General features: G+C 41.4%; 2 protein-coding genes and 1 long non-coding RNA gene across 3 annotated transcripts; 1 reads left to right on the forward strand and 2 right to left on the reverse strand.

Annotated features, from left to right (window-relative positions):
• Positions 1–26,618: 26,618 nt before the first annotated feature.
• LOC122645221 lies at positions 26,619–29,530 on the reverse strand. The gene is made up of 2 exons (XM_043838551.1): positions 29,229–29,530; positions 26,619–27,708 (listed from the first exon to the last, which is right to left on the reverse strand). The coding sequence occupies exons 1-2, from the start codon at positions 29,528–29,530 to the stop codon at positions 26,619–26,621; spliced, it is 1,392 nt and encodes a 463-aa protein (XP_043694486.1).
• Positions 29,531–44,840: 15,310 nt separating this feature from the next.
• Positions 44,841–60,660, reverse strand: LOC122645664. Its single transcript, XR_006330497.1, has 3 exons — positions 60,573–60,660; positions 58,002–58,006; positions 44,841–44,850 (listed from the first exon to the last, which is right to left on the reverse strand). It is a non-coding gene; the product is annotated as an uncharacterized LOC122645664 (long non-coding RNA).
• A 7,139-nt stretch (positions 60,661–67,799) lies between these two features.
• Positions 67,800–69,031, forward strand: LOC122645222 (chitinase 9-like). The gene is made up of 3 exons (XM_043838552.1): positions 67,800–68,260; positions 68,367–68,520; positions 68,641–69,031. The coding sequence occupies exons 1-3, from the start codon at positions 67,813–67,815 to the stop codon at positions 69,029–69,031; spliced, it is 993 nt and encodes a 330-aa protein (XP_043694487.1). The 5' UTR covers positions 67,800–67,812.
• The last annotated feature ends 1,277 nt before the right edge of the window (positions 69,032–70,308 follow it).

Below are 70,308 nucleotides of genomic sequence, written 5' to 3' on the forward strand. Positions count from 1 at the left end.
GTCCAGAGAACCCAAGAATTGGCCTGATATTTCTTCTGAATTAGTTTCACCTACAGATCTCTATGTCCCATTTCCGTAAACTTACTATTATAATTGTGAACCCGACAAATATGGGCAAAGTTAATCAGCCCGGAAGTAAGCTCAAGGATTTTTTTTACTTTCAGTTAGATTGGGTCTCATTTTGTCGGTACTGAGAATCCAAGGAATGGGCCGATATTACCTTTGAATCAGTTTCACCTAAAGATCTCTATCTTGAATTTTCGTATACGTTTAATTATAATTGCGAACTTGAAGAGCATGGGCTAATTAATTATGCCCGCAAGTTGGCTGAAGGAATTTTATTACATTCAATTAGAATGGGTCTTATTCTGTCGGTCTTGAGAATCCAAGAACTAGGCTGATATTTCCTCTTAATCAGTTTCACCTAAATATCTCTATCTCCCAGTTTTGAAAATGTATCATTATAATTGCAAACCCGATTAATATGGGAAATTTTATTCCACCAAAAAGTTGGCTTAATGTTTTTTAGTACTTTAAGCTAGAATGGGTCTCATTCGGTCGGTCCAGAGAGTCCAAGAACTGGGCTGATATTTCCTTTAAATCAGTTTCAGTTACAGATATCTGTCTCCCTTTTTCGAAAAAATATCATTATAATGGCGAACCGGACGAGTATGGGGAAATTAATTTTGCCTGGAAGTTGTCGCAAGGAATTTTACTACTTTCTACTGGATCGGGTCTCATTTTGTCAGTCCAGAGAATCCAAGAACTGGGCCAATATTTCCTTTAAATCAGTGTCACTTACAGTTCCTTATCTCCCTTGTCCGAAAACACATCATTATAATAGCGATCCAGGCGAGTATGGGCAAAGTTATTTCGCCTGGATGTTGGCCCTAAGAATTTTAGTACTTTCTACTGGAATGGGTCTTATTCTTTCGGTCATGAGAATCCAAGAATTGGGCTGATATTTCCTCTAAATTAGTATCATCTCTAATGGCTTACCGAACGAGTATGGGTGCAGTTACTCCGCCTGGGAGTGGACCTTTGTCAGCTCAAGTACAGTAGCTGCTGCTGAACGCATCGTGTGGCGTAGCAGCTGCCATGTCTGCACAGTGGGACCGCTGTGCACAGATGGCCGCTGCTGCACCTCACGATGCGTACAGCTGCGCTGCTTGTACAGCCGCGGATAAAAATTCCCTGGATGTTGGCCCTAAGAATTTTAGTACTTTCTGTTGGATTGGGTGTCATTCTGTCGGTCCAGAGAATAAAAGAACTGGACCGATATTTCCTCTAAATTAGTTTCACCTATAGATATCTATCTCCCATTTCCGAAAACTTCTTATTATCGTAGCGAATTCAACAAATATAGGCAAAGTTAATCAGCCCGGAAGTTGGGTCTAGGAAGTTTATTACTTTCAGTTTGATTGGGTCTCATATGGTCGGTCTTGAGAATCCAAGAACTGGGCCGATATTACTACTAAATCAGTTTTGCCCAAAAGATCTCTATCTTGAATTTTTGAATGCGTTTCATTATAATTGCGAACCAGAAGAGTATGGGCTGATTAATTCTTCCCGGAAGTTGGCTCAAGTAATTTTACTACTTTTTACTGGATTGTGTCTCATCCTGTCAGTCTTGAGAATCCAAGAACTAGGCCGAAATTTCCTATAAATCAGTTTCACCTTTAGATCTCTATCTCCCTGTTCTAGAACACATCATTATAATGGCGATCCCGATGAGTATGGCGAAAGTTATTACGCCTGCATGTTGGCCCTAAAAATTTTTGTACTTTCTGCTGGAACGGGTCTCATTCTTTCGTTCAACAAAATCCAAGAACTGGGCCGACATTTCCTCTAAATTAGTTTCACTTACTAATCTTTCTCCCATTTTCGAAACACATTCTAATGGCTAACTGAACGATTATGGGCACAGTTATTCCGCTAAGAAGTTGGCCCTAAGAATTTTAGTACTTTCTTTTGGATTGGGTCTGATTCTGTCGGTCTAGAGAACCCAAGAACTGAATGGATATTTCTTCTAAATTAGTTTCACCTACGGATCTCTATCTCCCATTTTTCGTAAACTTATTATTATAATAGCAAACCCTACAAATATGGGCAAAGTTAATCAGCCCGGCAGTTGGCTCAAGGAATTTTTTTACTTTCAGTTGGATTGGGTCTCATTTTGTCGGTCCTGAGAATCCAAGAACTGGGCCGATATTACCACTAAATCAGTTTCACCCAAAAGATCTCTATCTTGAATTTTCGAATACATTTCATTATAATTGCGAACCGGATGAGTATGGGCTGATTAATTCTCCCCTGAAGTTGGCTCAAGTAATTTTACTACTTTCTACTGGATTAGGTCTCACTCTGTTGGCCGAAATTTCCTATAAATCAGTTTTACCTTTAGATCTCTATCTCCCTTTTCTGGAAGACATCCTTATAATGGCGATCCAGATGAGTATAACGAAAGTTATTACGCCTAGATGTTGGCCCTAAGAATTTCAGTACTTTCTGTTGGAACGGGTCTCATTCTTTCGGTCAACAGAATCTAATAATTGGGCCGACATTTCCTCTAAATTTGTTTCACCTACAAATCTTTCTCGCATTTTCGAAACACATTCTAATAGCTAACCGAACGATTATGGGCATAGTTATTCCGCCCAGAAGTTGGCCCTAAGAATTTTAGTACTTTCTTTTGGATTGGGTCTCATTCTGTCGGTCCAGAGAACCCAAGAACTGGCTTGATATTTCTTCTGAATTAGTTTTACCTATATATCTCTATGTCTCATTTCTGTAAACTTATTATTATAATTGTGAACCCGACAAATATGGGCAAAGTTAATTAGCCCGGAAGTTAGCTCAACGATTTTTTTTACTTTCAGTTAGATAGGATCTCATTATGTCGGTACTGCGAATCCAAGGAATGGGCCGATATTACCTCTAAATCAGTTTCACCTATAGATCTCTTTCTTGAATTTTCGTATACGTTTAATTATAATTGCGAACTTGAAGAGAATTGGCTAATTAATTCTTCTCGGAAGTTGGCTGAAGGAATTTTATTACATTCAGTTAGATTGGGTCTTATTCTGTCGGTCTAGAGAGTCTAAGAACTAGGCTGATATTTCCTCTTTTAATCAGTTTCACCTAAATATCTCTACCTCCCTGTTTCGAACATGTATCATTATAATTGCAAACCCGATTAATATGGGAAATTTTTTTCCACAAAAAATTTGGCTCAAGGTTTTTTAGTACTTTCAGCTAGATTGGGTCTCATTCGGTCGGTCCAGAGAGTCCAAGAACTGGGCTGATATTTCCTTTAAATAAGTTTCAGTTACTGATATATATCTCCTTTTTCCGAAAACATATCATTATAATGGCGAACCGGATGAGTATAAGCAAATTAATTATGCCCGGAAGTTGGCTCAAGGAATTTTACTACTTTCTACTGGATTGGGTCTTCTTTTGTCGGTCCAGAGAATCCAAGAACTGGGCCAAAATTTCTTGTAAATCAGTGTCGCCTACAGATCCTTATCTCCCTTGTCCGAAAACACATCATTATAATGGCGATGCAGGCGAGTATAGGCAAAGTTATTACGCCTGGATGTTTGCCCTAAGAATTTTAGTACTTTCTGTTGGAATGGGTCTCATTCTTTCGGTCATGAGAATCCAAGAATTGGGCTGATATTTCCTCTAAATTAGTATCACCTCTAATGGCTTACCGAACGAGTATGGGCGCAGTTACTTCGCCTGAAAGTGGACCTTTATCAGCTCAAGTACAACAGCTGCTGCAGAACGCATCGTGCGGCGTAGCAGCTGCCATGTCTGCACAGTGGGGCCGCTGTGCACACATGGCCGGTGCTGCACCGCACGATGCGTACAGCTGCGTTGCCTGTACAGCAGCGGATAAAAATTCCTTGGAAGTTGGCCCTAAGAATTTTAGTACTTTCTGTTGGATTGGGTGTCATTCTGTCGGTCCAGAGAATACAAGAACTGGGCTGATATTTCCTCTAAATTAGTTTCACCTATAGATATCAATCTCCCATTTCTGAAAACTTCTTATTATAGTAGCGAATTCGACAAATATAGGCAAAGTTAATCAGCCCGGATGTTGGGTCTAAGAAGTTTATTACTTTCAGTTTGATTGGGTCTCATATGGTCGGTCCTGAGAATCCAAGAACTGGGCCGATATTACTTCTAAATCAGTTTGGCCCAAAAGATCTCTATCTTGAATTTTTGAATGTGTTTCATTATAATTGCAAACCAGAAGAGTATGGGCTGATTAATTCTGCTCGGAAGTTGGCTCAAGTAATTTAACTACTTTCTACTAGATTGGGTCTCGTCTTGTCGGTCTAGAGAATCCAAGAACTAGGCCGAAATTTCCTATAAATCAGTTTCACCTTTAGATCTCTATCTCCCTTTTCTAGAACACATCATTATAATGGCGATCCAGGTGAGTATGGCGAAAGTTATTACGCCTGCATGTTGGCCCTAAGAATTTTAGTACTTTCTGTTGGAACGGGTTTGATTCTTTCGGTCAACCAAATCCAAGAGCTGGGCCGACATTTCCTATAAATTAGTTTCACCTACTCATCTTTCTCCCATTTTCGAAACACATTCTAATGGCTAACCGAACGATTATGGGCCTAGTTATTCCGCTCAGAAGTTGGCCTTAAGAATTTTAGTACTTTCTTTTGTATTGGGTCTCATTCGGTCGGTCCAGAGAACCCAAGAACGAGATGGATATTTCCTCTAAATTAGTTTCACCTACGGATCTCTATCTCCCATTTTTCTTAAACTTATTATTATAATAACGAACCCTACAAATATGGGCAAAGTTAATCGGCCCGACAGTTGGCTCAAGGAATTTTTTTACTTTCAGTTAGATTGCGTCTCATTTTGTCGGTCCTGAGAATCCAAGAACTGGGCCGATATTATCAGTAAATCAGTTTCACCCAAAAGATCTCTTTCTTGAATTTTCGAATACGTTTCATTATAATTGCGAACCGGATGAGTATGGGCTGATTAGTTCTCCCCTGAAGTTGGCTCAAGTAATTTTACTACTTTTTGCTGGATTGGGTCTCACTCTGTCGGTCCAGAGAATCCAAGAAATGGGCCGAAATTTCCGATAAATCAGTTTCACCTTTAGATCTCTATCTCCCTTTTCTAGAAGACATCATTATAATGGCGATCCAGATGAGTGTGGCGAATATTATTACGCCTGGATGCTGGCCCTAAGAGTTTCAGTACTTTCTACTGGAACAGGTCTCATTCTTTCGGTCAACAGAATCCAAGAACTGGGCCGACATTTCCTCTAAATCAGTTTCACCTACAGATCTTTCTCGCATTTTCAAAACACATTCTAATGGCTAACCGAATGATTATGGGCACAGTTAATCCACCCGGAAGATTGCCCTAAGAATTTTAGTATTTTCTTTGCATTGGGTCTCATTCTGATGGTCCAGAGAACCTAAGAACTGGCCCGATATTTCTTCTGAATTAGTTTCACCTACAGATCTTTTTGTCCCATTTTCGTAAACTTATTAATATAATAGCGAACCCGACAAATATGGGCAAAGTTAATCAGCCCGGAAGTTAGCTCAAGGATTTTTTTTACTTTCAGTTAGATTGGGTCTTATTTTGTCGGTACTGAGAATCCAAGGAATTGGCTGATATTACCTCTAAATCAGTTACACCTAAAGATCTCTATCTTGAATTTTCGTATACGTTTAATTATAATTGAGAACTTGAAGAGCATGGGCTAATTAATTCTGCCCGGAAGTTGGCTAAAGGAATTTTATTACATTCAGTTAGATTGGGTCTTATTCTGTCGGTCTAGAGAATCCAAGAACAAGGCTGATATTTCCTCTTGATCAGTTTCACCTAAATATCTCTATCTTCCAGTTTCGAACATGTATCATTATAATTGCAAACCCGATTAATATGGGAAGTTTTATTCCACCAAAAAGTTGGGTTAAGGTTTTCTAGTACTTTCAGCTAGATTGGGTCTCATTCGGTCGGTTCAGAGAGTCCAAGAACTGGGCTGAAATTTCCTTTAAATTAGTTTCAGTTACTGATATCTATCTCCCTTTTCCGAAAACATATCATTATAATGGCGAACCGGACGAGTATGGGAAAATTAATTATGCCCGGAAGTTGGCTTAAGGAATTTTACTACTACTTTCTACTGGATTGGGTCTCATTTTGTCGGTCTAGAGAATCCAAGAACTGGGCCCAAATTTCCTATAAATCTGGGTCACCTACAGATCCTTATCTCCCTTGTGCGAAAACACATCATTATAATGGCGATCCAGCCGAGTATAGGCAAAGTTATTACTCCTGGATGTTGGCCCTAAGAATTTTAGTACTTTCTGCTGGAATGGGTCTCATTCTTTCGGTCATGAGAATCCAAGAATTGGGCTGATATTTCCTCTAAATTAGTATCACCTCTAATGGCTTACCGAACGAGTATGGGCGCAGTTACTCCGCCTGGAAGTGGACCTTTATCAGCTCAAGTACAGCAGCTGCTGCTGAACGCATCGTGCGGCGTAGCAGCTGCCATGTCTGCACAGTGGGGCCACTGTGTACACATGGCCGGTGCTGCACCGCACGATGCGTACAGCTGCGCTGCCTGTACAGCAGCGGATAAAAATTCCCTGGAAGTTGGCCCTAAGAAGTTTAGTACTTTCTGTTGGATTGGGTGTCATTCTGTCGGTCCAAAGAATACAAGAACTGGGCCGATATTTCCTCTAAATTAGTTACACCTATAGATACCTATCTCCCATTTCCGAAAACTTCTTATTATAGTAGCGAATTCGACAAATATAGGCAAAGGTAATTAGCCCGGAAGTTGGGTCTAGGAAGTTTATTACTTTCAGTTAGATTGGGTCTCATATGCTTGGTCTTGAGAATTCAAAAATTGGGCCGATATTACTTCTAAATCAGTTTCGCCCAAAAGATCTCTATCTTGAATTTTTGAATGCGTTTTATTATAATTGCGAACCAGAAGAGTATGGGCTGATTAATTCTTCCCGGATGTTGGCTCAAGTAATTTTACTACTTTCTTCTGGATTGGGTCTCATCCTGTCGGTCTAGAGAATCCAAGAACTAGGCCGAAATTTCCTATAAATCAGTTTCACCCTTAGATCTCTATCTCCCTTTTCTAGAACACATCGTTATAATGGCGATCCAGATGAGTATGGCGAAAGTTATTACGCTTGCATGTTGGCCCTAAGAATTTTAGTACTTTTAGCTAGATTGGGTCTCATTCTGTTGGTCTAGAGAATCCCAGAACTGGGCCGTCATTTCCTCTAAATTAGTTTCACCTGCCGATCTTTCTCGCATTTTTGAAACACATTCTAATGGCAAACTAAACGATTATGGACAGTTATTTTGCCCGGAAGTTGGCCCTAAGAACTTTAGTACTTTCTTTTTGGTTGGGTCTCATTCTGTCGGTCCAGAGAACCCAAGAACTGGCCCGATATTTCTTCTGAATTAGTTTCACCTACAGATCTTTTTGTCCCATTTCCGTAAACTTATTATTATAATAGCGAACCCGACAAATTTGGGCACAGTTAATCAGTCCGGAAGTTAGCTCAAGGATTTTTTTTTACTTTCAGTTAGGTTGGGTCTCATTTTGTCGGTACTGAGAATCCAAGGAATGGGCCGATATTACCTCTAAATCGGTTACACCTAAAGATCTCTATCTTGAATTTTCGTATACATTTAATTATAATTGCGAACTTGAAGAGCATGGGCTAATTAATTCTTCCCAAAAGTTGGCCGAAGGAATTTTATTACATTTAGTTAGATTGGGACTTATTCTGTCGGTCTAGAGAATCCAATAACTAGGCTGATATTTCCTCTTGATCAGTTTCACCTAAATATCTCTATCTCCCAGTTTCGAAAATGTATCATTATAATTGCAAACCCAATTACTATGGGAAATTTTATTCCACCAAAAAGTTGGCTTAAGGTTTTTTAGTACTTTCAGCTAGATTGGGTCTCAGCCTGTTGGTCCAGAGAGTCCAAGAACTGGGCTGATATTTCCTTTAAATCAGTTTCAGTTATAGATATCTGTCTCCCTTTTCCGAAAACATATCATTATAATGGCGAACCGGACGTGTATGGGCTAATTAATTATGCCCGGAAGTTGGCTCAAGGAATTTTACTACTTTCTACTGGATTGGGTCTCATTTTGTCGGTCCAGAGAATCCAAGAACTGGGCCAAAATTTCGTGTAAATCAGTGTCACCTACAAATCCTTATCTCCATTGTCCGAAAACACATCATTATAATGGCGATCCAGGCGAGTATGGGCAAAGTTATTACGCCTGGATGTTGGCCCTAAGAATTTTTGTAGTTTCTGCTGGAATGGGTCTCATTCTTTCGGTCATGAGAATCCAAGAATTGGGCTGATATTTCCTCTAAATTAGTATCACCTCTAATGGCTTACCGAACAGTATGGCGCGATTACTCCGCCTGGAAGTGGACCTTTATCAGCTCAAGTACAGCAAGCTCGCTGAATGCATCGTCGGCGGCGTAGCTCGCCGTGGTTGCACTGGGGCCGCTGGCACACATGGCCGTCTTGCGCGCCACGATGCGCATAACAGCTGCGTTGCACAGCGCGGATAAAAATTCCTTGAAGTTGGCCCTAAGAATTTTAGTACTTTCTGTTGGATTGGGTGTCATTCTGTCGGTCCAAAGAATACAAGAACTGGGCCGATATTTCCTCTAAATTATTTTCACCTATAGATATCTATCTCCCATTTCCGAAAACTTCTTATTATAGTAGCGAATTCGACAAATATAGGCAAAGTTAATCAGCCCGGAAGTTGGGTCAAGGAAGTTTATTACTTTCAGTTAGATTGGGTCTCATATGCTCGGTCCTGAGAATAAAAAAATTGGGCCAATATTACTTCTAAATCAGTTTCGCCCAAAAGATCTCTATTTTGAATTTTTGAATGCGTTTCATTATAATTGCGAACCGGAAGAGTATGGGCTGATTAATTCTTCCCGGATGTTGGCTCAAGTAATTTTACTACTTTCTACTGGATTGGGTCTCATCCTGTCGGTCTAGAGAATCCAAGAACTAGGCCGAAATTTCCTATAAATCAGTGTCACCTTTAGATCTCTATCTCCCTTTTCTAGAACACATCGTTATAAATTATAATGGCGATCCAGATGAGTATGGCGAAAGTTATTACGCTTGCATGTTTGCCCTAAGAATTTTAGTACTTTTAGCTAGATTGGGTCTCATTCTGTTGGTCTAGAGAATCCCAGAACTGGGATGATATTTCCTCTAAATCAGTTTAAGTTACGGATGTCTATCTCCCTTTTTCGAAAACATATCGTTATAATGGCGAACCGGACGAGTATGGGCAAATTAATTCTGCCCGGAAGTTGCCTCAAGGAATTTTACTACTTTCTACCGGATGGGGTCTCATTTTCGGTGAAGAGAGTCCAAGAACTGGGCCGAAATTTCCTATAAATCAGTTTTACCTATAGATCTTTGTCTCCCTTTTCTGAAAACACGCGATCCTGATGAGTATGGGCAAAGCTATTACACGTAGATGTTGGTCCTAAGAATTTTAGTACTTTCTGTTGGAATGGGTCTCATTCTTTCGATCAAGAGAATCCAAGAACTGGGCCGATATTTCCTCTAAATTAGTTTAGCCTATAATGGCTAACCGAACGAGTATGGGCACAGTTACTCCGCCTTGAAGTGGACCTTTGTGCGGTCCAGTACAGCAGCTGCTGCTGTACGCATCGCGCTGCGCAACAGCTGCCATGTCTGCACAGTGGGGCCCGCTGTGCACACATGGCTGCTGCTGCATCGCGCGATGTGTACAGCTGCGCTGACTGTATAACAGCGGATAAAAATTCCTTGGAAGTTGGCCCTAAGAATTTTAGTACTTTCTTTTGGATTGGGTGTCATTCTGTCGGTCCGGAGAATCCAAGAACTGGGCCGATATTTCCTCTAAATTAGTTTCACCTATAGATATCTATCTCCCATTTCCGTAAACTTATTATTATAATAGCGAACTTGACAAATATAGGCAAAGTTAATCAGCCCGGAATTTGTGTCTAGGAAGTTCATAACTTTCAGTTAGATTGGGTCTCATATGATCGGTCCTGAGAATCCAAGAACTGGGCCGATATTACCCCTAAATCCGTTTCACCCAAAATATCTATCTTGAATTTTCAATTACATTTCATTTCAAATGCGAACCGGAAGAGTATGTGCTGATTAATTCTTCCCGGAAGTTGGCTCATGTAATTTTACTATCTTTAGATCTCTCTCTCTCTTTTCTAGAACACATCATTATAATGGCGATCCAGATGAGTATGGCGAAAGTTATTACACCTGGATGTTGGCTCTAAGAATTTTAGTATTTTTTGCTGGAACGGGTCTCATTCTTCCGGTCAACCGAATCCAAGAACTGGGCCGACATTTCCTCTAAATTAGTTTCACCTATAGATCTTTCTTCCATTTTCGAAACGCATTCAAATGGCTTACCGAATGATTAAGGGTACAGTTATTCCGCCCAGAAGTTGGCCCTAAGAATTTTAGTACTTTCTTTTAGGTTGGGTCTCATTCTGTTGGTCCAGAGAACCCAAGAACTGGGCCGATATTTCCTCTAAATTAGTTTCACCTACAGATCTCTATCTCCCATTTTCGTAGACTTATTATTATAATAGCGAACCCGACAAATATGGGAAAGTTAATCAGCCCGAAAATTGGCTCAAGGAATTTTTTTACTTTCAGTTAGACTGGGTCTCATTTTCGAATTCGTTTAAATATAATTGCGAACTTGAAGTGTATGGGCTAATTATTGCTGCCCGGATATTGGCTGAAGGAATTTTATTACATTCAGTTAGATTGGGTCTTATTCTGTTGGTCTAGCGAATCCTAGAACTAGGTTGATATTTCCTTTTAATCAGTTTCACCTAAATATCTCTATGGGTCTTATTCTGTCGGTCTATAGAATCCAAGAACTAGGTTGATATTTCCTCTTAATTAGTTTCACCTAAATATCTCTATCTCCCATTTTCGAACATGTATCATTATAATTGCAAACCGGATTAATATGGGAAAATTTATTCCACTAAAAAATTAGCTTAAGGTTTTTTAGTACTTTCAGCTAGATTGGGTGTCATTCTGTCGGTCTAGAGAATCCAAGAACTGGGCTGATATTTCCTCTAAATCAGTTTCAGTTATAGATATCTATCTCCCTTTTCCGAAAACATATCATTATAATGGCGAACCGGACGAGTATGGGCAAATTAATTACGCCCGGAAGTTGGCTTAAGGAATTTTACTACTTTCTACTGGATTGGGTCTCATTTTGTCGTTCTAGAGAATCTAAGAACTGGGCCGAAATTTCTTATAAATCAGTTTCACCTATAGATCTTTATTTCCCTTGTCCGAAAACACATCATTATAATGGCGATCCAGACGAGTATGGGCAAAGTTATTACGCCTGGATGTTGGCCCTAAGAATTTTAGTACTTTCTGCTGGAATGGGTCTCATTCTTTCGGTCTAGAGAATCCAAGAACTGGGTCGATATTTCCTCTAAATTAGTTTCACCTCTAATGGCTAACCGAACGAGTATAGCTGCAGTTACTCGGCCTGGAAGTTGGCCCTCAGAATTTTAGTACTTTCTTTTGGATTGGGTCTCATTCTGTCGGTCCAGTGAATCCAAGAACTAGGCCGATATTTCCTCTAAATTAGTTTCACCTACGAATATCTATCTCCCATTTTCGTAAACTTATTATTATAATAGCAAACCCGACAAATATAGGCAAAGTTAATCAGCCCTGAAGTTGGGTCTTGGAAGTTTATTACTTTCAATTAGATTGGGTCTCATTTAGTCGGTCCTGAGAATCCGAGAACTGGGTCGATATTACCTTTAAATCAGTTTCACCTAAAGATCTCTATCTTTAATTTTCGAATACGTTTTATTATAATTGCGAACCGGAAGAGTATGGGCTGATTAATTCTTCCCGGAAGTTGGCTCGGGGAATTTTACTACTTTCTACTGGATTGGGTCTCATTCTGTCGGTCCAGAGAATCCAAGAACTGGGTCGAAATTTCTTATAAATCAGTTTCACCTTCAGATCTTAATCTCGCTTTTCTAAAACACATTATTATAATGGCGAACCAGACGAGTATGGCCAATGTTATTACGCCTAGATGTTGGCCCTAAGAATTTCAGTACTTTCTGCTGGAATGGGTCTCATTCTTTTGGTCAACAGAATGCAAGAACTGGGTTGATATTTCCTCTAAATTAGTTTCACCTACAGATCTTTCTCCCATTTTCGAAACACATATTCTAATGGTTAACCGAACTATTATGGGCGCCGTTTTTTTGCCCGGAAGTTGGCTTTAATAATTTTGTACTTTCTTTTGGATTGGGTCTCATCTTGTCGGTTCAGAGAATCCGACAACTAGGCCGTTATTTCCTCTAAATTATTTTCACCTACAGATCTCTGTCCTATTTGCGTAAACTTATTATTACAATAGCTAACCCGACAATTATGGGCAAAGTTAATCAGCCCGGAAGATGGCTCAAGGAATTTTACTTTCAGTTAGATTGGGTCTCATTTTGTCGGTCTAGAGAATCCAAGAACTCTGCCGATATTTTCTCTTAATCAGTTTGACCTAAATATCTCTATCACTCATTTTCGAACACGTATCATTATATTTGCAAACCGGATTAATATGGGAAATTTTTCCGCCCAAAAGTTAGCTTAAGGAATTTTAGTACTTTCAGCTAGATTGGGTCTCATTCTGTCGGTCCAGGGAATCCTTGAACTGGGCTGATATTTCCTCTAAATCAGTTTAAGTTACAGATGTCTATCTCCCTTTTTCGAAAACATATCGTTATAATGGCAAGCCAGATGAGTATGGGCAAATTAAATATGCTCGAAAGTTGGCTCAAGGAATTTTGCTACTTTCTATCGGATTGAATCTCATTTTGTCGGTGCAGAGAGTCCAAGAATTGGGCCAAAATTTCCTGTAAATCAGTTTCTCCTATAGATCTTTATCTCCCTTTTCTGAAAACATGCGATCCAGACGAGTATGGGCAAAGCTATTACGCCTGGATGTTGGCCCTAAGAATTTTAGTACTTTCTGCTGGAATGGGTCTCATTCTTTCGATCAAGGGAATCCAAGAATTGGGCCGATATTTCCTCCAAATTAGTTTCTTCTCTAATGGCTAACCGAACGAGTATGGGCGCAGTTACTCTGCCTGGAAGTGGACCTTTTTCCGCTCCAGTGCAGCAGCCGCTGCTGTACGCATCGTGAGGCGCAGGAGCTGCCATGTCTGTACAGTGGGGCCTGCTGTGCACACATGGCCGCTGCTGCACCCCACGATGTGTACAATAGCGGATAAAAATTCCCTGGAAGTTGGCCCTAAGAATTTTAGTACTTTCTTTTGGATTGGGTGTCATTCTGTCGGTCTAGAGAATCCAAGAACTGGGTCGATATTTCCTCTAAATTAGTTTCACCTACAGATATCTATCTCCTATTTTCGTATACTTATTATTATAATAGCGAACTCGACAAATATAGGCAAAGTTAATCAGCCCGGAAATTGGGTCTAGGAAGTTTATTACTTTCAGCTAGATTGGTTCTCATATGGTCGGTCTTGAGAATCCAAGAACTTGGCCGATATTACCACTAAATCAGTTTTACCCAAAAGATCTCTATCTTGAATTTTCGAATACGTTTCTTTATAATTGCAAACCGGAAGAGTATGGGCTGATTAATTCTCCTCGGAAGTTGGCTCATGTAATTTTACTACTTTCTACTGGATTGGGTCTCATCATGTCGGTCCAGAGAATCCAAGAATTGGGCCAAAATTTCCTATAAATCAGTTTCACCTTTAGATCTCTAACTCCCTTTTCTAGAACACCTCATTATAATGGTGATCCAGATGAGTATGGCAAAAGTTATTACGCCTGGATGATGGTCCTAAGAATTTTTGTACTTTCTGCTGGAACGTGTCCCATTCTTTAGGTCAATAGAATCCAAGAACTGGGCCGACATTTCCTCTTAATTAGTTTCACCTACTGATCTTTCTCCCATTTTCGGAATACATTCTAATGGCTAACCTAATGATTATGGGCACAGTTATTCCGCCCAGAAGTTGACCCTAAGAATTTTAGTTTTGTCTTTTGGATTGGGTGTCATTTTGTCGGTCTAGAGAATCCAAGAACTGGGCCGATATTTCCCGTATATTGGTTTCACCTACAGATATCTATCTCCCATTTCCTTTAACTTATTATTATAATAGCGAACTCGACAAATATAGGCAAAGTGAATCAGCCAGGAAGTTGGGTCTAGGAAGTTTATTACTTTCAGTTAGATTGGGTCTCATATCGTCGGTCCCGAGAATCCAAAAACTGAGCCGATATTACCACTAAATCAGTTTCATCCAAAAGATCCTTATCTTGAATTTTCGAATACGTTTCATTATAATTGCGAACCGGAAGAGTATGGGCTGATTAGTTCTCCTAGGAAGTTTGCTTAAGGAATTTTACTACTTTCTACTGGATTGGGTCTCATTCTGTCGGTCCAGAGAATCCAAGAACTAGGTCGAAATTTCTTATAAATCAGTTTCACCTTCAATTTCTATCTCACTTTTCGAAGACACTTCATTATAATGGCGATCTAGACGAGTATGGCCAAAGTTATTACGCGTAGATGTTCACCTTCAATTTCTATCTCGCTTTTCTAAAACACTTCATTATAATGGCGATCCAGACGAGTATGGCCAAAGTTATTACGCATAAATGTTGGCCCTACATTCTGCTGGAATGGGTCTCATTCTTTCGGTCAACAGAATCCAAGAACTGGGCCGACATTCCCTCTAAATTAGTTTCACCTACAGATCTTCCTCCCATTTTCGAAACACATTCTAATGGCTAACCGAACGATTATGGGTACAGTTATTCCGCCCAGAAGTTGGCGTTAAGAATTTTAGTACTTTCTTTTGGATTAGGTCTCTTTTTGTTGGTCCAAAGAACCCAAGAACTGGGCCGATATTTCCTCTAAATTAATTTCACCTACAGATCTCTATCTCCCATTTCCGTAAACTTATTATTATAATAGTGAACTCAACAAATATGGCAAAGTTAATCAGCTCGGAAGTTAGGTCAAGGAATTTTTTTTTTTGGTAGATAAGTGTATTACCGAACCCCGAGAGGTGGCTGGGAAGAGAGGACAAAAAATATAAGAAAGGGGATGAAGAATGAGAGGGGAAGAGTGAGAACAAGAAGAAAAAGAAAAAGAAAAGGGGAGGGGGCGATGAACCAGCCTACGTAGAGGAGGAAGACCGCAAAAGGGTAATATCGAGGCCCCACAAAGTCAAAATATGCCTATTCCTAGGGTTTTCCGTGGAATGCCTTTGACGGATATAACTGAGCATGGAAGATACATCGAAGGAGATGGCTTTCCAAATCACATCAAACGATCTAGATTTGGAAGTCCATCTCCTGAGGTTCCTTTCCATCCGGATATGGTGTATAGCAGTGCTAAAAACTAGCCTCCCGATAGTGTCGCAAATGGAGTTCCCAGGAAAAGTCTTGAGCAACCAGAGCCATTCGTAGTCAAAACTCTGGATCCTTCTGCTACGCGGGCAGATAGAGGACAAGGCCTTTTTCCAAATGGTGGAGGTGAAGGGGCAGTCAAAGAAGAGATGAAGGATATCTTTACGGCCAATCCAACAAAGGTTGCAAGAGGTAGGGGGCGGGGATAGTACGGTGTATAAGGGAGGCTTGGGTAGGTAGGCAAAGTCTGAGGGCTCTCCAAACGGTTAGGCTATGGCGGGGGGATGTGGCCTTTGAACCAGACTAAATTATGCCAGGGGACAGAAGGGCTAGGGTCTCTGGAAAGTTTCCAAGCAGAAGAGGAGGAGAAAAGACCATTGGAGGAGGGAAGCTAGATGACCTTATTCGCGTGAGGGGTGTTGGAGTGCTGCAACGGGGGAAGGGTTTCCCAGATCTGGGAGATGATGCTGGGGTTGAGGGAGGGGTGAGGGGTCCAAGAACCAGAGGAGATGAGGGAAGAGACAGGGGCAGCCTTGGGGAGGCCAGAGGAATAGATGGCTCTGGGGCCAAGAAGGTTATAGAGGATCCCTAAAGGATGCCAAGGGTCAAGCCAGAGAGAGGTAGAGAAGCCGTCAGCAATGGAAGAGGAGATTCCACGAAGGGCAAGGGGGGGGATGGGAGAGGATCTTAATGCAAATCTAAGAGGAGTAAACAGGGATGGAGACTGTCTAGATGAAGTCAGATTTAAGGAGATGAGAATGGACCCAGGAAACCCTGATAAAATCCTGACGGGAAGAGATTCTTCAGAGAAGCTTAAGGATGCCCGCCGTGTTGGAGTCATGGACGTGGCGGAGGCCCAGACCACCCTCGGATTTTGGGAGGCAGATGGACTTCCAACTAACAGGGTGGAGAAATCTGGGGGTATCAGTCTCTTTCCAAAGGAAGGCGCAGAGAAGGCACTCAATGGCCTTGATGGTGGAGTTAGGATGTTAAAGATACCTGTCCAGTAGATGTAGGAAGCTTGGAGGACCGAGCGGGTACATTCCAGTCTTCCAGAATAAGAAAGAAGCTTGCCTTTCCAAAGCTGGAGACGCTTACGAATGTTGTCGAGCATAGGAGTATAGTGTTGGCTCAAGAGTCTGGCTAGAATCAGGGGAAGGCTAAGGTAAATGACTGGGAGAGAGCCAATGGAGAATCCAGTAAAGTAGCGGAGGGACTCTTTAGTAGAGTTCCGGATACCAGAGAGAAAGATTTTGGATTTTAGGAGATTGACACGGAGACCAGAGAGAGACTCAAAGAGATGGAGCGAGTCCATAATGGCAGAGATAGAAGAGTGAGTAGCCTTAGAGAAGATCATTAGGTCATCGGCAAAGGCCAGATGGGAGAGGTTGATATGCTTGCATTTTGGAAGAGGAGAAATGAGGTGATCAGTTTTTGTTTGGAGGCTCCTAGAAAGGACTTCCAGGGCAAGGGAGAAGAGGAAAGGGGAGAGGGGGCAACCTTGGCGGATTCCAACTTTGGAGTGGAAGAAGCCGGCGGGGGAGCCGTTGACCAGGACAGAGAAGGAGGGGGAGGAGATACTGGTATAAATCCAACGAATGAAAACAGGGGGGAAGCCCATGAGGGAGAGCACATCACAGATGAAATCCCAACGGATGGAGTCAAAGGCTTTGTGGAGATCAATTTTTAGGAGAGCTGCCGAGAGAATAGAGAATGATGTTGTCCGCAATACTTTGGCCGGAAATGAAGGCCGATTGGTTGGGGCTGACAAGGGATGGAATGATTGCCTTAATCCGATTGGCAAGAATCTTGGCAATGAACTTATAGATGAGATTGCAGAGGAAGATGGGCCGAAAGTCAGTCAGAGAGGTGGCCTCATCCTTTTTCGGGATAAGGCAGATGAAAGTTTGATTGATCTGAGCTAGCTGACCAGGCTTGAAAAAGAAACTGCGGATGGCTTTGAAAACCTCTCCTTTAAAAGAGTCCCAGTTGCTGATGAAGAAACCCATGCTGAATCCATCAGGACCAGGGGCCTTGTTGGCCTTATGGGAAAGGAAAGCCTGGGAGATTTCATCTTCAGAGGGGATGGCTATAAGGGAATTGAAGAGGGTGAGGGGAATGAACTTATCGATGAGCCCAGGGGGGATTGGGGAGGGGGAGGGGAGAGAGGGGTTGAAGAGAGTGGAGAAGGAGGAGGCAGCCTCTTTGATATCAGTGGGGGTGGTGAGGGAGGTTCCATCAGGAGCGACAAGAAGGGTGGTGGAGTTCGAGTTCTGACTAGCTTTTAGGGTGCGGTGGAAGTAGGCAGAGTTCGAGTCCCTAAGCTCCAACCACTTGGAGCGAGATTTCTGGCGCGGGAAGCTTACCACGAGGAGGGAGAGGGAGGATAGCTCTTCAGAGAGTCTCTTTTCATCGGCGGCAAAAGTTGGGTTAAGGGGTCGGACTAGAGCTAAAATTGGAGTAGAGAAAGATCGGACCGGCAGGCAGAGAGCCTGGAAGGAAGATTGCAAAAGGTGGAGAGATTCCACCTCCGAAGAGCAGATTTGGTGTTGCGGAGCTTCCGAGCCAGGGAAACCAGAGGGAACTAATGGATTGAGACCGGGATTCTCCAAGCCTTCTTGATGGTGGGCAGATATAGGGGGTGGGACGTCTACATATCGAAGAATTTGAAGGGTTTAGGACCAAACGAGGAGTATGGCTAGAGGGAAATGAGGCAGGGGCAGTGGTCAGAGAGGCCTTGGAGGAGAAAGGAAGCATGGGAATGGGGGAGGGAGGAAAACCAGACTTCATTGACGAGAAATCGATCTAGCTTGCAGGCGATGCGGTTCGGACCTACATTACGGTTGTGCCAAGTGAGAGGGGAACCTGACCACCGGAGATCATCAAGATCGAGATCCTCGATGCAGTCATTAAAAGGGTCGTCCGCCGAAAGATCAATAAGCCTTCCAACCAATTTTTCAAGTTGGGAGCGGACAACGTTAAAGTCACCACCTATTCCCCACGGAAGGGAATCTGAGCCGGGCTTGAGGAGGGAGAGATTAGTCCAGAGGGACAGACGGTCGGTGGCCTGGTTGCAAGCATAAACCACCGTGATAATGAAGGTAGAGGGAGAATTGTGGAAAGCTAAGCTAAGATGGGCAAATTGGGAGGAAGAATGGGATAGGGAGATGTGGAGTTTGGAGGGATCCCAGAGAATCCAGATCCACCCAGACGGCGAGTGGGAGTAGTTGGAGAGGAAGGACCAGGAGGGGGCAATGGATGCAGCGATGCGGGGAGCATTATCCTGAAGAACCCGAGTCTCAAGGAGAGCACAGAAGCAGGAGTTGGAGGACTTGATGAAGGAACGAAGCTCAAGATGCTTGGCCAAAGAGTTTAGGCCACGGACATTCCAGATAAAACTAGACATCATGGAAACTAAGGCAAAGGGGGCAGCAAAGTCCTAGGTGGGGTGCTCTTGTGTAGCCTACGGGCGTAGGTGACAGCCGGGCTGCTCACTAAAGGCCGACGAGAGGGAAGCGGTAAAGCCACCCTAAGAAGGAAAGGGTGAAATTTAGCGGATAAGGTTAGCTGGGTGAGGGTGGGGGCAAGGATGGAGTCAAAGGGGGATGGTGATAAGGGATCCAATGGAAGAAAAGAGGGGAACCGAAGTGGAACGGGAGAGGGTTGGTTGGGAGGAGTTGGAATTGGGAACAGGGTTATGGTAGGTTTTCTGGTAAAGATGGGTTGGGGGTTGAAAGATAGGGAGATTATAGGTAAAAAATGATTTGGGCTGTAAATGAGTTCTCGGGTGGGCCAAGGGTAAGGTCTGAGAGGGAGAGAGGGGGAGTAGATGGGCCGTGAAGATGGGTGGGCTAAGGAGGGTCCAGGAGGGGAAATGTAAGGGAATTTCGGGCCACGTGGAGGGGGGGTAGGTAGAAGGGGGTAAAGATGTAGTTGATGGTTAAACCAGGGGTGGGGGATTAAAAACCGACAAAGAGGGGGGTTTAAACATGTGCACAAGACCCGAAGGAGTTTTACGCGAAAGGTAAAGGCCTCGTTCTAGGTTTCTCGAAGGGACAGAACCAGTTTTGCAAAATCCCAAATCTGGCAAGGATGGAGCTTTGATGGAGATCCAAGCCCAGGGAGGTCTTCAGAGTGCGATTGAAGAGATAACTACAACGACTGGTCAAGGAGATCAGGTTGAAGAGTTTCGTCGTCGGCAGCTTTATCGATCAAACCAAGACCTGTCGGGCACAAAGGTCAGGGCTTCAGGAGGTGCAGTGGCAGCAGGAACAGATACCAAGGACTTTGCAATTGAGGGTTGAACACAACGGAGAGGTTGCAGGTTGCAGGTTGCTGCGATGGCGAGCCATACGAAGCTTCAGGGAGAGGGCCTGGAGAAGCTTTCGCCGGGGTAGGGGAAGCAAAGGGTTCCACAGCAGTTGCTAGGGGAGGCATCGCAGGAGGAGAAGAGGAATTTTCATCGAAAGAGGAACTCAGAGGAGTCTCCAAGGCTGCAGTGGCTACGTCAGCGGAAGCAACAGCGGCTGTGATGCATAATGGAGTAATGGTGGCACAGTCCTTTCGTTAGATGGCCAAAAGTCTTACAGTGGCTACAGCGAGCAGGCAGCCAATCGAACTTCACAGGCTGGACAAAACTGAAGCCATCGTCTTCAACAATAGTAATGCACGAGGGAGGAGCGGACTCAGCTGAGACATCTACTCAAATCCGTGCGTAAGAGAGGTGGTCCATTTTGAGTGTGCGAGCGTCAGTATGTAGCGGGAATCCAATGACAGAGCCAAGACGACTGAGGCACTCACGAGACCAGTGGTGGAGAGGAAGTCTAGGGAGGGTGATCCACAGGGGTACAGTGCTGAAGTCAACCTTGTGGAGGAGGAGATTGGGGGGTCCATTGACGGAGGAAGATAGGCTTGGAGCCAACCATCCAGGGAGCTCCATCAAGGACACGGGCATTGGTCTCGTCCGAGAAGAATCGAAACACAAAGACCCCCGTGTCTAGTAGAAAGGTATCAAAGGAGCCAGCAGTTTTCCATTGCTTCGAAAGAGAGGCTTTGAGGAGGTTGAAGGGAGGCCTGGGTCCAAGAGAGTGGCCGACCAGACAGGAGCTCCACTTAGGAGTTTCAGGGGAGAGGAGAGTCAGGGCAGTAAGCAACAGGGAGACCATTCTCGAGAGCAGGGGGAAAGAATAGGAGAGATGAGTCAGCGGTGGAGGTTGGGGAAGAGGAGGGTTGGAAGGGGGATGACCAGGTTTTGGTATTGTGGTTGAGCGAATAAAAGGGGGGGGGGGTGGAGGGGATGTCATCGGAGACAGGGAAGAGGGAAGGGGGGAGCTGTAGAGGGTATTGCCGGAGACAGGGGAGGGGGAGGGGGAGGGGAGGAGAGGGTGTGACTCATGTTTCTCTCATCGATCGATGAGGGGGCCTTATGTTATCATTGCTCACACGGAACATGCCACCCGAGTCTTAAAGAGAGCACAGAAGCAGGAGTTGGAGGAGTTAGATTGGGTCTCATTTTGTCTGTCTAGAGAATCCAAGAACTCTGCCGATATTTCGTCTTAATCAGTTTCACCTAAATATCTCTGTCTCCCATTTTCGACCATGTATCATTATAATTGCAAACTGGATTAATATGGGAAAATTTATTACGCCTAAAAGTTAGCTCAAGGAATTTTAGTACCTTTAGCTAGATTGGGTCTCATTCTGTCGGTTCAAAGAATCCCAGAATTGGGCTGATATTTCCTCTAAATCTGTTTAAGTTACAGATATCTATCTCCCTTTTACGAAAACATATCATTATAATGGCGAACCGGACGAGTATGGGTAAATTAATTCTTCCCGGAAGATAGTTCAAGAACTGGGCCGAAATTTCTTGTAAATCAGTTTCACCTACAGATCTTTATCTCCCTTTTCCGAAAACTCGCGATCCAGACGAGTATGGGCAAAGCTATTATGCCTGGATGTTGGCCCTAAGAATTTTAGTACTTTCTGCTGGAATGGGTCTCATTCTTTCAATCAAGGGAATCCAAGAACTAGGCCGATATTTCCTCTAAATTAGTTTCACCTTTAATGGCTAACCGAATGAGTATGGGCGCACTTACTCCGCCTGGAAGTGGACCTTTATCCGCTCCAGTACAGCAGCCGCTGTTGTATGCATCGTGCGGCGCAGCAGCTGCCATGGCTGCACAGTGGGGCCCGCTGTGCTCACATGGCCGCTTCTGCATCGCACGATGCATACAGCAGCGCTGCTTGTACAACAGGGGATAAAAATTCCCTGAAAGTTGGCCCTAAGAATTTTAGTACTTTCTTTTGGATTGGGTGTCATTCTATCAGTCTAGAGAATCCATGACTTGGGTCGATATTGCTCTAAATTTGTTTCACCTACAGATATCTATCTCCCATTTCCGTAAACTTATTATTATAATACGAAATCGACAAATATAGGCAAAGCTAATCAGCCCGGAAGTTGGGTCTAGGAAGTTTATAACTTTCAGTTAGACTGGGTCTCATATGGTCGGTCCTGAGAATCCAAGAACTGGGCCGATATTTCCACTAAATCAGTTTCACCCAAAAGTTCTCTTTATTGAATTTTTGAATACATTTCATTACAATTGCGAGCCGAAAGAGTATGGGCTAAATAATTCTCTCCGGAAGTTGGCTCAAGTAATTTTACTACTTTCTACTGGATTGGGTCTCATTCTGTCGGTCCAGAGAATCCAAGAACTGGGACGAAATTTCCTACAAATCAGTTTCACCTTTAGATCTCTATCTCCCTTTTCTAGAACACATCATTATAATGGCGAAAGTTATTACGCCTGGATGTTGACCCTAAGAATTTTAGTACTTTCTGCTGGAAGGGTTCTCATTCTTACGGTCAACAGAATCCAAGAACTTGGCCGACATTTCCTCTAAATTAGTTTCACCTACAGATCTTTCTCCCATTTTCGAAACACATATTCTAATGGTTAACCGAACGATTATGGGCGCAGCTGCTCCGCCTGGAAGTTGGCCCTTAGAATTTTAGTACTTTCTTTTCGATTAGTTCTCATTTTGTCGGTTTAGAGAATCCAAGAACTGGGCCGATATTTCCTCTAAATTAGTTTCACCTACGGATATCTATCTCCCATTTTGGTATACTTTATTATTATAATAGCGAACCCGACAAATATTGGCAAAGTTAATCAACCTAGAAGTTGGGTCTTGGAAGTTTATTACTTTCAGTTAGATTGGGTCTCATTTGGTCGGTCTTGAGAATACAAGAACTGGGCCGATATTACATCAAAATCAGTTTCACCTAATGATCTCTATCTTGTATTTTCGAATATGTTTTATTATAATTGCGAACTGGAAGAGTATGGGCAGATTAATTCTTCCCGGAAGTTGGCTCATGGAATTTTACTACTTTCTACTGGAATGGGTCTCATTTTGTCAGTTCAGAGAATCCAAGAACTGGGTCGAAATTTCTTATAAACTAGTTGCACCCTCAGATCTCTATCTCGCTTTTCTAAAACACATGATTATAATGGCGATCCAGACGAGTATGGCCAAAGTTATTACGCCCAGATGTTGGCCCTAAGAATTTCATTACATTCTGCTGGAATGGGTCTCTTTCTTTTGGTCAACAGAATCCAAGAACTTGGCCAATATTTCCTCTAAATTAGTTTCACCTACAGATCTCTATCTCCCATTTCCATAAACTTATTATTATAGTAGCAATCCCGACAAATATGGGCAAAGTTAATCAGCCCGAAAGTTGGCTCAAGGAATTTTACTTTCAGTTAGATTGGGTCTCATTTTGTCGGTCTAGAGAATCCAAGAACTCTGCCGATATTTTCTCTTAATCAGTTTCACCTAAATATCTCTATCTCTCATTTTCGAACAAGTATCATTATAATTGCAAACTGGATTAATATGGGAAAATTTATTCCGCCCAAAAGTTAGCTCAAGGAATTTTAGTACTTTCAGCTTGATTGGGTCTCATTCTGTCGGTCCGGAGAATCCCAGAATTGGGCTGATATTTCCTCTAAATCAGTTTAAGTTACAGATATCTATCTCCCTTTTTCGAAAACATATCATTATAATGGCAAACCGGACGAGTATGGGCAAATTAATTCTGCCCGGAAGTTGGCTCAAGGAATTTTACTACTTTCTATCAGATTGGGTCTCATTTTGTCGGTGTGCAGAGAGTCCAAGAACTGAGCCGAAATTTCCTGTAAATCAGTTTCACCTACAGATCTTTATCTCCGTTTTCCGAAAACACGCGATCCAGACGAGTATGGGCAAAGCTATTACGCCTAGATGTGGGCCCTAAGAGTTTTAGTGCTTTCTTCTGGAATGGGGTCTCATTCTTTCCATCAAGAGAATCCAAGAACTGGGCCGATATTTCCTCTAAATTAGTTTCTCCTCGAATGGCTAACTGAACGAGTATAGGCACAGTTACTCCGCCTGGAAGTGGATCTTTATCCGCTCCAGTACAGCAGCCGCTGCTGTACGCATCGTGCGGCGCAGGAGCTGCCATGTCTGCGCAGTGGGGCCCGCTGTGCACACATGGCCACTGCTACACCGTACGATGTGTACAGTAGCGCTGCCTATACAACAGCGGATAAAAATTCCCTAGAAGTTGGCCCTAAGAATTTTAGTACTTTCTTTTGGATTGGGTGTCATTCTGTCGATCCAGAGAATGCAAGAACTGGGTCGATATTTCCTCCAAATTAGTTTCACCTACAGATCTCTATCTCCCATTTCCTTAAACTTATTAGTATAATAGCGAACTCGACAAATATAGGCAAAGTTAATCAGTCCGGAAGTTGGGTCTAGGAAGTTTATTACTTTGAGTTAGATTGGGTCTCATTTTGTCGGTCTTGAGAATCCAAGAACTGGGCCGATATTACCACTAAATCAGTTTCTCCCAAAAAATGTCTATCTTGAATTTTCGAATACGTTTCATTATAATTGCGAACCAAAACAGTATGGGCTGATTAATTCTCCCCGGAAGTTGGCTCAAGGAATTTTAGTACTTTCTACTGGATTGGGTCTCATTCTGTCTGTCCAGAGAATCCAAGAACTGTGTCGAAATTTCTTATAAATCTGTTTCTCCTTCAGATCTCTATCTCTCTTTTCTAAAACACTTCATAATAATGGCGATCCAGACGAGTATGGCCAAAGTTATTACGCCTAGATGTTGGCCCTAAGAATTTCAGTACTTTCTGCTGGAATGGGTCTCATTCTTTCAGTCAACAGAATCCAAGAACTGGGCTGATATTTCCTCTAAATTAGTTTCTTCTCCAGATCTTTCTGCCATTTTCGAAACACATATTTTAATGGTTAACCGAACGATTATGTGCACAGTTATTCCGCTCGAAAGTTGGCCCTAAGAATTTTAGTACTTTCTTTTGGATTGGGTCTCATTTTGTCGGTCCAAAGAATCCAAGAACTGGGCCGATATTTCCTCTAAAGTTGTTTCACCTACAAATCTCTATCTCCCATTTCCGGAAACTTATTATTATAATAGCGAACCCGACAAATATGGGCAAAGTTAATCAGCCTGGAAGTTGGCTCAAGGAATTTTTTTTTTGGTAAATAAGTATATTATCGAACCCCGAGAGGGGGCAGGGAAGAGAACAAAAAATAGAAGAAAGGGGAAGAAGAAAGAGAGGGAAAGGGAGAGAACAAGAAGAAAAAGAAAAAAGGGGGGGCGATCAACCAGCCTACGCAGGGGAGGAAGACCGCAAAAGGGTAATATTAAGGCCCCAAAAAATCAAAATATGCCTGTTCTTAGGGTTGTCCGTGGAATGCTTCTGATGGATACAGCTGAGCTTGGAAGATACATCGAAGGAGATGGCTTTCCAAATCACATGAAACGATCTCGATATGGAAGTCCATCTCCAAAGATTCCTTTCCATCCAAATATGGTGAATAGCAGCGCTAAAAACTAGCTTCCCGATAATGTCGCAAATGGAGTTCCCAGGAAAAGTCTTGAGCAACCAGAGCCATTCGTGGTTAAAACTTCAGATCCTTCTTCTACGCGGGCAGACAGAGGACAGGGCTTTTTCCAAATAGTGGTGGTAAAGGGGCAGTCAAAGAAGAGATGAGGAATATCTTCACAGCCAATCCAACAAAGGTTGCAAGAGGGGTGGCGGGGATAGTGCGATGTATGAGGAAGGCTTGGGTAGGCAGGCAAAGTCTGAGGGCTCTCCAAACGGTTAGGCTATGGCCGGGGATGTGTTCTTTAAACCAGGCTAAATTGTGTCAGGGGACAGAAGGGCTAGGGTCTCTGGAAAGTTTCCAAGCAAAAAAAAGGAGGAGAAGATGGCTCTGGGGCTAAGAAGGTTATAGAAGATCCCTAAAGGATGCCAAGGGTCAAGCCAGAGAGAGGTGGAGATGCCGTTAGCAATGGAAGAGGAGATTCCACGAAGGGTAAGGGGGCGAAGGGAGAGGATCTTATGCCAAATCCAAGAGGAGTCAGCAGGAATGGAGACAGTCCAGATGAAGTCAGATTTAAGGAGATGAGAATAGACCCAGGAAACCCAGATAGAATCGTGACGGGAAGAGATTCTCCCGAGTAGCTTAAGGATGCCCGCCTTGTTGGAGTCACGGATGCGGCGGAGGCCCAAACCACCCTCGGATTTTGGGAGGCAAATGGACTTCCAACTGACAGGGTGGAGAAATCTGGGGGTATCAGTCCCCTTCCTAAGGAAGGCGCAGTGGATGCGCTCAATGGCCTTGATGGTGGAGTTAGGGATGCTAAAGATACCTGTCCAGTAGATGTAGGAAGCTTGGAGGACCGAGTGGGTACATTCCTGTCTTCCAGCATAAGAAAGAAGTTTGCCTTTCCAAAGCTGGAGACGCTTACGAATGTTATCGAGCATAAGAGTACAGTGATGGCTCCAGAGTCTGGCTGGAATCAGGGGAAAGCCAAGGTAAATGACTGGGAGAGAGCCAATGGAGAATCCAGTAAAGTAGCGGAGGGATTCTTTAGTAGAGATTGACACGGAGACCAGAGAGAAACTCAAAGAGATGGAGCGAGTCCATAATGGCAGAGATAGAAGAGTGAGTAGCCTTAGAGAAGATCATTAGGTCATCGACAAAGACCAGATGGGAGAGGTTGATATGCTTGCATTTTGGAAGAGCAGAAATGAGGTGGAGATCAGTTTTGGTTTGGAGGCTCCTGGAAAGGATTTCCAGGGCTGGCGGATTCCAACTTTAGAGCGGAATAAGCCGTCGGGGGAGCCGTTGACCAGGACAGAGAAGGAGGGGGAGGAGATATAGGCATGAATCCAATGAATGAAAACAGGGGGGAAGCCCATGAGGGAGAGCACATCACAGATGAAATCCCAACGGATGGAGTCAAAGGCTTTGTGGAGATCAATTTTAAGGAGAGCCGTCGGGGAGTGCGATTTGCGGTCGAAGCCTCTGACGATCTCAGAATAGAGAATGATGTTGTCCGTAATGCTCCGGCCAGAAATGATGGCCGATTGGTTGGGGCTGACGAGGGAAGGAATGACTGCCTTAATCCGATTGGCAAGAATCTTGGCAATGAACTTATGGATGAGATTGCAGAGGGAGATGGAAGTTTGATTGATCTGAGCTAGCTGACCAGGCTTGAAAAAGAAACTGCGGATGGCTTTGAAAACCTCTCCTTTAAAAGAGTCCCAGTTGCTGAGGAAGAAACCCATGCTGAAGCCATCAGGACCGGGAGCCTTGTTGGGCTTATGGGAAAGGATAACCTGGGAGATATCATCATCAGAGGGGATGGCTATAAGGGAATTGAAGAGGGTGGGGAGAATGAACTTATCGATGAGCTCTGGGGGGATAGGAGAGGGGGAGGGGAGAGAGGGGTTGAAGAGAGTGGAGAAGGAGGAGGAGGCAGCCTCTTTGATATCGGTGGGGGAAGTGAGGGAGGTTCCATCAGGAAAGACAAGAAGGGTGTTGGAGTTCGAGTTCTGCCTAGCTTTTAGGGTACGGTGGAAGTAGGCAGAGTTCGAGTCCTTAAGCTCTAACCACTTGGAGCGAGATTTCTGGCGTAGGAAGCTTTCCTCGAGGAGGGAGAGGGAGGATAACTCTTTAGAGAGTCTCTTCTCATCGGCGGCGAAAGCTGGGTTGAGGGGGTCGGACTGGAGCTTAAATTGGATTAGAGAAAGATCGGACCGACAGGAAGAGAGCCTGGAAGGAAGATTGCCAAAGGTGGAGAGATTCCTTCCACCTCCGAAGAGCAGATTTGGTGTTGCAGAGCTTCCAAGCTAAGGCAACTAGAGGGAGCGGATGGGATGAGACCAGGATTCTCCAAGCCTTCTCAGGGAAATGTGGCAGGGGCGGTGTTAGAGAGGCCTTGGAGGAGAAAGGAGGCATGGGAATGGGGGAGAGAGGAAAGCCAGACTTCATTGACGAGAAATCGATCTAGCTTATAGGCGATGCGGTCTGGACCTACACGACGGCTGTGCCAAGTGAGAGGGGAACCTGACCACCGGAGATCATCAAGGCCGAGATCCTCGATGCAGTCATTGAAAGGGTCGTCCGCTGAAAGATGAATAGGCCTTTCTGCCAATTTTGGGAGCGGATAACATTGAAGTACCACCTATTCCCCAAAGAAGGGAATCGATGCTGGGCTTGAGGAGGGAGAGATCAGTCCGGAGGGTCGGTGGCCTGATTGCAAGCATAAACCACCGTGATAAAGAAGGGAGAGGGAGAATTGTGGAAAGCTAAGCAAAGATGGGCAAATTGGGAGGAAGAGTGGGATAGGGAGATGTGGAGTTTGGAGGGATCCTAGAGAATCCAGATCCACCCAAATGGCGAGTGGGAGTAGTTGGAGAGGAAGGACCAAGAGGGGGCAATGGATGCAGCGATGCGGGGAGCATTATCCTGAAGAACCCGAGTCTCAAGGAGAGCACAGAAGCTGAAGTTGGAGGATTTAATGAAGGAACGAAGCTCAAAATGCTTGGCCAAAGAGTTTAGGCCACGGACATTCCAGATAAAACCAGACATCATGGAAACTAAGGCAAAGGGGGCAGTAAAGTCCTAGAAGGGGTGCTCTTGTGTCGCCGGGCTGCTCACTAAAGGCCGACGAGAGTGAAGGGGTAAAGCCAACCCTGGAAGGAAAGGGTGAAATTTAGCGGATAAGGTTAGCTGGGTAGGGGAGGGGGGGACAAGGATGGATCTAACCATGGAAGAAAGGAGGGGAACCGAAGTGGAACGGGGGAGGGTTGGTTGGGAGGAGACGGAATTGGGAACAGGGTTGGGGTAGGTTTTCTGATAAAGATGGGTTGGGGGTTGAAAGATTGGGAGATTATAGGTAAAAACTGATTTGGGCTGTAAATGAGTTCTCGGGTGGGCCAAGGGTAAGGTCTGAGAGGGAGAGAGGTGGGGGAGATGGGCCATGAAGATGGGCCGGGTAGTGGAGATGGGTGGGCTAAGGAGGGTCAAAGAGGGGAAATGTAAGGGAATTTGGGGTCACGTGTGGGAAGCCAGCTAGAGGGCGGAGAGGTAGAAGGGGGGTAAAGATGTAGGGCCGGGTAGTGAAGATGGGTGGGCTAAGGAGGGTCCAAGAGGGGAAATGTAAGGGAATTTGGGGTCAGGTGTGGGAAGCTACGTGGAGGGGGGGTAGGTAGAAGGGGGGTAAAGATGTAATTAAAGGTTGAACCAGGTGTGGGGGATTAAAAACCGACGAAGAGGTGGGGGGTTTATACCTATGCGCTGGACCCGAAGGAGTTTCACGTGAAAGGCAAAGGCCTCGTTCCAGGTTACTCGAGGGGACAGAACCAGTCCTGCAAAAACCCAATTCCGGCAAGGGTAGAGCTTCGATGGAGATCCCAAGCCCAGGCAGATCTTCAGAGCGCAATTGATGAGATAACGACAACAACTGGTCAAGGAGATCAGGTTGAAGAGTTTCGTCGTCGGTAGCTTTATCGATCAAACCAAGACTTTTGCCGGGCACACAGAGTAGGGCTTCAGGAGGTGCAGTGGCAGCAGGAACAGATACCAAGGACATTACCATTGAGGGTTGAACAAAGCAAAGAGGTTGCAGGTTGTTACGACGGCGATGGGAGGTCGATCTTCCACGTCGCGGTGAACCATACGAAGCTTCAGGGAGAGGGCCTGGAGAAGCTTTCACCGGGGCAGGGGAGCAGAGGCTTCCACAGGAGTCGCCGGGGGAGGCATCGTAGGAGGAGATGAGGAATTTTCATCAAAAGAGGAACTCAAAGGTGTCTCCAAGGCCGCAGTGGCTACGTCAGTGGAGGCAACAATGGCTGCAATGGATAATGGAGCAACGACGACACAGTCTTTCGTTAGATGGCCAAAAGTCTTGCAGTGGCTACAGCGAGGAGGAAGCCAATCGAACTTCACATGCTTGATAAAACTGAAGCCATCGTCTTCAACAACAGTGATGCACGAGGGAGGAGCGGACTTAGCTGAGACATCTACGCAAATCCATGTGTAGGAGAGGCGGTCCATTTTGAGTGTGCGAGCGTCAGTATGCAGCGGGAATCCAAAGACAGAGCCAAGACGACTGAGGCACTCACGAGACCAGTAGTGCAGAGGAAGTCCTGGGAGGGTGATCCACAAGGGTACAGTGCTGAAGTCGACCTTGTGGGGGAGGAGATGGGGGCTCTATTGACAGAGGAAGATAGGCTTGGAGCCAACCATCCAGGGAGCTCCATTAAGGACACGAGCCTTGGTCTCTTCCAAGAAGAATCGAAACACAGGCACCCCAGTGGCAAAGATAAAGGTATCAAAGGAGCCGGCAGATTTCCATTGCTTTGTAAGAGAGGCTTTGACGAGGTTGAAGGGAGGCCTCGGTCCAAGAAAGTGGTCGACCTGATAAGAGCTCTATTTAGGAATTTCAGGGGAGAGGAGAGAGTCCGGGCAGTGAGCAACAGGGAGACCATTCTCGAGAGTAGGGGGAAGAAGAGGAGAGATGAGTCAGCGGTTGGGTGTCATTCTGTCGGTCCAAAGAATCTGACAACTGGGTCGAAATTTCTTATAAATCAGTTTCACCATCAAATCTTTCTCTCGCTTTTCTAAAACACATCATTATAATGGGGATCCAGTCGAGTATGGACAAAGTTATTACGCCTAGATGTTGGCCCTAAGAATTTCAGTACTTTCTGCTCGAATGGGTCTCATTCTTCTGGTCAACAGAATCCAAGAACTGGGCTGATATTTCCTCTAAATTAGTTTCACCTACCGATCTTTCTCCCATTTTTGAAACACATATTCTAATTGTTAACCGAACGATTATGGGCATAGTTATTCCGCTTGGAAGTTGGCCCTAAGAATTTTAGTACTTTCTTTTGGATTGGGTCTCATTCTGTCGGTCAAGAGAATCCAAGAACTGGGCCGATATTTCCACTAAATTCGTTTCACCTACAAATCTCTATCTCCCATTTCTGTAAACTTATTATTATAATAGTGAACCCGACAAATATAGGCAAAGTTAATCAGCCCGGAAGCTGGCGCAAGGAATTTTACTTCCAATTAGATTGGGTCTCATTTTGTCGGTCTAGAGAATCCTAGAACTCTGCCGATATTTCCTATTAATCAGTTTCACCTAAGTATCTCTATCCCCATTTTCGTACATGTATCATTATAATTGCAAACCGGATTAATATGGGAAAATTTACTCCGCCCAAAAGTTAGCTCAAGGAACTTTAGTACTTTCGGCTAGATTCGGTCTCATTCTTTCGGTACAGAGAATCCCAGAACTGGGTTGATATTTCCTCTAAATCAGTTTAAGTTACAGATATCTATCTCCCTTTTACGAAAACATATCATTATAATGGCCAACAGGACGAGTATGGGCAAATTAATTCTGCACGGATGTTGGCTCAAGGAATTTTACTACTTTTTATCGGATTGGGTCTCATTTTGTCGGTGCAGAGAGTCCAAGAACTGGGCCGAAATTTCCTGTAAATCAGATTCTCGTACAGATCTTTATCTCCCTTTTTCGAAAACACGCGATCTAGACGAGTATGGACAAAGTTATTATGCCTGGATGTTGGCCCTAAGAATTTTAGTACCTTTTGCTGGAATGGATCTCATTCTTTCAGTCAAGAGAATCCAAGAACTAGGCCGATATTTCCTCTAAATTAGTTTCACCTCTAATGGCTAACCGAACGAGTATGGGCGCAGCTACTCTACCTGGAAGTGGACCTTTTTCCCCTCCAGTACAGCAGCCATTGCTGTACGCATCGTGAGGCGCAGGAGCTGCCATGTCTGCACAATGGGGCCTGCTGTGCGCACAAGGACGCTGCTGCACCGCACTATGCGTACAGCTGCGGATAAAAATTCCCTGGAAGTTGGCCCTAAGAATTTTAGTACTTTCTTTTGGATTGGGTATCATTCTTTTGGTTCAGGAAATCCAAGAACTGGGCTGATATTTCCTATAAATTAGTTTCACCTACAGATATCTTTCTCCCATTTCCGTAAACTTATTATTATAATAGCGAACTCGACAAATATAGGCAAAGTTAATCAGCCCGGAAGTTGGGTCTAGGAAGTTTATTACTTTCAGTTAGATTGGGTCTCATATGGTCGGTTCTGAGAACCAAGAACTGGGCCGATATTACCACTAAATCAGTTTCACCCTAAAGATCTCTATCTTGAATTTTCGAATAAGTTTCATTATAATTGCAAACCGGAAGAGTATGGCTGATTAATTCTCCTTGGAAGTTGGCTCGAGTAATTTAACTACTTTCTACTGGATTGGGTCTATTCCTGTTGGTCCAGAGAATCCAGGAACTCGGCCGAAATTTCCTATGAATCAGTTTCACCTTTAGATCTCTATCTCCCTTTTGTAGAACACATCATTATAAAGGCGATCCAGATGAGTATGGCGAAAGTTATTACGCCTGGATGTTGGCCCTAAGAATTTTTGTACTTTCTGTTGGAACGGGTCTCATTCTTTCGGTCAACAGAATCCAAGAACTAGGTTGGCATTTCCTCTAAATTAGTTTCACCTACAGATCTTTCTCCCATTTTCGAAACACATTCTAATGGCTAACCGAACGATTATGAGCCCAGTTATTCCCCCCAGAAGTTGGCCCTAGGAATTTTAGTACTTTCTTTTCGATTGGGTCTCATTCTGTCGGTCCAGAGAACCCAAGAATTGGCCCAATATTTCTTCTATATAATTTCACCTATAGATCTCTGTCTCCCATTTCCGTAAACTTATTATGATAATAGCGAACCTGACAAATATGGGCAAAGTTAATCAGCTCGGAAGTTGGCTCAAGGAATTTTTTTTACTTTCAGTTAGGTTGGGTATCATTTTGTCGGTCTTGTAAATCCAAGAACTGGGCCGATATTACCTCTAAATCAGTTTCACCTAAAGATCACTATCTTGAATTTTTGAATACGTTTTATTATAGTTGCGAACTTGAAGAGTATGGGCTAATTAATTTTGCCCGGAAGTTGGCTGAAGGAATTTTATTACATTCAGCTAGAGTTGGTCTTATTCTGTCGGTCCAGAGAATCCAAGAACTGGGCTGATATTTCCTCTAAATCAGTTTCAGTTACAGATATCTATCTCCCTTTTCCGAAAACATATCATTGTAATGGCGAAACAGACGAGTATGGGCAAATTAATTACGCCCGGAAGTTGGCATAAGGAATTTCATTACTTTTTACTGGATTGGGTCTCATTTTGTCAGTCCAGTGAATCCAAGAACTGGTCCGAAATTTGCTATAAATCAGTTTCACCTACAGATCTTTATCTCCCTTGTCCGTAAACACATCATTATAATGGCGATCCAGAAGAGTCTGGGCAAAGTTATTATGGCTGGATGTTGGCCCTAAGAAAATTAGTACTTTTTGTTGGAATGGGCCTCATTCTTTCGGTCGAGAGAATCCCAAAACTGGGCCGATATTTCCTCTAAATTAGTTTCACCTCTAATGGCTAACCGAATGAGTTTGGGCACAGTTACTCGCCCTGGATGTTGGCCCTCTGAATTTTAGTACTTTCTTTTGGATTGGGTCCAATTCTGTTGGTCTAGACTATCCAAGAATTGGGCCGATATTTCCTCTAAATTAGTTTCACCAACGGATATCTATCTCCCATTTTCGTAAACTTATTATTATAATAGCGAACCCGACAAATATAGGCAAAGTTAATCAGCCCGGAAGTTGGGTCTAGGAAGTTTATTACTTTCAGTTAGATTGGGTCTCATTTATTTGGTCCTGAGAATCCAAGAACTGGGCCGATATTACCTCTAAATCAATTTCACCTAAAGATCTCTATCTTGAATTTTTGAATACGTTTCATTATAATTGCGAACCGGAAGAGTATGGGCTGATTAATTCTCTGTGGAAATTTGCTCAAGGAATTTTACTACTTTCTACTGGATTGGGTCTCATTCTGTCGGTCCAGAGAATCCAAGAACTGGGTTGAAATTTCTTATAAATCAGTTTCACCATCAGATTTCTATCTCACTTTTCTAAAACACATCATTATAATGGTGATCTAGACGAGTATGGCCAAAGTTATTACGCCTAGATGTTGGCCCTAAGAATTTCAGTACTTTCTGCTGTAATGGGTCTCATTCTTTCGGTCAACAGAATCCAAGAACTGGGCTGATATTTCCTCTAAATTAGTTTCACCTATAGATCCTTCTCCCATTTTCGTAACACATATTCTAATGGTTAACCGAACGATTATGGGCGCAGTTATTGCGCCCGGAAGTTGGACCTAAGAATTTTAGTACTTTCTTTTGGATTGGGTCTCATTCTGTCGGTCCAGAGAATCTTAGAACTGGGCCGATATTTCCTCTAAATTAGTTTCACCTATAGATCTCTGTCTCCCATTTCCGTAAACTTATTATTATAATAGTGAACCCGACTAATATGGGCTAAGTTAATCAGTTCGGAAGTTGGCTGAAGGAATTTTACTTTCAGATAGATTAGGTCTCATTTTGTCGGTCTAGAGAATCCAAGAACTCTGCCAAAATTTCCCCTTAATCAGTTTCAACTAAATATCTTTATCTGCCATTTTCAAACATGTATCATTATAATTGCAAACCGGATTAATATGGGAAAATTTATTCCACCCAAAAGTTAGCTCAAGGAATTTTAATACTTTCAGCTAGATTGGGTCACATTCTGTCGGTCCAGAGAATCCCAGAATTGGGCTGATATTTCCTTTAAATCAGTTTAAGTTATAGATATCTATCTCCCTTTTACGAAAACATATCATTATAATGGCGAACCGGACGAGTATGGGCAAATTTAACTGCCCGGAAGTTGGCTCATTGAATTTTACTACTTTCTACTAGATTGGGTCTCATTGTCGGTGCCGAGAGTCCAAGAACTGGGCCGAAATTTCCTGTAAATCAGTTTCACATACAGATCTTTACCTCACATTTTTGAAAACACGCGATCCATACGAGTATAGGCAAAGTTATTATGCCTGGATGTTGGCCATAAGACTTTTAGTACTTTCTGTTGGAATGGGTCTCATTCTTTCAGTCAAAAGAATCCAAGAACTGGGCTGATATTTCCTCTAAATTAGTTTCACCTCTAATGGCTAACCGAACAAGTATGGGCGCAGTTACTCAACCTGGAAGTGGACCTTTATCCACTCCAGTACAGCATCCGCTGTTGTACGGATCGTGCGGCGCAGCAGCTGCCATGTCTGCATAGTGGGGCCCGCTGTGCACACATGGCCGCTGCTGCACCGCACAATGCGTACAGCAACGGATAAAAATTCTCCGGAAGTTGGCTCTAAGAATTTTAGTAATTTCTTTTGGATAAGGTGTCATTCTGTCTGTCCAGAGAATCCAACAACTAGGCCGATATTTCCTCTAAATTAGTTTCACCTATAGATATCTATCTCCCATTTCCGTAAACTTATTATTGTAATAGCAAACTCGACAAATATAGACAAAGTTAATCAGCCCGAAAGTTGGGTCTAGGAAGTTTATTACTTTCAGTTAGATTGGGTCTCATATGGTCGGTCCTGAGAATCCAAGGACTGGGCTGATATTACCACAAAATCAGTTTCACCCAAAAGATCTCTATTTTGAATTTTCGAATACGTTTCATTATAATTGCGAACTGAAAGAGTATGGGCTGATTAATTCTCCCTGGAAGTTGGCGCAAGTAATTTTACTACTTTCTACTAGACTGGGTCTCAACCCGTCGGTCCAAAGAATCCAAGAACTTGGCCGAATTTTCGTATAAATCAGTTTCACCTTTAGATCTCTGTCTCCCTTTTCTAAAACAGATTATTATAATGGCGATCCAGATGAGTACGGCAAAAGTTATTACGCCTGGATGTTGGGCCTAAGAATTTTAGTATTTTCTACTGGAACGGGTCTCAATCTTTCTATCAACAGAATCCAAGAACTGGTCCGACATTTCTTCTAAATCAGTTTCACCTACGGATCTTTCTCCCATTTTCAAAACACATTCTAATGGCTAACCGAACGATTATGGGCACAGGTATTCCTCCCAGAAGTTGGTCCTAAGAATTTTAGTACTATTTTTGGATTGGGTCTCATTTTGTCGGTCCAGAGAACCCAAGAACTGGGCCGATATTTCCTTTAAATTAGTTTCACCTACAGATCTCTATCTCCCATTTCCATAAACTTATTATTATAATAGCGAACCTGACAAATATGGGCAAAGTTATTCTGCCCGGAAGTTGGCTCAAGGAATTTTTTTACTTTCAGTTAGATTGGATCTCATTTTGTTGGTCCTGAGAATCTAAGAACTGGGTCGATATTACCACTAAATCAGTTTCATCCAAAAGATCTCTATCTTGAATTTTCGAATATGTTTCGTTATAATTGCGAACCGGAAGAGTATGGGCTGATTAATTCTCCCTGGAAGTTGGTTCAAGTAATTTGACTACTTTCTACTAGATTGGGTCTCATTCTGTCGGTCTAGAGAATCCAAGAACTTTGCCGATATTTCCTCTTAATCAGTTTCTGCTGAACTTGCCGATATTTCCTGTTAATCAGTTTCACCTAAATATCTCTATCTCCCATTTTCGAACATGTATCATTATAATTGCAAACCGGATTAATCTGGGAAAATTTATTCTGCCCGGAACTTGTCTCAAGGAATTTTTGTACTTTCAGCTAGATTGGGTGTCGGTCTAGAGAATCCAAGAACTGGGCTGATATTTTCCCTAAATCAGTTTCAGCTACAGATATCTGTCCCTTTTCTGAAATCATAGCATTATAATGGCGAACCGGACGAGTATGGGCAAATTAATTCCGCCCAGAAGTTCCCTCAAGGAATTTTACTACTTTCTACTGGATTGAGTCTCATTCTGTCAGTCCAGAGAATCCAAGAGCTGGTCCGAAATTTCCTATAAATCAGTTTCACCTACGGATCTCTATCACCCTTTTCCGAAAACACTTCATTATAATGGCAATCCAGACGAGTATGGTCAAAGTTATTACGCTTGGATGTCGGCCCTAAGAATTTTAGTACTTTCTGCTGGAATAAGTCTCATTCTTTTGGTCAACAAAATCCAAGAACTAGGCCAATATTTCCTCCAAATTTGTTTCACCTACAGATTTTTCTCTCATTTTCAAAACACATATTCTAATGGCTAACCGAACGAGTATGGGCGCAGTAATTATACCCGGTATTTGGCCCCAAGAATTTTAGTACTTTCTTTTGGATTGGGTCTCATTCTATCGGTCCAGGGAACCCAAGAACTTGGCCGATATTTCCCCTAAATTAGTTTCATCTACAGATCTCTATCTCCCATTTTCGTAAACTTATTATTATAATCGCGAACCCGACAAATATGGGCAAAGTTATTCAGCCTGGAAGTTGGTTCAAGGAATTTTATTACTTTCAGTTAGATTGGGTCTCATTTTGTCAGTCCTGAGAATCCAAGAACTGGGCCGATAATACCTCTAAATCAGTTTCACCTAAAGGTCTCTATCTTGAATTTTCGAATATGTTTCATTATAATTGCGAACTGGAAGAATATGGACTGTTTAATTCTGCCCGGAAGTTGGCTAAAGGAATTTTACTACTTTCTACTGGATTGGGTCTCATTATGTAGGTCCAGAGAATCCAAGAGCTGGGCCAACAGTTCCTATAAATCAGTTTCACCTACAGATCTCTATCTCCCTTTTCTAAAACTCATCATTAAAATGGCGATCCAAACGAGTAAGGCCAAAGTTATTATGCCTGGATGTTGGCTCTAAGAATTTTAGTACTTTTTGTTGGAATGGGTCTCATTCTTTCGGTCAACAGAATCCAAGAACTGGGCCGATATTTCCTCTAAATTAGTTTCACCTACAGATCTTTCTCCCATTTGAAACACATATTTTAATGGCTAACCGAACGATTATGGGCGCAGTTATTCCGCCTGAGAGTTGGCGCTAAGAATTTTAGTACTTTCTTTTGGATTGGGTCTCATTCTGTCGGTCCAGAGAATCCAAGAACTGGGCCGATATTTCCTCAAAATTAGTTTCACCTACAGATCTCTATCTCCCATTTCCGTCAGCTTATTATTATAATAGCGAACCCAACAAATATCGGCAAAGTTATTCAGCCTGGAAGTTGGCTTAAGGAATTTTATTATTTTCAGTTGGATTTGGTCTTATTTTGTCGGTCCTGAAAATCCAAGAACTGGGCCGATAGTACCTCAAAATCAATTTCACCTAAAGATTTCTATCTTGAATTTTCGAATACGTTTCATTACAATTGCGAACTTGAAGGGTATGGGCTAATTAATTCCGCCCGGAAGTTGGTTCAAGGAATTTTATTACATTCAGCTCGAATGGGTCTTATTCTGTCGGTCTAGAGAATCCAAGAACTGGACCGATAATTCCTCTTAATTAGTTTCACCTAAATATCTCTATCTCCCATTTTCAAACTTGTATCCCCGTCCCCTCCCTTTGTATATTCCCCCCCCCCCCTTTCCATCTCTCCCCCGTCCCTTTCGGGCTTTGGTAATACTCTTTTATTCACCAAAAAATAATTTTGACTGGAAGTTGGGTCAAGGAATTTTATTATGTCAGCTAGATTGGGTCTCATTCTATCGGTCCAGAGAATCCAAGAACTGGGCCGATATTTCCTCCAAATCAGTTTCAGCTACAAATCTCTCTCTTTTTGGAAAGTATATCATTATAATGGCTAATCGGACGAGTATGGGCAAATTTATTCCGCTCGGAAGTTTGCCAATGAAATTTTAGTACTTTCTGCTGGACTGGGTCTCATTCTGTTGGTCCAAAGAATCCAAAAACTCGGCTGATATTTCCTCTTAATTAGTTTCTGCTAGATTACTATCTCCCATTTTTTGTACAAATATTATAATGGCTAACCAGACGAGTTTGGGCAATGTTATTCTGCGTGGATGTTGACCCTAAGAATGTTAGTAATTTTTGTTGGATTGGGTCTCATTCTGTTGGCCCAGAGTATCCATAAACTGGGCTGATATTACCTCTAAATCAGCTTCACCTATAAATCTTTATCTCCCATTTTTGAAAACATATTATTATAATTGTGGACCGGACGAGTAAGGGAAAAGTTATTCCGCCCAGAAGTTAGCCCAAGAAATTTTAGTAATATCAGCTAGATTGGGTTTCATTTTTTCGGTCCAGAGAATTCAAGAACTGGGCTGATATTTCTTCTAAATCAGTTTCACCTACAGCTCTTTCCGAATACACATCATTAAAATTGCGACCAGACGAGTATGGGCATTCCGCCAGGAAGTTGGCTGTAGGATTTTTTTTACTTTCTGCTGGATTTTGTCTTATTCTGTCGGTCTAGAAAATCTAAGAACTAGGCTGATATTTCCTCTAAACTTCTTTCACCTATAGATCTCTATCTCCCATTTTCGAAAACATATTATTATAATTGCGAACTGGACGAGTATAGGAAAATTTTTTCCACCTGGAAGTTGGCGCAAGGAATTTAAGTACTTTTAGTTAGATTGGGTCTCATTCTATCTGTCCAGAGAATCCAAGAATTGGGTTGATATTTCCTCTAAATCAGTTTCACCTACAGATCTCTATCTCCCTTTTCCGAAAACATATCATTATAATGGTGAATCGAACGAGTTTGCGCATAGTTATTAGGCCTGGAAATTGGCTCAAAGAATTTTAGTACTTTCTACTAGATTGCGTCTCATTCTGTTGGTCAAGAGAATCTAAGAACTGGGCTGATATTTCCTCTTAATCAGTGTGACCTATAGATCTCTATCTCCCATTTTCGATAACGTATCGTTCTAATTGTGAATTGGATGAGTATGGGAAATTTTATTCCGCCTGGAACTTGGCTGAAGGAATTTTTTAGTTTTTTCGGCTAGATTGGGTCTCATTCTATCGGTCCAGAGAATCTAAGAACTGTGTCGATATTTCCTCTAAATCAGTTTCAGCTACAGATCTCTATCTCCTTTTTTCGGAAACATATCATTATCATGGCTAACCGGATGAGTATGAGCAAAGTTTTTTTGCTTGGAAGTTGGCCCTAAGAATTTTTAGTAGTTTCTGCTGCATTGGGTCTCATTCTGTTGGTCCAGAGAATCCAAGAACTGGGCTGATATTTCCTCTAAATCAGTTTCAGCTACAGATCTCTATATCCCTTTTCTGAAAACATGTCTTTATAGTGGGGAACCGGATTAGTATGGGCAAATTTATTCTGCCCGGGAGTTGGCTCAAGGAATTTTAGTACTTTCAACTTGATTGGGTCTCATTTTGTCGATCCATAGAACCCATGAACTGGATTTCCTCTAAATCAGTTTTACCTACAAATCTCTATCTCCCATTTTTGAAAACATATAATTATAATTGCGAATATTCCACCCGGAAGTTGGCTCATGTAATTTTAGTACTTTCTGCCGGATTGGGTCTCATTCTGTTGGTCCAGAGAATCCAAGAACTGGGCCGATATTTCCTCTAAATCAATTTCACCTATAAATCTCTCTCTCCCATTTCCAAAAGCATATGATTAAAATGGCGAACCGGATGAGTATGGGCAATGTTATTTTGCCTGGATGTTGGCCCTATGACTGTTAGTAATTTCTGTTTGATTGGGTCTCATTCTGTCTGTCCAGAGTATCCAAGAACTAGGCTGATACTACCTCTAAATCAGCTTTACCTACAGATCTCTATCTCCCATTTTCGAAAACATATCATTAAAATGTCGATTCGAACTAGTATGGGCAAAGTTATTCCGCAAGGAAGTTGTCCCTAGGAATTTTTCGTATTTTCCTTCGGATTGGGTCTTATTCTGTCGATCCAAAGAATCTATGAACTGGGCCTATATTTCCTCTAAATCAGTTTCACCTATAGATCTCTACCTCCCTTTTTCGAAAGCGTATTATTTTTTTGGGTGAATAAAAATTTCATTACCAAAAGGAAGAAAACACAAGGGCCCCTGAGGGGAAGAAGAAAAAATAAAAGCATAGCCCAAGCTTAGCTAAGGCCAGTTGTAGCAACTAAAGAAACATTAGATAAACCCCAGGAATCAACAATGAGCCTGTTCCTTGGGGTGTTCGAACAACAAGAGGGAGGAGCTAGCATTAATTTTGCTTTGATTTCGAAGGAAATGGAATCCTAAATCTTCTGGTAGGAGCGAGAGTTGGAGGTCCATTTCTTGATATTGCGCTACATCCAAATGTGGTTGAGAGTTGCACAAAAAGCTAATCTGCCTACTGTATCACAAATAGAACGGTCCGCAAAGGTCATGTCAATCCAGATCCATTCCCTTGAGAAAGGGAGAATTCTTCTACGAGAAGGCCAGCACTTGTTCAAGATACCTTTCCAGATGGCAGAAGCAGTAGGGCAGTCAAAGAAGATGTGAAACTTAAACCAGAGAAGCTTGCGCCAAGGCACCAAAGGGCCGTTCAAACAGATAAGGTTCCAGGCAGCCTTGGAAGAAAAGGAGCAAGAGTTGCTGGTCTTCCAAGTGACATAGTCATCCCTAGAAGCAGGCCTTCTGGAGATGGTGTGAAGCTCATTTCCAGAAGAGTTCAAGGGCGGGGGAAGGAGGAGGAGACCGGCCACCTTAGTCAATGATATCAGCCACTAAAGAAAGCCTGTTGAAGCCAGAAGCATCGATGGTTCTTGGATAGACCAACTGGAGGAGAATTCCTTTGGGATGCCAGCTGTCCAACCAAAGGAAGGAGGAGCGCCCATCGCCAATAGTAGAGTGAATAGCTTGGATGGCCAGGGGCTTGCTAGCAAGGATCTTACGCCAGACCCAAGAGGCATCGGAGGAGGCTGAAGCAGTCCAGATTGAGTCCTGGCGAAGAAGGCCTGAATATAACCAGTCTACCCAGATACTTTTCTGCTTTGAGGCAATCCTCCAAATAAGCTTGATGGTACCCGCCAAGTTCACCTCTTTTATTCTACGAATGCCTAGACCGCCTTCTTTTTTGGGGAGACACACTGCTGCCCAGCTGATAGGATGCAGAAATCTAGTTGAATCATTGCCCTTCCAAAGAAAAGAGGCCATGAGGGACTCCATGGATTTAATAACAGCTTGAGGAAGCCCAAAGATGCTTGACTAATAAATGTAAGAAGATTCCAGAACTGATTTGATAAGAACCAATCTGCTGGCATAGGATAGGAGAGGAGCTTGCCCTTCCAAAGCTGCAACCTCTTCCTAATAAGGTCCAGCATAGGGGTGCAATGGTGGGCAGATAGTCTTGTCGAGATCAAAGGGAGGCCCAAGTATTTGACAGGCAGATGACCTTCAAGAAAACCTGATTTCTCCAAGTAGGCTGATTTGTCCAGATCAGAAACCCCCGCAAAGAATAACAAGGACTTGGCCGGATTGATGCGAAGGCTAGATAGCTCATGGAAGTGCTGAAGACATAGCAAGATAGACTCAAGAGAGGCAATGGATGCCTTGGAGAAGAACATCAAGTCATTGGCAAAACCCAAATGGGTAAGCTTGAGAGCTTTGCACTTGGCCATCGGAGAGAGATGCAACTGATCAGTACTAATCTGGATTTCTCTGGAGAGGACTTCCAAAGCCAAAGTAAATAAGTAAGGGGATAGGGGGCAGCCTTGACGAATACCCACCGAAGCACCAAAATAACCTGTCAGGCTGCCATTCACTAAGACCAAGATCATTGGAGTTAAGATGCAAGAGGTGATCCAATTGACAAAGACCATAGGAAATCCCATCTTGTACATAACTTGAGCAATGTAATCCCACCTGAGAGAGTTAAAGGCCTTGTGGATATCAATCTTCATAAGTATGGAAAGAGCATGGTTTTTCCTATCAAAGCCTCTAACAATGTCATTGCACAGAAGAATGTTGTCCGCAATATTTCTACCAGGGATAAAAGTAGATTGGTTGTGACTGACTAGCGGCTCCACAATCCCTTTAAGTCTTCTGGCAAGGATTTTGGCTATAAACTTGTAGAGCAGGTTGCAAAGAGCAATGGGCCTGAAGTCATTCATGACAGTAGCACCTTCCTTTTTTGGGATGAGACAAAGGAAAGTGTGGTTGATGCTGTTGATCTGACTGGGATTGAAAAAGAAGCTCTCAATGGCGGCAATGAGGTCCACTTTGATGATATCCCAGCAAGCAATAAAGAAACCCATGCTAAAACCATCAGGGCCCGGGGCACCATTCACCTTAAGGGAGTGGATAGCAGCAACAATTTCCTCTTCTTTAGGAATAGCGCACAAGGAAGCATGCAGGTCAGGGGCAACAAACTTGTTGAGTAAGTTATCAAGGATGGGAGGGTGATCCACCTGATGACTAGAGAACAAGTCTTTACAATGCTGGACAGCCAGGTCTTTGGTGCCATTTACTGAAAGCGTATTATTATTATGGCTAACTTGACAAGTATGGGCAAAGTTATTCCGTCCGGAAGTTGGCCTTAGGAATTTAGTATTTTCTGCTGGTTTGGGTCTCATTATGTTGGTTCAGAGAATCCAATAACTGGGTCGATATTTCCTCTCTATCTCCCATTTCCGAAAATATATCATTATAATGGTGAACCAGATGAGTATGGGCAAGTTATTCCATCTGGAAGTTGGCCCTACGAATTTTAGTACTTTATGTCGGATTGGGTCTCATTCTGTTGGTCTAGAAAATCCAAGAACTTGGCCGATATTTCCTCTAAATCTTTTTCACTTGTAGATCTCTATCTTGCATTTCTGTAAACGTATTATTATAATAGCGAACCGGACAAGTATGGGTAAAGTTAATTGGCCCGGAAGTTTGATCAAGGATTTTTAGTACTTTCAGCTAGATTATTCTGTCGGTCCAGAGAATCCAAGAACTCGGCCAATATTACCTCTAAATCAGTTTCACCTACAGATCTCTATCTCTCATTTTTGAAAACATGTCATTATAATGGCAAATCGGACGACTATGGGCAAAGTTATTCTGCCCGGAAGTTGGCCCAAAGAATTTTAGTACTTTCCCTAGCTTGGTAGCCAAACCTTCGATTTGTGGATGCCAACAATTCTTCAGCACGTGGAACTTTATCAAAACAATCTCTAACATTTACCATATCAATAACAACATTTGCTCTATTGATGTCAGGACGTAAGCGCAATCTGAACAGAGATAAATCTTGTATATCCTTCTCCCTAATCCCAATATGAGAGGAGAGAAAATCAAATTGCTACATATACTCTGCAACTGATAAATTCCTTTGACGAAGAGAATATAATTTGTCTTGTAATCAGGCTTTGAAAGTAGGTTGCTTTTAATTGCATCTCAATTCTATTGCCCCATCTCCTTGTGCACCCAACCCTACATATCTTTTTGTCCCAAAGCTTTTAAATATTTGATATGTGGTCTTCTCACCCTACCGGTCCAAGCTCTTTCTTCTCCTCTTATAGCCTCTGCAAGGTAGCTTAGAAATAGTAAAAGTGCTTTCAAGGATTGGAATATCCACTCCTTCTGTAATATCTCTCAGAGGGTTTTGGACTGTAAGGACAAGCTCTCGGCCATTCAGATTCGCCTCCAATCTGACTATCTTAATGCTCCTCTGGAGGATGAAGAAAAAGTGGTTTCCTTTAAGCTCTCAACTCTGCTCTCCCAAGAGGAAAGTTTCTTAAGGTAGAAATCCGTTATCAAATTGGTGGAATTAGGGGATTCTAATACTGCTTATTTTCACTGATTCATTAAGTCTAGAACCAATTTCAACTCTATTTTGCATCTTACAATTCCAGATGTGTCTACAGTTCACAAGGTTAAGGATATCAAAGATTTGGCTTCCGGTTACTTTAAAGTGGTTCTACGATGGATTCTAGGCCAATCCCAGATCCTTTGCTCAATAAATTTATCCCCAATGAATCCTTTCTTCCTTGCAGTCTATCCCATCTGAAGATGAAATTGTGGCAGCTATTTGGTCTCTCAAAACTGACAGAGCTCCCGAGCCTGATGGTTTTAGTTAGGGGTTCTTTCTTGCTTTTTGGGACATTATCAACGGGGATCTTGTTATGTTTTAGAGTATTAGAAGAAGAGAGAAAAACTCCAAAAGATTAAACACGAGTTTGGGTTGTTGAGTTATGTCTCAAACTAGAGACCAACTAGTTTATATTGAAAAGAATAGATAATTATACAAAGGTCCCTGGCCTTATACAAATAATATAAAGAACATATAAAAGATGTGGTTATATACAAATATACCCCTGGCTACTATTCTTAACAGATCTTATTAATGCTATCAGGAGTTTCTTCTTCAATCCCAGTCATAAGTAGGAGTAATAAACTCGAGTTTCCATTGCTAACAACCTATCATCGATGCTCCTCTGATTTTCAGTAATCTTATTACTCAGTTGTTTGAACATCTCCATCATAATAGCCATCAGATTAGGTGGACTCGGAAACCCAGAAGAGTTGTTCCTTGCCATGCTATTATACCACTTAAATGTGTAACAAATTTGAAAGCTTCAAACAATCCCAGAAACTGGACCTTAAATCAGGGATTAAGTCACACCAGGGAAACTCAGGTTGTAATAAGACTGATGGTTAAGGGTATGAAGCAGAATAGAAGAAAACCAGAATAACAACAGTTTAGGGATTGGAACAGAACAAGGATATATGGATATAGGTCTGAACAAGGTAGAAGGTCAACACCAAAGGTCTCTATGCAGTCAGCAGATTGAATCCTTCCTACCGATTTCATAAACAAGGCTGAAATTGCTGGAATCAATCTCAGGAACAAGTTGAGGGAGAAAAGGTGATAACAACAGATCCAATAGTCCAACGGACTAGAAAATTGAATCGAGTGCTCCTCTCACAGGGAATGAAGTATGACCAGACGAGGGGAGATTGATGGTGGGATGTGACTGGGGATTGAGGCTATGGAATTAGAAAGTAAGGGCCAGAATTAGAAACTAACTAGAATTTGAGGTTTGAACTTGTAACTGTGGAGATCGATTGTTGAAGACAACCTCTAACAACTTTAGAGCAACGTAGGGATGAAGAACACAAGCAGATATCAGCCTCCCGGACTTCCCACTGCAAGGAGTCGAATGGATCCAACACTAGCCCCTTCCTCCTCTGATCACACACCAAGGAATCTCCATAGGAGAGCAAAGCAGGCATGCGAACAGATGCAAGGGTTGAAGTATAAATCGTCAGTTATCTTCTGCCTTCTTGGGTTGCTTTATAGATTGATAGAGGAAGCAACAAGGAACCAAAATTATAATGTTCCCAAAATAGGAAGTTTCCAATCGGTCCCCCATTGCTTGGAGTACAAGGCACAATCAGTATCTAAACTGATGTGAACTAATTGCTGACAATTACTAATATAAAAGTAAAGATTAGAAGTTACTAACTTCAACTAGACCAGCTGGACCACTACTTAAATTGAACCAACCAGTTCATACATGGACATAAGGAATTATAACAAACCAAGGCAAAATCATGGCTGCTAGGCAACATCCTTCTTCTGCTTCTTTCTTGAATTCACCTTCAGTTTTGCATCACTCCCTGCCTATGGTTATTCATTGAACGGAGAAAAAAAGGAAAGAATAGGCAGGGTTGAATAGTGTCTCGTAACTGAAGGTGGAAACACTCAACACTCTTTATGCTGTGCTCCATGTCAAATACTGGGTAGAATGGATATTGTGCAGATTATTATTATTTTTTTGCATGGTCTGTCTTACAGAGGACAGGTTTATGTCTCTGCAAGGGAACCCTACATGGTAAGAGGAAGTTTGAAGTGTTGGTGCTAAAGAATTGCTACTTAGTGTACTAGTGATTTTTTTTATTCTCATCCATAAGGAGGAGGCTTTCATTTCACTATGGGCAGAATTGAATTTCTTTGAAGCTATTGTTGATCTGTTGTTATCCTGTGGCAATTCAGTCTGGTTGCTTCGTATGTTTCATCATTTCTTTTGCCATTTTAAAATGAGCTGATTGACCACGGATAAGCTGAAGAGTAGACTATTTTTTGGGATTTCATTGTCAATGTTGTTGGACCTCAGCTTTAGACTTCCTTCTCAACCATAAGGAGGAGGGAGGACCTCGGTTCAACGGCAAGGTTGCTCCATTGCGACCTAGTGGTTGCAGGTTTGAGTCAGGAAACAGCCTCTCCGCGAAGCGGGGGTAAGGCTGTGTACATTATGACCCTCCCCGGACTCCGCAGTGGCGGGAGCCTTGTGCACTTGGTTACAGTTTCTACTTTAAAGTAAAGTGTTATATACTGGGTCTAATTTGAAGTTTCAGGAAACAATGTTTTCTCTCGTAAATCTCCACATGTTATAGATTCAGATGGTACATAACATGTGGCGAAGACAAAATGAGAGAAACTCACAACTGAACTTGATAGATATATCCATCAAGGTTCAAGATTTTGTTTTTAATGTAGGACTAGAACCTGAAAGAAGCATAATCCCAGGCAGGATCACAAATATAGGTCCAAACAGCAGTGAAGTAAGGGAAGTTGTAAAGAACTCACAAACCAGCAGCAATAGGGCCCTGGATGAGGGGAAAAACTCAAAAACTTGATGCAACTCTGATCAGCCAAATAACAGCGATCGATCTTGCCTATCAAGGTCCTGAAACCCTATTTGGGTGAAATTGATGTGGTTGATCTGAAAGTGGAATAATGATCGGATGATGTTGCAATTTAGAAGCAGCAGTTGTTGATGAATTCCCAAGAGATTGCTGAGGGAAATTTATAAGAAGTCCAAGCAAAACCCTGGAAGATCTGAGAAGTCATTTAGACTGATTTAGGGTTTTGAAAACGCGAAAAGTTTGAGATCGATATGGAGAACTCTCTAATCTTCAGCAGCTTGTTGTTGATGATTGAAGGATGTATGTAACCCAGCAATAGTGCAGCAACAGTAGTCGGCAGCTTCACAAATTGATGGAAGGATAATGGATCGACTACGGAAGAATGGGGAAGGGAATGGGCATCTCACACTAGGCCTCTCAGCTATACTCTCTCAGGATTTCCACAATTGATCAAAGCAAAATTATATATTCATTCAATTGTGGGCTCTCAAGAGCTGATAATAATGTTTATATAGCCTAATGGCTGTGATGCAGAGCTGAAGCACTACATCCGCAAAAAGAAGAAGAATAAGTAGTCCAAGTGTCTAAGTAGTTTAGTAGGGAAGCCTATGTATAGTAGACTCCCATCCTTAGTTTTATGCTTAGTTTTTATTTTATGACTTAAATTGAACAGGTCCAAAGCTGGTTGGACCAGTGAGTCAATTTAAGTGATTTTAGAATATTCTTTAGGATAGCATCCTTTTAATTTTAAGTTGTAATTAGGACTCCACCCGAATCGTTATCACCTCCAATTCCTGCCCGCTCCAATTCCCTCCAATCCCTCACATAGGAGCAATAATGACCACCTTACCCACTGCCCGAACACACTGCCCAAGGTGGGGTAGGGTGGTCATTTCTGCTCCTATGTGAGGGATTGGAGGGAATTGGAGTGGGCAGCGAATTGGAGGTGATAAAAATTCGACTCCACCCCTCTCCACGAATTTTAGAGAGGGAGTGTTATGTTTTAGACACATCCTAGGATTCCTACTCCTAGGCTGCATAGGAAAAAGGCCCTTTGGCAAAATATAAATAAAGAAAAATTATGAGGAGCTCATTACTTCACAATATTTTATTCCTCAAGCTGCTCTGCAACTTTGATTCTTCCTTTGGAGAATTGTTTTGTGTCTGAACAAGGCTCGTGGGATTGGTGTTTGATCCAATCGACACCTTGCAGTGTGAAGCCCGGGTGGTTCTTCGATGATCTACTTCAAGTTCTAGTTCAAGATTCAAGTTTTCTACTTCCAACAAACTGCTGCAAAGATTTCTCTGCAACAACAGTGAGTTAGAAATATTCACAATCCCCACAATTCTTCTTCTAATGCTCTCAAATCCTTAACAATCCTCCCTTTTATTTTCACCATGGTTTGAAAACTCGTCTCGACCAGGTCGAGATTCTCGAAATCTCAGCAAGACTGTTTTTTTTGGGGGGGAGGGTTTCAGAATGATTTTAAGGTGGGCAGTTCGCCATAATTGGGTTCGAAACTTTAAGGGAAGGTTGTTTTAGGCTTATTAAACATATTTAAATCTTCAAATTAAAAGAAAAAAAACACTCAATTTGGTGTTTTGGATTTGCATCCTTGGTTGGAGGTAAAGGCTGAACCCTTAATGTAATATTGCCTATTCTACACATTGTTCGAATGATATGACACATAATTGGCAAGAAAAACAAAGTAAATTATGCAATAATGGATGAAGTCACAAAATATTGAATAATTGTTTAAGAAATAGTTAAAAGACTTAAAGTTTCTACTACAACCCACAAGATACAGTGAAGTGTTCACAATGCATATTACATAGACACCCAACCCAAGTACAATGAATAATACATAAGTCATAGACGCCATACTACCCTAGAATTTGCTAATGAACGTTGAATAGCACCGAGGATCGACCTCCGATCGTCGCTTCTATTCTCCGATCTGCAGCAGAGTGAAAGAGGAGAACTCATCTCCGACTACTTGTAATCTTAGTAAAGGTATTATGAAGAAATTCTTACAGTGATCTCTTATGCCTTTTCTTTTTCTTGTTTGACTTTGCCTTCTCCGGCAACGACATATCACAGCAAAAGTCTACTTGCGAATTGGTAGAACGATAAGGGTTACCCCCTTTGAGTGCAGCAACGGATCTCTTCTTTGATCTCTAGCACCTGCTTCGCATACACATCTGGTACTATCCTTCAAGGACGGATTATCCGCTAACGAGTGGTGACGTACGAAGTCTTATTTTTCGATTGTTTTTTATCTTTGTAATTTTCACGGCCATATATTCTGTAGTGGTGGTGATGTCCAACGAAACACTGGTTTAAAGAACCGGAAGTGTTTTGGACCTTTGTCCTACCGATACTATAGAACGGGTTTAGCCTTTAGGAAATTATCTCTGTATTTACAATCTTTCTTATGGCTTCCCACCCCCCTTGCTTCAGTAATGATCCATCTTTTCCTTTTGAACATGGCACACATGCCTTACCAGATAGTAATAGTATTAGCGGCGCTATAAATTATTTAATCGATATGTCTTTAGATAACCAAGAAAAAATCAACAAAAAATTGGATACTACTATCATTCTACTTGCTGATCTAGTTGACAACCAACCGATCATACCCCCTGTACTCCCTCCCCGGGATACTTTTCTTGTTATTAGCACTCTCACTGAAGACACCTTTGAAGAACAACCTATTTCGGATGATTTTCTTTACCTTAAAGAAATCATGGACCATTGGAAAGATCGTTATAAAACGACTACGGACCCAACGGACCAAGACCGTCTCTTCAGGATGATGCAACAATTCTATGTTGACAACCAACAGAGTTTTGTCGCACACAACTTTGTTCTTTTTTCGGATGACGAAGACCAGATTCACCAAGAATCATCTTCTTCTTCCTCTGACTCAGACTCAGAAACCCTTCCCCACAGTACCCCCCACTGTTGAAAGTTCCAAGCGTAAGATGGACGCACAAAACGACCATCTTGACACCGATGAGGATTTCCACCCTTAGACTGGTCAACGCGAAACCTTTGGTCACGACACTGTTTTTGCCACAGAAACAGAGGGTATCTATACCTGCAAAGATGACCTTCATAAGTATGGTTTGGCCTCAGGCGGAACCTATCTTGACCTTACCAATATAGCCATTAAAGACTATGACAAGGCAATTAATGAATGGGCACAAACGTTCGCCATTCTCATTGCCAATTATAAGGCTACTTGGTCTGCAAACAAATTCCTGGAATACCTTAGTGATTCCCTCCAAGGCGATGTCCTGCAGTTTATTAAAAAGTTTGACCAAACTGAAGACGGCAAAGTGGCTAAAACCAACCTGCTAGTTCTCCAGACTAATTTTGAAAAAATTTTGGTTGAATTTACGAAAATCATTAAAACAGAATTTTATGGTTTTCATTCTCCTGACAAGCTCGCCGAAGATGTCAGTTTTAATTTAACTAAGATTAAGCTTAATAATCTTCTTAAATTTGAAGCTTTTTCAAAAAAATACATGAGTCTTTACCTACTGCTAGATAGCAATAAATCTGCATATTGGAAGGACCAGTTTTTCCCAAAGTTACCCCCACCTTGGGATGAATTATGTCATTCTACATATCCAGCTTTTATCAACGACTCCAAAAGCGTTGATACCCTTGGAAACAGAATTAATTTTGTTTTCAGGCATATTCTGGATCACTGTCTTAAAGCCCAAGCAGCCAAAGCTCTTAAACATAAGATCTCCCCCGATCTATGTAAAGATCTGCTCAATAACGAATTTGAATTCGGTACAAAGCCAATTCATCATCGTTCTCATAAATCTAAAATTAAGTCCAAATTTTCCAAACAGTATCGCTGGGAAAAATATAATTCCAAGGACTTTCCCTCTAGACCTAAGAAGTCGTTTTCCCACAAACGCTTTATTAGGAAAAAAACCCCTTACACAAAATCAACACAGGATAAAACCAATTGTACTTGTTATTTGTGTAATGAAAAGGGCCATTTTGCAAACGAATGTCCCAACAAAACCAAGAATGCCCGTAAAATGATTCGTTACTTAGATGAATTTGATTATGAGGTATTATTCTTTTCTGAAGTTTCAGACCCCGCTGAACTTCTTTATGAGTTAGTCTCTGAATCGGATGATCAGTCGTCTGACGATGATTCTGATTTCATTTTTATGGAAAATGAGACACAGGAACCCCCTCCTTCCAACTCATCTATCCCGATCGAGATCAAGCCTATTGCGGCATCTGAACTCGACTCTGTCGCTCTCAATGATCTCATGAGAGAGGACGTATCTTTTGACCCTAATCTCTTTAACAAAATAAAAGAGGTTACTCACGATGAGGTTTACAAGCTATCCAAGCTTAGTAATCTCTGGTCTCGGCGTTATTTTGACCAAGCCTGTGGCAATACCACTGCCCAGTCTACAGATGACTCTAGTCTTGAAATTTCTTTGTTCAATCCTAACCAAATCAAATGATTGGTTAAAAAACACCCCAAATTGAGATACATACACATTGGTCTCATACATATTGAACTCACTGCTCTTTTTCGACAAGGTATCGACACCCCAATTGTTGTTGCCATTTTCGATAAAAGATTCCTTCAAGAGCCCCTCAACGCTCTTATTGGTGGTATTAAATCCAACCTAGTTAATGTTTCGATTTGGTTCAAACTTAAACCCAATTTCTTTATTTCTATCCATGACCCGAATCTTTGTGATTCTGTAGTTTTAAAAATTAAGACCCAATGGACCGGCATGAAGGCTGACAGTCATAACCTTGCTGTTAGTTGAAAATGTTTACATGAGTTAACTAACGTTACCTCTACTAAGCTATTGCCCCCTCCAGATAAAAAGTTCATGGAACTCTTTGAACCACGACCCTATGAGCACGAGATACAACCTCGAGTGCTTAATTGGCATGATATAAAAATACCCAGTGAATGGTTAATTTTTGATATTTTAGATACCCCTCAAAATATCCGTGAAGTCCAAGCACCAATGTTTGAACTTCAATTTTCAGGTAATAATCTTTACTTCAGAAGACGAACACCTGTCCCTAGCATGCAGGCTAGCACGTCTAACCAAGGATCGACGTCTTCTCGAACCTCAGCTGCTACTTCTTCTCTACCACGATATGTACCCAACTATGTACCTAACCATCTTAACCCTTATTATTTGAAACCTTGGTTCTACAAAGGACCACAGAATTTGGATTATACTCCTTCTGACAAAGACACCGATTCAGTCGCTGTCATTACCATCTTCAACCATTACACAACTGAAGATACCGATATCATTTTTCAGACACACCAAAGTCCAAAAAAATATACTTATGTCAAAGGACATTTCTCTTTCCCTGGATTCAAGCCTTATACCCTTGATATCCTCATGGACACTGGAGCCACCAGTTGTATTTGTAAACATAATGCAATCCCCAGCTATTTTTGGCAAAAAATGGAGATGCCTGCTTATGTTAGCGGTATTTCTGGTCCAACCACTACCTTAGAGTACAAAGCTCTAAATGTCCCAATTACCCTTGGAAACAAAGATTTTGTTATTCCCAAGATCACTTGTTTTCCTTCTATGCATGGTGATTTCATCCTAGGCACTAATTTTCTTTTTAATTATCTGCCTCTCACCCTTCTTCCTCATATTATCCAGATCCAGCACCCTACTGGCCCTGTTGAATTAAAATTACTCACATCTCACTCTTCTCAATGTGATAATCCCGGTTTTACCCAAGAACCAATTAAAATTAAAGCCACCACTGAAGTTCCTGACAATCCAAACCTACATTGGCTCCTCAAACTTCTCAAACCCAACTTTAGTAATTTTCCCCTTTTATGGTGGGATAAAAGCCCTCGGTTTTGTTCTATCACCTTAGATGCTTCACACAAGATTATCCGTGTCAAACCTATTCTCTATCTGAAAGCAGATATTGAAGAATTTGATAAACAAATCCCTGAGTTACTTAATCTTGGACTTATAGAACCCTCTAATAGTCCGCACTCCTGTCCCGCTTTTATGGTACGCAATCATGCGGAAATTAAGCGTGGAAAAGCTCGTATGGTTATAAACTACAAACGTTTAAACCAAAACATTATTTTTGATGGATATTTTATCCCTCGAAAAGATGTCCTTATTCATCGTGCCAAAGATGCTACCATTTACAGCAAATTGGACTGTAAATCCAATTTTTGGCAAATTAAGCTAACTGAGGAATCCAAACCTCTGACGGCTTTCTCCACACCCTTTAACCGCCATTACCAATGGAAGGTTATGCCTTTCGGCCTCTGTACGGCACCACAGATTTTCCAACGATGGATTGATTCTATTTTTGGCAATCTCCCCTTTTGTGTTGCTTACATTGATGACATTCTTGTCTTCTCCAAATCCCCCGAAGACCACTCTAAGCATCTTCGCATCATTGGAGATCTTTTCCTACAACATGGAATAATCCTTTCTCCCTCCAAAATCGACTTAGAGAAACCTGAGATCGAATTTTTGGGATTAATCTTAACCGATCATGGACTTCAACTCCAAGATCATATTCTTATTAAAATTAGGGATTTCCCAACAGTTCTAACTGATAAGAAACACCTTCAACAGTTTCTCGGAATCCTTAATTATGGTCGAAATTACATCAAAGACCTTTCCACCAAAGAAAAACGTCTTTTACTTAAATTACAAAAGGATGTAGTTTTTACCTAGACCAAGGCTGACACACAGGCTGTCCCACAATATATTTTCCTAATGCTGGTGATCTCTTAATTCTTGAAACAGATGCTAGCAATGAACATTGGGGAGGCTAAAAGCACGCCCTCTTAAAAATCCCTCTGATGAGCAAATTTGCGGCTACAACTCTGGCAAATTCACCCCTGCTCAAATTAATTATATGATTTATGAAAATGAAATCTTAGCAATCGTTAATGCTATCCAATGATTTCGGATTTACCTCCTCCCTGAGAAATTTCTTATTCGCACTGATAATCAGGCAGTTAGAGATTTTCTCAAGACTAAACAACAAGAAACTAATTCTCGAAGAATTAATTGGCACAACACCATTAATCAATATTCTTATGAAATTGTACACATTAAAGGCATTGACAATTTTCTTACTGATTATCTTAACAGAGATGAATCCACGCCGTCATCTTGATAAAGGAAAGGGTAAAGCACCTGCGACACCACATCGCACTCGCAAAAAAGCCACCCCAGGCTTACTCCCTACCCCTCGTGGTGGTATTCTTATACGAGAACCCCAGGCAGCAGCAGCAGCTCCTACCCAAAGGCCTGCTTCTAGCTACACTAGAATTCTTGCCACCACAGCGGAATTCGCCCCCTCTCCTTATCAACCTTTTAGTCCCTATTTCTACCCCGAAAATAGTCAAAATCAGGACAGTCAGGATCCTTATTATTTATGGAACATGACCCCAGCCAGCTACTCCCAGGTAGTACAACAACTACCCGCGACTATTGCTCCATCTTCTTTTGGTCAGTCAGTGACAAACACTACTGATTTCTTTAAACATGATGGTGTACCTACCAAATGGTATCATCACATTAATACTTTGTGGAAGACTCAGTTGGCCGGACAGAAAAAACCATTCCGGACTGCTCTTACCACCTTCTCTAAAACCCTTGGTTTCTTTTATCAGAAACAACTCACCCTACAAACAGTTGTACTCGACTCAATTAAACAACTTGATTGGGACGATGTTACCTCCCCTGAAAAAGTACAAAGCTTTCTTCAGATTTCTGACTGTATTGAAGTTCATCTTCAAGATGCTCTCTTCTTTAAAATTAAAAGAATTTGTATATATTTGAAGGCTCAAGTAATCCTTCCTAAAGAAATCTTCCCAATGATACAACGTCATTGTAATGAAGAACAATACCAGCGCTACAAAAGCTTCATGCTGGAATACCCAAAAAATATTATGAGAACACATCATCAACAACATCGTCTGATCTTTTACCCCAGACACAAACCCTGGAGTATTGCTGCTATTGAATGGGGACTCGTTGGTCAACTAGTCTTCTCTAGTAACTGCACCTCTGTCCTCGACCAATTGCCCATGATGATCAGAACAATGGTCTTTCATGCTACTGCCAATTGGAGATTCTCAGGTGGACTCGAATTCACCATTACCAGTACTTTGGGATGGCGACACAGAGAACGCTTCTTCCAGCCATATCAGATTTGGCACCTCTAACCTGCGTCCTGTTACACAGTTCAGGAACCGGCTCTCATCACCGATGAAGACGAAGCAGCTACCATAGCCAATCACTTCATCCATGCTGACCAGCTGTACAAACAGTCCCTCATTGCTCTACACAAAGAAGCATTGACACTTATTTTCCCCAATGGATGCTCCAAGTACCGTTATCTTGTCTCCGACGGTCAACGAATCTTTGTCACCCAATTTCTCATCCAGGATTACAATCTACAGACACTCTCTCTGTTAGATGTCCCAGCTACTCTCCTTGCCGAAGTCGAAGAAGCCCTGGAAGAAATGGCTGCCCATGAACTTGCTGAACAAGCAGCCGCCGAGAACTACTCTCCAGCCTGCTGTGTCGATTCCGACATCAACCTCGAGTCTGATTGACTGTGGACCCCCCAGTCGACGTCTACTTACGTCAGCAAGACCCCATGAACAGTGACAGCCGCCCTACGTCACTGCTTAAACAAGGGTGGGTACGTGTATGGAAGCATCAACAAGGGTGGGATTTCTGCCTTTCAAGGGGTCGGGCGGTTATTTCGCGGTGGCCTGTGTTTGGGCATAGGAGTCCCGCTCTCAGATTGGCTCCTTTTTTCCCATTTCTTAATTAACTCGGGTATGATTTGTTATAATTTGTGTAGTTGGTTTTTATTTTTCTAAGAAAGATAATGCATCAATGTAACTACTGGGATGATTTCTACCAAAACATAAAAAAAAAAAAAAGAAACCACAGGGATGATGTGTTTTCCGTTGCAAATGTCTTTACTTAAAAAACATTTCACAACGAACTTTTGTACCGTTGTAAATAACATAGTATGTGACAGAATATTCTATCCCTAATTAGCTACTCTTTTGCGATAAAAACATATTACTTTATTGGAAATTTTTAAAAATAAGGGATCCACCTCCTCTCCAGCGAGCCCAGCACCCATGGAGTGACCAGTGAGCATCCAACGGCTTGGCTGGCTAGATGCGTGCAGGCACACATCCTAGCGTGAGAGCCAAGCCCTGGAAAGGAGGCCGATCCCAAAATAAGCTCTTATGCGACGGTTATTTCTGTCTTAAAAGATCCCTGGAGGCCATGGAACAAAAACTCGATCGAAACCTATCGAAACCACCGAGTTAACTCAGTTTTCCAGGTTTCTGAGACGAGTTGAAGGGGGGTTTTATAAAATCCCTGGATTCGATCGAATTTCGATGGTTTCGACACATATGCCCATCGAACTAGGGGAAACTTGGCTGAAACTAGGATAGACAGGTATTTATGCCAGAAACTAGGATAGACCCTTAGTTATGTCTAATATCATTTAAGTAAATATTTTATTTAAGATATTATTAATAAATAAGCAAATACTCCCCTATTTGAATCCAATAAAAATAGTTAAAAAATCAAATTCCAAAAGGAAAAAAAGTCAACTCCCTAGTTCAAGAACAAAAACTAGATTTTCAACAGTAGATGCAATTTTTAACTTTCTAATGCTGGGGTTTTTCTCAAATCTAAAAATTTCATAAATCTTAATATGGTAAAATATTACTAAAAACCAAAAGTACGGTAAAAAATTCATTTGTTTTGACGTCCAAAAATATTTTTTCATTCAGAGCGATTTTGACAGTATTTGCGCACACCAAATTAAGTTTGACCGGTACATTACTCTTTCAATATAAATCAGATTTAAGCAATCTTGGACTTATTGGAAATCTATCAAAACAAAGCTTTCTAACAAATCCAAGATTGCTTAAATCTCATTTATCTTGAAGGAGTTATGTTCCAATCAAACCTTATTTGATACCATGTCCAAGAACAATATATAGTATCAAACTTGGATCAAAACCACAAGTAATATTTTTAGTGTTTTCTATGTGAAACTAATGCATGGATTGAGTTTAAAATGTCAAAAATAGGCAGCAAAACAAGAATTAGGGGGAAAAAATAGCTTTTGGGTATCGAAACCAAGGTTTGAGTTAGCCTGGAGAATGTCGCAAGTTTCGACCGAGATATGGTCAAAACCAAGACGAATTCATTTTCTGGCTGATCGAAACCTAGTTGAAACCCGAGTTTTAGAACATTGTTGTAGAAACAAATCCATACCAATTTTGAAAAAGCTAATCCTTGATTCATCAATTGGATTCGAGAACGGTTTTTTTTGCAGCAATAGTTTATAGAAATTGCTTCACAAGAATTCTCTCTTGTCTAATCTTTAAGAATGTACAAAGAAATCCATTAGAATCCTTAAAAGCTATCACTTTTATAAATAAAAAAAAAAAAAAGGAAGCTTTGTTGCTTTAATAAAGGGCATTTTATCCTACAAGACCTTATTCTTCTTTATCTATTTCTAACTCCATAAATGTATTTAATATATTCTTATGTGTGAAAGTTTTGTTGTCTTGATTGATAATCTCTCGTCAGCACTTTATGCTTCCTTGTCAAGTAATCCTCCCAAACCTGTACGTTACAAATAAAATACGGAATTATTAACAATGAAATGAATCAAATGTTAGAAAAGGAAAGATGTTGGGTCAATATTGGATATTAGACCCAATATTGAATTCCTCTAGCAATATTGGGTTTAGGGTTTAGGGTATTGGGTTTAGGTTACAGGTTTAGAGATTAGGGATTAGGGTTTAGGGTTAATTGTTTAGGGTGTAGGTTATAGTTTAGGGTTTATGATTTAGGGTTTAGGGTTTAGGGTGTAGGTTATAGGGTTTAGGGTTTACGGTTTATTGTTTAGGGTTTAGGTTTAGGGTAGGGTTTAGGGTTTAGGGTTTAGGTTATATGGGGTTTAGGGTTTAGAGTTTAGGGTTTAGGGTTTTGGGTTTATGGTTAAGAGTTTAGGGTTTAGGGTATAAAGTTTAGGGTTTAGGGTTTAGGGTATATGGTTTAGGGTTTAGGGTTTAGGGTTTAGGGTTTAGGGTTTAGGGTTTAGGTTTAGGGTTTAGGGTTTAGGGTTTGGGGTTTAGGCTTTAGGGTTTAGGGTTTAGGGTTTAGGATTTGGGGTTATTATTATAGGGTATAGTGTATAGGGTTTAGGGTTTAGGATTTGGGGTTATTATTATAGGGTATAGTGTATAGGGTTTAGGGTTTTAGGGTTTAGGAGTTATGGTTTGGGGTTTAGGGTTTAGGGTATAGTTTATTAGGGTTTAGGGTTTGGAGTTTAGGGTTGGTTTATGGATCATGGATGGGGTTTAGGGTTTAGGTTATAGGGTATAGGTATCGGGTTTTGGGTTTAGTGTATTGGGTTACGGGTTACGGGTTATGGGTTTAGAATTTAGGTTATAGGGTTTAGGGTTTAGGGAGGGTTATAAGGTTTAGGGTTTACAATTTATGGTTTAGTGTTTAGGTTATTGGATATAGGGTTTATTGTTTAGGGTTTAGGGTTTTGGGTTTGGGGTTTATAGATTAGGGTTTAGGTTATAAAGTTTAGGGTTTAGGTCATAGGGTATAGGGTATGGGGTATAGGCTCTAGGGTTTTAGGGCTATAGGGTTTAGTGTTAAGGGTATAGGGTTTTCGGTTTAGGGTTTAGGGTATAAGGTATAGGGTATAGGGTATAGAGTATAGGGTTTAGGGTTTAGGTTATAAGGTTGGTTTAGGGTTTAGGTTATAGGGTATACGGCATAGGGTTTAGGGTTTAGTTAACCAGGTTTCTTACACTAGGTATGGGCTTGTTTATATTAGGTTTGTAATCGAGGTCAAGAATTTATTCGGGCAACAATCAGCCTTTAAACAGGTTATTCGGCTATAATGAAATTGTAAACATGTCATAAACGAGTTGATTAATTTATAAACAGTCTAATTAAGCTACAACAAAGGATAACAATCTTTAATCTTTTACCAATATGCTTTTCTCAAACCAGGTCAATGTAATAGATAAAAAATTCTTTTTAACCATTTTTTCCATTACATCCTCTTTCATATGGATGACTAGAAATCAATGCAGCTTTCTCCAACAAACACCCAACCCTTTCCTACTCATGTATAAATATCCAAAGATAGATCTCTAACCTAAAAATCCAACCATATACCGTACCAACCCCACTACCACCACCATCAGATACCTACAAACCATCTCTAGAACAATATTTGGTGAGCACACGGCCAGATGTGGTTTACTTTAATTTGTGGTGGAAGTTTCTCACATGATACAGGTCAAGCTAGTTGGGGTTATACAACTGTATTAAATCATTCTTTTACCCTGACTTGTATGGATTTTGGTTTCACAAGAACTGCATAAGAAGCAAAAGTAAGAAGCCTCCTTCATTTTAGGCATAAATTGTATCAAAGGCTTTACAGATAAGAACCTGGAGATATGGACAGATTGCGAAGACTTGGTTCGTTGGTTTACAATAGATATTTTGAAATGGTCATGGGAGATTTTCACTTTATTATGGGATATACATTCTACTCTCAAAACTTTTGGTTCTATAAATATTGTTAAAAATAAATAGGAAAAATTACTTGGACACCCCCTAAACTATGGCCATTTTGCTTAGACTCCAATTTTTCAAACAATTACTTGAACACCCCTTATATTTTATCATTTCCTTCAAGTAGGTCATGTCTGTTAGTTAAGTGATGATGTCATCCGTTAAATTTTTTGTAATGTCTAAACTACCCTTAAAAGGTAGTGAAGTGACCCTTTTACCCTCTTCCTCATTCTTCTTCTCCTTCTTCTCCTTCCTGCAATCTAATGATTTCAGATTCAAACCCTAATCGATTTCAAAAAAAATTCTCTGTTCTTAAACAAATTTCTAATCAAAATAACCCAAACCCTTAATTGATTTCAGATTCAAACCCTAATAAATCTCTCCAGAATCTTCTAACAGAAAAATATTATCTACCGTGGTTTTTGCCTCAGGGAGGGAATAGCTGGGATTGAAACAGAACAAGAATTAGTAGTAGAAACCTTTACACCGTAGAATTGCGATTGTGATGATTGGGAGAGAATGAAGATGATTTATGAAGTCTGAACCCTCCTTTTCCCTCTCGCTGTTCTACACTTCTAGGGCAAGAGAAGATACACATGCTTCCTTTCTGGGTTTGAAGAAATCAAATTTTGGACTTTGAAATATAACGGTGTTCGCTCGAGGGATTCAAGTTTAGACTGACGTGAATTTGAAAGATTTCTCCTTTATGTTATTTCCGTTCGATCTGCTATTGATGGAATAAAATAGATCAAAAAGATTAATTTTTGCTGATTTTTCATGGAATCAATGCTTACTTGCTTAAATGGAACGACTTGGGATTCCTCTGTTCATAGAGGTAAAAACCTCAATTCTCTCCTTTTGAATCTCAAAATTTGCATCTATTTTGTCATTTCTCCCTCTGGTTCCTATAACTAATATTTTTTGTTACTCTTCTCTTTTTCTGACCACTATAATCTGCCTAGAATTCCATCACATAGTTTCTCCCTAATTTCAGATATCGAAACCTTTTGCTTTCGGCTGAATTGCTCCCTAATTCAACTCCATAATTTCAGTTTTTTTCCTTACTTCAGTTTCATGTTAATCTGCTAAAACCAGTCCTTTAATTTTTTTTGTTTTCTACTTAGCTTGGGGACTTATCGCTCTGCAACTCCACCCCTACTCCCTCTAGGGTTCCACCAATTTTAAAAAAAAAGAGAAGAAGAAGAAGAAGAGCAGAGAGGGCGAGAAACCGAGAATCACTCCCATCCTGCTCCTTCAACCTCTACCGGACAGCCCATCGATTTAATATAATTTATTTCAAAAGAATATATATAGGTGTGTGTTAGCACTCTTGCAGGATTGTCTGGATGAGGCGATGAGCCAATAAAGCTTTAAAGATCCGTTCTCGTTATGGCAGCAGCTCCTCGAACCCCAGCCACTGAAACTAAAAGAAGGGATTGGGCATTCGCAGAAACCCTAATTTCTTCTCTCTCTTATCTAGGGCTTGCAACTGAAAATTACCCCTTTAAAACAGATCCGATTTTATCTGTTTTCTTTGCTCACTGTGAACTGAAGTCGAAGAAGCCACTGTTGCTAAAGCTCCCACTGTTGTGCATCAGATTTGCAACTCCATTGTTACCGCCAGGTACAGATTCAGATGTAGGTACTCTGGACTTGCGATTTAGGTGAGTTAATACCTGGACTTCAGAGGCGCTAGATTTGGGCATCGAGTTCTAAAATCCCCTGTTGATTGGGTTCGTATGAGGTTAAGAAGAAGAAGAAGAAGAAGAAGAAGAGGAGGAAGAAGAAGAAGGGTACTTTGGTAATTTTAATTTTACTGTTTTCTATCAGAAGGTGATAAGGGTGTAATAGATATTTTTATTTAAACACTAACAGCAGACTAACACAGTCAGGTTTCGGGGGGTGTCAAGTAATTATTTCAAACGTTGGTAATCGTAAACAAAATGGCCATAGTATAGGGGGTGTCCAAGTAATTTTTCCAAATAAATAAATCCTTTATCTCTATCTCAATCGGCTACGCATCCTTGTATCAGACAATGTTTGCTCTTTTCCATTTAATAATTAAAGTCTTTTATTTAGCCAGCAAAAAAAAAACCAAATGATAACATAGTCAATCCCAATCGTTTATCGATGTGGACTGGGACCACCCATAGGGTTACAACCAAACACTATGAACTCCCAAACAATATTTAATCTAGGCCCAACACTAGACCATTTAGTAACCGATCGGTCTGATTTTAAGCTTTAACAAATCAGTTCCAATTGGGCTGAATTGACCAAACCAACATTGGCCAACTTTTAAGATCTCTTTTGACATCTCTAGTCTAGCACAAATTTGTGTCACAAGGAAAAATGATGTGATAAATAGAGAGGGCGTGGCCTTGATTAGTCACATGTCAAATTTCAGAGCCTAATTCAATAATAAAAAAATATAAAAAAACCCAGCGTATTGGCACATCTTCATGTTGTCCATGCAATGACTTTTTTTTATGAAAATAAATCTATCCAATGACTATTTAGTACTCCAAAGTCCATCCATTATTAGTTTACTAATTTTTCAATGCTTCATTTTCCCTCATTGCAAACCATGTTGAAATCAAAATTCGACACGTGAGCATGAGAACTTAGGGATTACCCGCTCACAAAATTTCAATCCCATCTAACCTGCCACATGGCAAATATATGCATGCAGACCAAGAATATGTTCCTAGTCCGCTGTTAAAAGAACCCACGCCGTTTTCTTTTGTTTTGTTGTTATGGATGGTGGGTGGGTAAGCGCTTGTCCACTCCTAATCTGGAGTTAAAAGCAATCACATTGAAGAAACAAATATGGGATCGAAGAACGGCACCCGGTCCATGCCTCCGCTGCGTCCAGACCCAAGGACTTGCAAAATGATCATCGCATCCCCCTAAAAAGAGGACCTGGCTCCTATCCAGCGATGGCAGGAGCTGGAGGGTCCAAAAACAGGGTTGGGGTGGTCATCTTACATGTGGGGCCCAAGTGAAACCCACCTATGAAATGACCATCCCAATCCCTGATTTTGTTGTCGTTTAGTGGGGCTGGACAATCCAGCTTCTGCTACAGTTGGACAGAATCCTTTTCCCTAGAGGGAATGGAATGATCAAGAGTACAGCATCATTTTGCACGCCCATGTCTGGTCACAGGGGTGACGTGGGCTGCGCGACTGAGTGGCATTCTTTCTCCCAACAAATATATATATATATATATATGCTAATTTATGGATGTCAACGTAGTTAGACTCAATGACGGAATTAACCAAAAGCGGTTCAGTATGGGATCAGTATTCTATTGCCAAATCAAGCTTGGCCAGGCTCAGGTTAAAGATGGAAGACACGACAAGTTTGTTAACGATGTCAATGCTTATTTTTAGCACACAACGATCTTGGCTTCGGACAGGGTTCAATAAAACCAAAACCAAATTCCTGCCATCCCCCTCTGCTAAAACTTTGGACGAATTTAAGTGGGAAAAGAATCACAGTGCCTACTACAATACTGCATGTGCAAGGGCAAACAGGAACCAAAAATGCTTCCACTACACATGTAAAGATCATTGCAACATGCATGTATCACTCATCTGAACCAACATTTGGTAATGAAATTAGATTGAAGTTTAAGCTGTCATAAAATCCAACAAAGGTTGAACTCACAGATGTTGACAATCAATTAGTCCGATTGCTGCCAAAATGTCCAACGAGATCCAAGGCATCTCCTGCAAACTCCAACGGAAACGAAGGTTTTGAAAAAGATACAGACAAGATTGTAAGGAGAGAGGGGGAAAAAATTGCTCATGTGTGAGACCGGATTTCAGACTTGTGGAGGCGACCATTGTGGTCTTGAATAGCATCGGTGAGGGTTCCACCGGAGATATGGCCAAAACAAAATCTACGCCCCGCCTCTGTTAGGGCGGTGTTGCAGGAAAAGGTTGTCATTTTCATCATTTTTTTTTATCAAACGGTTGCAGGAGCAGGGTGGGGGCGGAGTGTCAGGAAAGGGGTTGCAGAAAGAGGGTAAAAGGGTCATCTCACAAGAATTCAGGGTTAGTTTGGAAATTATAAAAAATATTACTAAGCCATATCACCACTTAATAGAGGGACGCTAAAGACAAAGGTGTAATAGTAATTTTTTGCAAACTAAAAGGGGTTAGAGTGTAATTGGGGAAAATGAAGGGGAGGAAGGTGTAATTAGGCCATAGTATAAGGGAGGGCATGTGATTTTCTCTATTATAAAAGATTAGTTTAATTAAAATTTTACCATTCTACTGAGTAAAAAAGGAGACAATAACCAAAATGATTGAATTAAACTAATTCAGATAATAGTTGGAAAACTGGGTTTTACCTAGATCGAGTCATTCGAGTAAAGTAGAATTTTTGGAAAACCTGGTCAAGGTAAAAATTGATGAGACTCGATCATAAATCGTCCGAGTCAAATAAGCTTTAGAATTTTTACCTGAGACATGACAGACTTGGAGAGTTTAATAAATTTTTTTTAAAAACCATAAAGTCGATTCACTTAGAAACTAGAGTTGAGATAAATCCGTATTCTTAAAAAATAAGAAACCCTCAACTCCTCATCTCCCTTCTCTTATTCAATTGTATAAATTCAAAATAAATTGATATTTGATTCCTGATTTTTTTCATATTTTTTATTTTTTTATATATATTTATTGTATTAAAAAATAAGAAAAAAATGTGACTCGCATCGACCAGTGATAACAAAGCCGAATCACCAATTTCTCTGAAAGACAAGTCAAGTAAGAAAACCTGGTTTTCCAACTATATTTTAGGAAAAAGAGAGCGTTACCTGGTCACATGCGGTGTGCAGCCCTAGCGTCCAGACACAGGACTGGACCACACCCCATGGATGGTGTGAGATCGACTTTGGTGGTTAAATGTCATTGGAGAGGATCTGGACTCACACAAAATAATCACTGTGCTCTTGAGGATTTCCGCCTTTTCATAGGAGTGTGGTCTATGTTGGGGAAAAAACGGCCAAACCAGTTTCCCCCTTGTGTGTAGGTTACGAGAGGAAATATGACAACACTTCCAATACTATTCACTTGAACAGTAACTATGAATAGGATACGTGAATAGTAACTATGCGGGTCCCACTAAAATATAAAGTAACAGAAAATAAAAATACATACCAGAATTTTTACGTGGAAAACCCTTCTGCAACCAAAGGGACAAACCACGGGACCTCGTCTAGTCAAAATTTCCACTATAAATCCATGGGATTACAACTTCTCTAGTTACTACTAGAGGATTACAACATCAAGAAAAACCCTCTTGGATAAACACAAAAAACTCACCAAATGGGTGGAACTACAAGAGTACAACACTCGTACAAGAATCGTTGGAACCTAGTTCTCTCATTCTTGCGATCACGTACTCTCTTACTGGGAGAAGGTTTTTCTCTCTCAACTTCTTCACTCTTCACCCCTCTCCCTCGTCCCTATTTATAGGATACAAAGGAGAGAAGAAAGCTTTGGTTTCTTCATCCCATGTCTGTGCCGAACAGGTAGGTGGGGGTTGTGCCAACTATGGCAGAAACCCCCTCTCTAATCTTCTATCCGTTCATTAATGGGTTGTATGCTCACTGTCATGGAACAAAAACTCGACCGAAACCTGTCGAAACCACCGAGTTAACTCAGTTTCCCAGGTTTTCGAGATGAGTTGAAGCAGGATTTTATAAAATCCCTAGAATTGACCGGGTTTCGATGGTTTCGACTGGTTTTGACCATATTTCGGTGGTTTCAACACATATGTCCATCGAAACTAAGGAAAACTTGGCTCGAAACTAGGATAGACAAGTATTTATGCTAGAAACCAAGACAAATACTTAGTATTTATGCCAAAAACTGCCAAAAACCTGGACAGACACTTAGTTATGCCTAATATCATTTAAGTAAATGAATCATTTAATTAAGATATTATTCATAAATAAGCAAATACCCCCTATTTGAATCCAATAAAAATAGTTAAAAAATCAAATTCCAAAAGAAAAAAAGTCAACCCCCTAGTTCAAGAACAAAAACTGGATTTTCGACAGTAAGCGCAATTTTCACTTTCTAATGTTGGGGTTTTTCTCAAATCTAAAATTTCATAAATCTTAATATGGTAAAATATTGCTAAAACCAAAAGTGCAGTAAAATATTCATTTGTTTAGATGTCCAAATTTGTTTTTTCATTCAGAGCGATTTTGACAGTATTCGCGCACACCAAATGAATTTTGATTGGTACATAACTCCTTCATTAATATAAATCAGATTTAAGCAATCTTTCGACTTATTGGAAAACTATCAAAACAAAGCTTTCTAACAAATCCAAGATTGCTTAAATCTCATTTATATTGAAGAATTATGTTCCGGTCAAACCTTATTTGATACCATGTCCAAGAACAATATACAGTATCAAACTTGGATCAAAACCACAAGTAATATTTTTAGTGTTCTCTATGTGAAACTAATGCATGGATTGAGTTTAAAATGTAAAAAATAGACAATACAACAAGAATCAGGGCAAAAAAACAACTTCTGGGCCTCGAAACCAAGGTTCTAGTTAGCTTGGAGAAAGTCCCAAGTTTCGATCAAGATACGATCGAAATCGAAACAAACTTGTTTTCTGGTTGGTCGAAACCTAATCAAAACCCGGGTTTTAGAACCTTGCTCACTGTTCATCCCTCATCTCTTCTTTAGGGCTATAAACAGATCGGATTCGGCTCGGATAGTGCTATATCAGCATCCGCATCCGATTAGCTATCGGACGGATTCAGATAGTGCTAAACGGATACGGACACGGATACGAATCAGATATTTTATCTGTTTACATGTAAATATAGCTTTTTGGATAACTATAGTCTATCCGTATCTGCATCCATTTAGCTTTCGGACGGATTCAGATAGTGCTAAATGGATACAGACACGGATACGAAAACGGATTTCGACTATTCATTTACATCCCTACTCTTCTTCTTTTCAATTATTGTTCTTTGGCTATCTCCTTCTTTCTCTCTCTCCCCACTTCGTCTTGTCTTCTTCTTCTTTATTTTCTTCTTCATTTATTTAATTTTTTGGACTTTTTCTCTTCACCATCTTTGGACGGTGGATACAAATAGTGGAGAGAGAAAGTACATGGGCCCCTCCATGTGAGGAGGATCCCAGCAGTCTGTGTGTCTTGGGGGTAAGGCCTGCAAGCTGCACGTGACCAAACATTTCCTTCTCTCATATTTCAGATAAATTAATTCACCCGATTAGATTTCAATTCCTTGAACCATGATATATATAAACGGGGCAAATTAATGGAGAACCGGCCAAGGTACTTATTCCATTATCAAAACAAGCCAAGGTACTTATTCAAATAAAATCTTACAAAGACACGTATGGGGTGGCTCGTAGTTTGAGGAGATCTTTGTGATCATGGAGGAGTGGTAGTGGTAAGTCTAAAACTTTGCACACGCGGAAAATGTTTTAAATGAAAAAACTTTACACTATGTTTTCTTATCTTGTTCTTCTTCCTCTCATCCAAATCTTATCTTGTGGCTTGTCTCCACCTGCCTTTCGTTATCCAACCCTATTTGATTATTCAATTCTTTTACACTATAAATACCCCTTGGCCCTTGCCATTATTGCTCCATCTCTCTCAGCTCATCCCATAAACATACACTGATACCAAAAGATGGGAAAAGCAGCGTATATCTTTCTTCTCTTCTCTTTCTCTTCCTTTTTAGTAGCTCTAGCAGAGCAATGTGGTACTCAAGCCGGTGGCGCCTTATGTCCGGGTGGTCTTTGTTGTAGCCAGTATGGTTGGTGTGGTACCACCTCTGACTACTGTGGAAATGGCTGTCAAAGCCAATGCCCCGGTGGTGGTGGTGGTGGTGGCGGTGGCGGTGGTGGTTGTGGTGAAGGTGGTGGTGGTGATATTGGTTCTCTCATCAGTGAATCCCTTTTTGATGAAATGCTTCTACATCGAAATGATGGAGTTTGTCCTGGTAATGGGTTCTACACTTACGATGCTTTCGTTTCTTCCGCAAACTCCTGCGGCGGCTTCGCAACCACCGGCGATGATGAGACCCGTAAGGGGGAGATTGCTGCTTTTTTGGCTCAAACTTCCCATGAAACTACAGGTTAATTAGTTTAAGTAAATTTTTCTCTTAATTAGGACTAGATTGAGTTTAATTACTCTCGTTCTACAAATTAAGCATCATTAATTGTTTGTTTTCTAATGTGTAGGGGGATGGGCAACTGCACCTGGTGGCCCATTTGCTTGGGGATATTGTTTTCTGAGGGAGGTAGGCAACCCTGGTGACTATTGTGTAGCTAATGCTCAATGGCCGTGTGCTCCCGGTCAAAAGTATTTTGGGCGTGGACCCATCCAGATTTCTTAGTAAGTATTAATTAAAGTAACCTAATTAATTTATTAATAACCCTTACTTAGTTAGTTAATATTTTTTGTTTAATTAATACATTTAATAATGCTTACTAGTTAATATTTTTGAATTTTCAGCAACTACAACTACGGCCAAGCAGGAGAAGCCCTAGGGTTGGACCTTCTCAACAATCCAGACCTTGTTGCAACTGACCCAAAAATTTCATTCGAGACAGCATTGTGGTTCTGGATGACACCCCAATCTCCAAAACCTTCATGTCATGATGTTATCACCGGCGTATGGACACCCAGCGCTGCCGACATCGCCGCCGGCCGTCTCCCCGGCTATGGAACTACTACTAATATCATCAATGGAGGACTTGAATGTGGAAGAGGTTATGATGATAGGGTGGCTAATCGTATAGGATTTTATAAGAGGTACTGTGACATGTTTGGAATTGGCTATGGTGACAATCTAGACTGCTATAACCAAGGCCCTTTTGGTTTTAGTCATCATTCTGCATCTTAATCCTTCACCTAAGTATGATCAAGGCAGCACTAATCCTTCTGTAAGCTGCTAGCTACTGTCCTTTTGTTAACAAGCTGGGGTTAAATAGAGAAATCTGGTGACGTGTGTAATGATATGTGATAATTAAGAATAAGTTCATTTTAATTATTGAACAATAAAGAATTAATTAATAGTATGCCAATCCCTTTAATTAAGATACAGTAGTACTTTTCTATACAAAAAGCGGTGAACCTAGTGCACGAGGCTTTCGCTATTATAAGGTGTGAGAAGGGTTATATAATCTACCCAATCGTATTGACCCCCTCTTTGTGGAGAAGCTATTTGAACCAAAATCACTCAAATAACCTTACTTAGCTATGTCCGGCGTGAGTATAAAATCTTATTCAAATTTGATATCATTTGGAGCTCGATCAGTTCAAAGAATCATTTTTTCAAGTCTCACACTCTTGTCGGACATTTTTTACTACTTTTCCAACAAAATTTGAACTTAATAACCATATGAATGGAAAGTACTCTCAGAGAAAGCTTCATGTAGATGAACTTGAAGAAAGCTTCATGGAGATGTAAGGCCCAATAAAATCGACCATACGGATTAAAAATTATTAATATTTTAATTTTAAATCGTTAAATTTCTTTCAAATAATAAAAATATAATCGGATGGTCCAAGGGCTGCCACATGCCTAGTCGCAGAGGCAGCCACATACGTACGGTAACACCTACAGCCAGGCCAAGGCTTGGGTTTGCGCTTGGCTGGGCCTCGCATGCACACAAGCCTGTGTGCACCCGTGCCTTAGTCCGAACCTGGGCCTTGAAATCCGGGTTTTTTTGGTGGCTATAAAACCCACCCACCTTTGGAAGCTCATAAGTTCCTCTAAGCGTCATTTATGAAAGCAAAAGAACATCTATCAATCAGAAAACTTTTTTTTTTTCAAATAAATTTTTTATTGAAGATTAAAAAAAGGCAAACAAGTCTAAAGACAAACTAAAAGCAAAGAAAGTTAAAGATTAAAAAGGGGGACTCAGTCTTAAAACAAACTAGTGGTGGGAACAAGCCACTTTTCACCCAAGAGAAATAATAAAATAAGACTATGGGGGATCTGTGAGGCACACCAAGGAAGTCCTTATCCTTTTCGATTGTCAAGAGATCTCAGCATATAAATCAGGCCGATCAAGAGCCACACGGACCAACAAAGCCTCCTCCTTTGCCGAAAAGGGAGATGGAATTTTTTGCTACTCCACTCCAAACTCCTTCCGTGATCACCTAAATAAGATCGAT

This window comes from Telopea speciosissima, chromosome 11 (genome assembly GCF_018873765.1).
Source record: "Telopea speciosissima isolate NSW1024214 ecotype Mountain lineage chromosome 11, Tspe_v1, whole genome shotgun sequence".
Taxonomy (NCBI): Eukaryota; Viridiplantae; Streptophyta; class Magnoliopsida; order Proteales; family Proteaceae; genus Telopea; species Telopea speciosissima.

Excerpts from the sequence above, each read along its gene's own strand:
- LOC122645221 (XM_043838551.1), bottom strand. The coding sequence starts at position 29,530 with ATGTCCTTGGTATCTGTTCCTGCTGCCACTGCACCTCCTGAAGCCCTA. Across the intron at positions 27,709-29,228 it reads CCTTCGGGTCCAGCGCATAG|GCTCTCTTCCTGTCGGTCCG; the intron begins GTATAAACCCCC and ends TCTTCCTTCCAG.
- LOC122645222 (XM_043838552.1), top strand. The coding sequence starts at position 67,813 with ATGGGAAAAGCAGCGTATATCTTTCTTCTCTTCTCTTTCTCTTCCTTT. Across the intron at positions 68,261-68,366 it reads AACTTCCCATGAAACTACAG|GGGGATGGGCAACTGCACCT; the intron begins GTTAATTAGTTT and ends TCTAATGTGTAG. Across the intron at positions 68,521-68,640 it reads GGACCCATCCAGATTTCTTA|CAACTACAACTACGGCCAAG; the intron begins GTAAGTATTAAT and ends TTGAATTTTCAG.